General features: G+C 42.2%; 2 long non-coding RNA genes across 4 annotated transcripts; both read left to right on the top strand.

Annotated features, from left to right (window-relative positions):
- Window positions 1-24,392: 24,392 nt before the first annotated feature.
- On the top strand, window positions 24,393-31,434 carry LOC119516266. 2 transcript variants are annotated; one of them, XR_005213264.1, is made up of 3 exons: window positions 24,393-24,555; window positions 26,132-26,311; window positions 31,272-31,434. It is a non-coding gene; the product is annotated as an uncharacterized LOC119516266 (long non-coding RNA). The 2 variants fall into 2 exon arrangements; XR_005213265.1 differs by lacking the exon at window positions 31,272-31,434 and adding an exon at window positions 31,054-31,156.
- A 5,963-nt stretch (window positions 31,435-37,397) lies between these two features.
- LOC119516709 lies at window positions 37,398-69,469 on the top strand. 2 transcript variants are annotated; one of them, XR_005213355.1, is made up of 4 exons: window positions 37,398-37,486; window positions 39,570-39,613; window positions 53,107-53,229; window positions 68,477-69,469. It is a non-coding gene; the product is annotated as an uncharacterized LOC119516709 (long non-coding RNA). The 2 variants fall into 2 exon arrangements; XR_005213356.1 differs by lacking the exons at window positions 37,398-37,486; window positions 39,570-39,613 and adding an exon at window positions 52,639-52,817.
- Window positions 69,470-72,089: the final 2,620 nt, after the last annotated feature.

Raw genomic sequence — 72,089 nt, 5'->3', positions numbered from 1 at the left:
AGACGTCTTTCCACAGAACCTAACTCCACCACCCACTGTCCCGCCACACCCATCCCTAGGCTATGTGAGAAGAGGAAGGGAGATAGGAGGGACACTCTGGTTGCTGGCTTTCTAAGGAGTGCAGACTTTGTGATGTGGGGGAGGGGTCCTTTCCTTCTCTCTGCATGATGGTGGGACTTCCTTCCCTGAAGCCAAGGGCAAAGCTCAAGGAAATTGTTGGAGTGGGTGGGAGTATATGCAGAACGAGAAGATTAGCAGTTCGTTCCCTCTCTGGATGCTCACTGAGTTCCAAAAGTCCCTAGGTCCATTCTTGTGCTATTGTCAAAATAGAATTTGGGGAGAGTTCTTAGGAGAACTCAACTGAGGTTCCCCGAGCTTTGTAGATGTACCTAACATAGAGACTGTTTCCTGTTTTGGGTCCAGAGATTTCTGAAGGCAGGAGGCAAACTAGACACCACAGGAGAACATGCCTGGGTGAAGGATAGCATTATCCCTCACCCCATTCCAGCCTTCCAAGGCCATTGGAGGGCACAGAAGAGGACTCCAGGGGTTCTCGTGGTTCTGTGTGGAGGAGCATGGAAGTTACTGGCACACAGACTGCTTGGGTTTGCCCAACCTGGCCCGTGGTTAGGGACAGTTGAGAGGAGGTACAGCTTCCCTTCCTCAGGAGGCCCAGGTGGAACTGAACACCATCCCAAGCAAACCACACAAACAAACCAGTTGGAGACCAACACTTTAGCAGAGAAGGTACAACCATCAGACCAGAGAACCTCATCTACCACACTTGTCCACTTCACCAAAGCCCAGCCACACCGGCTTCCTTGCTATTCTTCTATGCTCAAACTTCTCTTCCCACATATGTCCCCATGGTTTGTTTCCTCACTTCATTCATGTGGCTACTGACATGCTGCCTACTCAATGAGGTCTTCCTTGACCACTTTATCTAAAAGAATGCCTCTTGCCCCTCTCCATTCCCTTACTCTGTTTCATTTTTCTACATAATTTATCACTAACTGACATTATGGTATACATTTACCTATCCCCTGGATATTACCCCTACTCCCAGACATATGGAGTATACATTCCAAGAGGACAGGAACCCTTGTTTTGGTCACCACTCTATCCCTACCATGTAGGAGAGACCATTGATGTGGTAGAAACATATCTGTCAGATGAATGGATGAATGAGCCAGACTGATGCCAAAGAAGATCAGGGAGACTTCCCCATTGAGAGACTCATCCCCAAAGCTAATCATTCCCCATTTGCCCCTCCAGATCCATTGTCAACTTGCCCTGTGCCTTCAAGCTCAGTGGTTAGAGTTGGATTTGACCAGGAAGGTACCTGCAGGAAAACAAGAGGTAGAGAGAGGTAAGGTTGTTTCTTCCTCCTGCTCCTTCTCGGCTGGACGGCCCGTGATAGTGGCTACATTCCTCCAGCTGAGGCTGAGTGCCTCTTACAGGCTAGAGCTCCCTGCCCACCCCCATGAATGCAGGTAACAGCCTCCCAGTACTGTTAGTTCTTGAGTCTGTGTTCTATTGATTCCTTGACTTGCCCACCCCCCTGTAAAGAGTCTCTTCAGCCATGTCTTTCATCCAGGATCCTGACTGATGCTCTAATCTCCCCACCAACATCCTCCATGCCTCCTGGAAGACCTTGCTGCCCCCCGGGGTTGCCCAGGGATCGGCAGCATCAGCAGCACCTGGGAGCTGGTCAGAAACGCAGACTTTCTGGCTTATTCTGCTCCAATGGAGTCAGAATCTGTATTTAACAAGATCCCTAAGTGATCTGTGTATACAAGAAAGTGGGGGAAGCACTGAGTGGACAAGGGCCAGAGAGGAGTTGTGAGAAGGCAGACTCACGCCCCACCCCTGACACCGGTGCACACTTAAAAACCAGCCAGGCAATGCCTCAAACACCGGCTGCACATTCCTTCCACTTCCTTCCATCTCCCAATTGGCTGAGAACGGGTGAAGCAGCAGGCGTGTTTGGAGGTCAAGCTGCTGGGTTTGAATCTTGCCTCTACCCTACCTAGCCGTGCCACTCTGGCTAAGTCTGTTTGTTCATCTGGACAATGAGGGTGATGACGATACTCACTGGGCAGGGTCGAGATGATTAGATGACAGGATGCGTGAGTGGTGAGGGGACGCACGGCATGAATGCACTGGGAAAGAACTGTCCAAGGGAGGAAGCCTGCGTGACTGCCACTCGGCACCTGCCCATGGCACTGCTCAATGGAGGCTGATGAATCTTGTTGTTGGTAGCGGTGGTATTTCGGGTAGGAGTGGAGGCAGTAGGTTTAGATAATACACCGACTGGAAAAATCCATTTTCCAATTTCTACTGATAAATACAAGACAATCACCTGAAATGATAATCACCGCCGCATTTGTATTGACTTCAGAATTTGCAAGGCCCTTTCACAGACATAATACAGATACTTAAGAGTATAAGAAGAAAAACCTGGAAAAGATGGTCTACACAGCCGACCGTGCCAAGCCAGCCCTTAGTCAAACGGAGAGCCTCCCGAATACAGTTTACTGTAAACGTGTCCCTGGTTCCAAGTGTAGTAATTCTGCAGATGCACTTTGATTTCACAGCCATTGATCAATAATTCATTTGGCTGGTGACTGCTGATGACATGATTTAATATGTCCGCTTAAATTATGTTCCCTCAGGAACACTCATGCAGACCAAAGGAAAAAATAATCAGTTACCATAGTGCTGGGCCCTGATGGAAGCAAGCCCTCATACATGCCTAAACTTGCTGTTTAAAGAAAAAGGCCTTGTGATCAAATCAACCGAGTGCCTAAGTGAATAGAAATCTTTATAAATCCAGGATTATGGAGAGACCTGCCTTTCATGTCACCCCCAATATGGAATGCCTAACGTTGGTTAGTATATATGAGTAGCCACAGCCAACACCGTGCCTGGAAAGGGCAGACTGACCTGCACCTAAGAAAATTAAAATTGTTTGGGGGTCATCCCGAATATCTTATCCAAACATTCTGAAAAACACCCTCTTCACTTTTACTAGTGGTTGGCGTCTCTGCTTGTTTTCCTATCATCCTCCCATGGCTTGTTTATATGATCTGAGATGTTTTGGGTGAATTGGCAGAAGCAGCAAGGAACACAACAGAAAGTATCACAATATTGGGTATGCTACTTGAAATAAAAATATTACAAGGCTCGGTTTCTAAGAAAAAAGGGAATCTGGCATTGAGGAGGTTTTGTGTGAGACAAAGTTCAACACTATAAAGTAGTGGAATGATAATGCACCTACTTTGTTTTCTTTACTTTGAGCAATACTTTGGAGTCGTGTCTGACACCCCTTTCTGCATATTGGAATACCCTCTTTTCTTTGTTGACTGCCACTGTCCTTGTATGTAACTGTAATCACAATATAAAATAGTAGTTAGGTGCGTGGTCCTTGGCATTGGACTGCCTGGGTTCAAATTGTAATGAGCAATGGCTGACTAGCTGTGTGATCTTGGCAAGTTACTTAACCTCCCTGTGCCTCAGTTTTTGTATCTGTACAACAGACATCATGATATCTTCCTCATTGGTTGTTATGAAGATTAAATGAGTTCTGATGCAATTAAATTCTAAGTGCAGTGTTTGATGTACACTCTTTATTAATTTTTTTTTTCACCAGTGGTTTCCCAAGTGGTCACCCTACCTCCTCTTCTTTTATATCCTGATCAACCACTATTCACACTCTTGCCAAAGTAAAATTCTGAAAGACCTACTCTGATAAAAAACATTTAGTGGCTTCCCAATTGTTGCAAAATAAAGATAGGCTTTTCAGAATGAAGCACAAGAATATTCACAACTTAGCCCTTTCCAGATACCTCTCCGTTCCCAGCTGCCTAAAAGCCCTGAATTTGTCAATCTGTGGGTTCATGCTATCCCTTCCCATCCATCCATCCATCCATCCATCCATCCATCCATCCATCCATCCGACAAATATTTATTAAATGCTTACTGTGTGCCAGGTATTGTATGAGGCATTGAGGATACACAATGACCATGTAAAGGAAAAACTAAAAAAAAAAAACATTGGGGATAATGAAAACTGTTATGAAAAAATACAACAAGCTAATATGAGTAGAGGGTGTTTCTATGGATAGGGAAGCCCTCCATAAATGACATTTCAGCTAAGACCTTGGGGAGTCTGCTATGGAAATATTTGGAGTAAGCATGTTCCAGGCAAAAGTACAGCTAATGAACAGGTTTTGCAGTGGGTTACCTAACATCGTAACAAATAACCCCCACCCCAGTGCCTTAGTGCAGTGTCTTTATGCACTTTAGGATCCAATGTGGGTTGGCAGAGGAGCATTGTCACTCCAACCCGTGACAACCATGATGCGATTTGACAGCTCTCTGGGGCCTCCATGGCCTGGACATTCAGTTGTCAGGTGGGAATAGAGGGCGGGAGCCTAGAGGATCTCAGGGGGAGGTTTTCGGGGCCCAGGAAGGAGCAAAAACCATGTTTACACCTCTTCTATTGTCCGAGATAGTCAAATAGCTCTAACTTCAAGGGAGGTGCTACCTGTTGCTTATCTAAGGGGCCAGGAAGGAAAAGACAGGACTTGGCAAATAAGTACTAAGCTCTGCCAAGGCCTTGGGGCAGGAAGAGCTTGGGATGTTTGTGGAACAGAAAGCAGGTGTCAGCTGGAGTTTAGCATGCAAGGGGGAGTGTGAAAAGAAATGAGGTCAAGGAAACCAGACTAGCTCTTGCAAGTTATTTGAAGGAATTTGGATTTAATTCAAAGATCAAACAGAGGCCTTTGTTGGTGTAGATAACAAATTAGAGGAGTGTATTGGTTTCCTATTGCTGCTGTAACAATTTACCCCAAATTTAGTGGCTGAAAACAAAGCAAATCTATTCTGTTACAGTCAGGGTATCAGAAGTCTAAAATCTAAGCATCAGCGGGTCGGAATGCCTTCTGAAATTTCCTCGCCTTTTCTAGCTTCTAGGGGCCACCAGCATTCCTTGGGTTGTGGTCTAGGCCTCCAAATGCAAAGTGCATGGCTGCAATCTCTAGTCCCATTGTCACATGGCCTTCGTCTGTTTTACAATAATTCTAATGCCTCCCTCTTATAAGGGCTCTTGTGGTGACATGGGGTCCACCTAACATCATCCAGGGCAATCTCCCCATCTCAAGATCCTTCACTTCATCACATCTGCAAAATCCCCATTGCCAGGTCAGGTTACCTATTCCTGGGTTCTAGGGATGAGAACATCGACATTATGGGATGCTCCGATTCTGCCTACCACAGGGTCTAGGATAGTGGCAAGAAGACTAGGTAAGAGGTTATCTTCATGGTCCCAATCCAGGGTGGTGGCAGTGGGGTGAAGAGAAGCGGGTGGCTTTGAGAGCCATCTGGGGGCCAGAACGTGCAGCTCTTGTTCATCTACTGGTTCTGGAAGATGACGGAGAAGAAGGAGGCAGGGAAGAGGCTCAGGTTTCTTCCTTGAGTACAACTGATGAATAATGACCGGAATCATTCAGAGAGTCTATTCAGTAACCAACGATGAGTAAAAATTCTAAAATTATCTGTAATTTACAAGGTTGATGACAAGGAAAGAACTTATAATTACAAAGTGGTTATCACTGGATATTACACATTGATTTTGCCTGAATCATTAATTAGCAACTGAATCAACAGCTGCTGATATCTCATAAACAAGCTATTCTAAATTATTTTTTGAAAAGTACCATGCTGTAAAAGGGAAGACCTATAGAGGTAAAGACTGAAAAATATTCTTTAGAATTATTTTTATGTTTCAGGGTATATGTTAAAAATTATATTTGTGTGTTATCAATTTTTCACTCAAAAAGCTAATGTAAAGGCTGAATTGCCATAAATTAAACACTTAAAAAAATTGAAGTGGAATAAACCATTGCATCTTTTCCAAAGACACTTGAGAGTTTCATTACTCTTCATTGATTATGGGCCTTGGCTTTGACTTTGATTTTCCCCTCCTTTATTCTTCAATTCTGTTCCAGTTATCTATTGCTGTATAATAAATTATCTCTCTACATAGTAGTTAAATACAACAGCCAATTTATTATATTTTATGCTTTGGTGGGTCAGGATTTCAGTCAGGGCTTGACTGATGATTCTTCTGCTGCCTGTGGTGTAGACCGGTGCAGATTACCTGGACTACCCCATGTCTGGGGCTTTGGCAAGAAGGCTGGAAAGCTGAGCTTGACTGCTCCCACTTCTCTGTCTGTGAATTCCATTACTTTCCCGCATCATCTCTCCACCAGGGTGGTCAGGCTTCTTACATGCAGCCAAGACTCCAAGGAACCAAGGCAGAAGCTTCCGGTTCTTTTAATGACTGGTTCTGGGACTGGCCTAGGGCAAGATTGTCAGATTTAGTAAAAGAAATACAGGATGCCCAGTTTTTAAATGATGAATAATATTTAGTAAAAATTTTTATAACTATGCATGGATAAGTATGTACGTATGCACAAGTTTATATCAGTATTTCTCAAATATTGCATGGAAGACACCTATACAAAAAATTTGTTGTTATCTGAATTTCAAATTCAGCTAGGCATCTTGTAGAGTTTCTGACAGCCATGTCCCTGAGTCACTTTCACCATACTCTATTTGTCAAAGGGGTCACAGGCCAGCCCAGATTCAATGGGGAGGGGAAATGGAGCCCAACTCTCAACGAGAGACAGTGTCAAGGAATTTCTGGCCATCTTCAGCCTGTGCAAACACTACAACACTCCTCTGCTTTATCCTCCATTTGGACCTAGGACCTGCTGGTGCTGGGGCTCTCTGTGTCTCTTGTAAGTGGTTAGTGGTGCTGAATGGCAAAAGTGCTACCATTTGTCTCAAATCATGATAACCTTCCAGCAGGGTATAGTGTGGAAGGATTCAAATTGACCTGCACGGGACTCCTCTGTTACCTGATGCAAGTCCATTAATCTCTTGGAGCCTCAGTTTTCCCCACTTGTTACATTGTCATCACCATAATTACCTCAAGGGTTGCAATGAGGATTGAATAAGGCAAATGAATGGACATTAAAGAAAGGTACCAGATAATAAAATGTGCTCTTCTTATTAATAGCTGCTACTGTTATTATCATTATTTCAGCCAGTAGAAGCGATGTGCAATAGGAAGAGTGAATATGAAATTTGGGAGTTGAGCCAGCTGCTTAATAATGTGGCTCTACTATCAGGATTTCACTTCCGTCAAGTATGGATTCCTTCGTGATCTTTAAAATGCCCAGTCTTTGAGGGGATTAAACACAAAAGTGAATGCCCCTCTTACAGCCTTTCATGTAGGAATCCCTTCTGGAGTAATATTTTATTACCAACTGCGACACCCTGTCCTTTGGTGGGGAGGACTGTGGGCAGGGGAGATGACAATGGGCAGTTTCTTCTCAGGGAATGCTGTTTTCCTTTAACTTCAAACCTCCAAATGTACCCTAATTTGCCACATATATTTACATATTTATATTTTTGACATTTCAGGTGATTTTATCCTATCCTACTGCTGTCGTGTATATGACGTAAATTAAAAATAGTAAAGGCCATTGTTGTGTACAAAAGAAAATAGCAGTGTGGTTGCATTGGCTGGTAATTGCAGTCTTCACCTCCCTTCCATACACCACTGTCTGCTCTTCCAGCTCTCACTCCACTGAGCTCCGTGTGCAGTGAGTGTCCCCCAGCGTCTTGGGGGGAGACCAAGAGTGGGACAGTGAGATTCATTTGGAGCCTAAACGTGAATCAAATTAGATATAGGCAAGATATTTGACAAAATGCATTTTGAAAAACAAAATCAAGTTTTAGAGCCTGCCATATCCAATAAATTCAATTAGATGAACAGCCCTATGTGTAATAAAAATGTCTCTTTTACGAAATTAAATGATCCTGTCATTTGTAAAAAGGATTGATTGAATTTTAAAATGGAGCGAGCGAAAAGCAAGCTTGGTGAGTCACAGTGGCCTTTCACATTTGAAATATTCCTAAGATAATTATTAATTAACACACCAGCAACTATTTTAATGTAACATTATGGTGCAGATTTAGACACACAAAGGGAAAATGCTTCTTACTAAGCTTGCTCATCCTTTCTTAAAATTAAAATGCTAAACTAATTAAAATCAAAGTTACTTTAAAAACAGTTGGCTTCCAAACAGATTCTTTTTTTATTAGAAAAGTTGAGGGTTTATAGAACAATCATGCATAAAATACAGGATTCCCATATACCACCCTGTTATTAACACCTTGTATTAGTGTGGAGCATTTGTTATAAGTGAGGAAAGCAAGTTTTTATAATTGTGCTATTAACTGTAGCCCATGGTTTAAATTAGGGTTCACTGTTTGTATTGTGCAGTTCCATGGACTTTTAAAAAAATTATATTCTAGTAACATATATATTATAACATTTCCTGTTTTAACTACATTCAAATAGTGCTGTTAATTACATTCACAATGTTGTGCTACCATCACCATCATCCATTACCAAGGTATTTTCACTGATCCAAATAGGAACCTACATTTTAAGCTTTAACTTCCTATTCCGCCATGTTGTCCTCTGGTTACTTATATTCCAGATTCTGACTCTGTGAGTTTGCTTATTCTAATTATTTCATATCAGTGAGATCATGCAATATGTGTCCTTCTGTGTCTGACTTATTTCACTTGACATGATGTCTTCAAGGTACATCCATGTTGTCACAGGTATCAGAACTTCAATCCTTTTTATGGCTGAATAATATTCCATTGTGTGTATATACCACATTTTGTTTATCCATTCATCGGTTGACAGACACTTGGGTTGCTTTCATCTTATGGAAATTGTGAATAGCTATGAACATTGGTGTGCAAATATCCGTTTGAGTCCCTGCTTTCAATTCCTTTGGATATGCATCTAGAAGTGGGATTGCTGGGTCACATGGTAATTCTATACTCAGCTTTCTGAGGAACTGCCAAATTGTCTACCATAGTGGCTACACAATTTTATATTACTACCAGCAAAGAATGAGTGTTTCTATTTCTCCACATCCTCTCCAACACTTGTTATTTTCCTTTTTTAAAAAATAGTAGTTGTAGTGATTGTGAAATGGTATCTCACTGTGATTTTGGTTTCCCTAATGGCTAATGATATTGAGCATCTTTTCATGTGCTTTTTGGCCACTTGTACATCTTCCTTCGAAAAAGGACTATTCAAGTCTTTTGCCAAATTTTTAATTGGGATGTTTGTCTTTTTTGTTGTTGAGCTGAAAGATTTATTTATTCTGGATATTAAATGCGTATCAGATAAGACGTTTCCAAATATTTCTCCCTTTGTGTAGGTTATAGTTTTACTTTAATGATAAAGTCCTTTAAGGCACAAACATTTTAAATTTTGATGGGTTCCCATTCATCTATTTTTTCTTTTATTGCTTGTGCTTTGGGTGTAATTCTAAGAAACCATTGCCTACCACAAGGTCCTGAAGATGCTTCCCTAAATTTTCTTCCAGGAGTTTTATAGTTCTGGCTCTTATATTTAGGTCTTTGATCTATTTTGAGTTAAATTTTGTATACAGTATGAGGTAGAGGTCCACTTTCATTCTTTTGAAAATGGTCATCCAGTTTTACCAGTGCCATTTGTTGAAGAGACTATTCTTTCCCAATTGAGTGGTCTGTGCTCCCTTGCCAACTGTCAGCCATAAATGTGAGGTTTGACTTCTTAGCTCTTCATTCAATTACATTTGTTGATATGTCTGTCCTTGTGCCAGTTCCATGCTGTTTTGATTACTGTGGCTTTGTAATAAGTTTTAAAATTGGGAAGTGTGAGTCCTCCAACTTTGTTCTTCTTTTTCAAGATGACTTTGGCTATTTGGGGCCTTTTACCCTTTCACATAATTTCTATGATTGGCTCTTCCATTTCTGCAAGGAAGGTTGTTGGAATTTTGATTGTGATTGCATTGAAAATATAAATCAATTTGGCTAGAATTGACATCTTAACAATATTTACTCTTTCAATCCATGAACAGGAAATATATTTCTGTTTAATTAGGTCTTTTTGATTTTTAGCGATGTTTTGTAGTTTAAGATTTATTTGTTGATATTTGATTCCTTTAGTTGCTAGTAAATGGAATTTTTTCTTGATTTTTCTCTTCCAATTGTTCATTGCTGGTATTTAGAAACCCTGTTGATTTTGGGGTGTTGATTTTGTACCCTACCACTTTGCTGAATTCATTTATTAGCTCTAGTTGCTTTCTTGAGGATTTTTCAGGATTTTCTGTACAGAAGCTCATATCATCTGCAAACAGGCAAAGTTTTACTTCTTCTTTTCCAATTTGGATGCCTTTTATTTATGTTTCTTGCTGAATTGCTCTGACTAGAACTTTTGTACAGTGGTGATAGTGGACATATTTGTCTTATTCCAGATCTTAGAGGGAAAGCCTTCAGTCTTTCACCACTGAATATGATGTTAGCTGTAGGTTTTTCAGATATGTCCTTTATTGTGTAGAGAAGATTTCTTTAATTCCTTGTTTTCTAAACATTTTTATCAAGAAAAAGTTCTGGGTTTTGTCAAATGCTTTTTCTCTATCAATTGAGATGATCATGTGGTGTTATATTTAGGTTCATGTATCAACTTGGCCAGGTGATGGTGCCCAGGTGTCTGGTCAAGCAAGCACTGGCCTGTTACTGCAAGGACATTTGTGGCTGGTAATGAACCAAAAGTTTGGTTTATTAAATCATTCGTCATTGCATCTGTGACTGATTACATCAATGAAGGGAGTGTCTTCTACAATAAGAAAATTCAATCAGCTGGATTTAACGCAATCAGTTGAAGATTTTTAAGGGAGAAGAGAGACCCTTTTTTCTTCTGCCAACCAGCCTTTCCTGGAGAGTCCAGCAAAGACCTTCATCGGAGTTGCCAGCTTGCTGCCGGCTGTATGGAATTCGGACTCGTGCATCCTGCCCCACGAAATTTGGACTCGTGCACCCCTACAGTTGCATGAGACACTTTTTAAAATCTCTTATTTACAGATATCTCCTGTTGGTTTGTTTCCCTAGAGAACCCTAACTAATACATGTGTTTTTTTCTCTTCATTCTGTTAATGTGATGTATTACATTAATTCATTTTCTTATGTTGAACCACTCTTGCATATCTGGGATAAATTTCATTTGATCATGGTGTATAATTCTTTTAATGTGCTATTGGATTCTGTTTGCTAGTATTTTATTGAGGATTTTTATATCTGTTTTTAATTAGAGGTCTGTAATTATTTTTCTTGTGCTTCCTTTTTCTGGCTTTTGTATGAGGGTGATGTTGGCCTCATGGAATAAATTAAGGGGTGTTTCTTCCTTTTCAGTTTTTTCAAAGACTTCGAGTAGGATTGATGTTAATTCTTGGAAAATTCCCCTCTGAGACATCCGGTCCTGGGTTTTTCCTTTTTGGAAGGTTTTTGATTACTGATTCAATCTCTTTATTATGATGATTATTATTTTTGAGACCCTCTATTTCTTCTTTTCCAAAAACTAATTTTTGGTTTTGTTGTTTCTTTCTATTGTATTTTTTAATTCTCTATTTTATATGTCACTGCTCCAGTCTTTGTTATTTCCTCCCTTCTGCTTCCTTTGGGGTTAGTTTCTCTTCTTTTTGTGGTTCTTCCAGTTTTGAGGTTTGGTCCTCTGATCTGCAATCTTTCTTAATTTTTAATGCAAGCTTTTAGAGTGAAAAATTTTCCTCTCAGCACTGTCTTTGCTGCATCCCATAAGCTTTGGTATTTTGTGTTTTCATTGCCATTCACATCAAGATATTTCCTAATTTCATTGTGGTTTCCTCTTTAACACATTGATTAAGAGTATGTTGTTTTAATTTCCATGTATTTGTGAACTTTCCATTTCTCCTTCTTTTAGTGATTTTCTAGTTTCATTCTATTGTGGTCAGAGAAGATACACTGTAAGATTTCAATATTTTGGAATTTATTGAGACTTGTTTTGTAACCTAAGATATGGTCTATCCTTGAGAATGAGCCATGTGCACTTGAGAAGGATGTGTGTTCTGCTGTTGTTGGGTGAAGTGTACTATATATGGCTGTTAGGTCTAGTTGGTTTAGAGTATTTTAAGGGCTTGTGTTTCTTACTGATATTTTGGCAGATGTTCTACCCTTTCTGAAAGTGGTAATTAAAGTCTCCTATTATTAATGTAGAACCATCCCTTTCTCACTTCATATCTCTTGGTATTTCATTCATTGGGAGCTCTACTGTTAGGTACACACATATTTGTAATAGTTACATTTTCCTGTTGAAGTTACCCCTTTATAAGTATGTAATGATTGTCTTGGTCCTTCATAACTGTTTTTGACTTAAAGTATATTTTTATCTGATGTTAGTATAGATAACTCAGCTCTCTTTTGATTACTATTTGCATCTTTTCTCTTTCAAACTACTTATGCCTTTGAATTTAAGGTGAGTTTCTTATAGACAGCATATAGCTGGCTCATTCTTTTTTATCCATTCTGCCCATCTCTGCCTTTTGACTGGAGAGTTTAATCCATTTACATAGTAAAGTCACTACTGATAATGCAGGACCTTCTTCTCCCACTTTGCTATTTAGTCTTTTGTACATTATACCTTTTCATCCTGTGCTGGTTTGAATGTATTATATCCCCCCAAAATGCCGTTATCTTTGATGTAATCTTGTGAGGGCAGACATATCAGTGTTGATTAGATTGTAATTCTTTGAGTGTTTCCATGGAGATGCGCCCCACCCAACTGTGGGTGATGACTCTGATTGGATAATTTCCATGGAGGTGTCACCCCACCCATTCAGGGTGGGTCTAAATTAAATCACTGGAGACATATAAATGGGCTGGCAAACAGAAGGAACTCAGTTGAGAGTGACATTTTGAAGAGGAGCTACAGCCAAGAGGGATACTTTGAAGAACGCACTGGAACTGAGAGAGGAGTGTCAGCTTACAGAGACATTTTGAAGACGGCCGTTGAAAGTAGACTGCTGCTCTGGAGAAGCTAAGAGAGGACAAACGCCCCAAGAGCACCTGAGAGTGACATTTGGAAGAGGAACTGCAGCCTAGAGAGCAATGTCCTGGGAGAAAGCCATTTTGAAACCAGAACTTGGAGCAGATGCCAGCCACGTGCCTTCCCAGCTAACAGAGGTTTTCCGGCCATCCTCCAGTGAAGGTATCCGATTGTTGATGCATTACCTTGGACACTTTATGACCTTCATGACCTTAAGACTGTAACTGTGTAACCAAATAAACCCCCTTTTATAAAAGCCAATCCATTTCTGGTGTTTTGCATTCTGGTAGCATTAGCAAACTGGAACACATCCCAAAATTCTTCCATTAATATCTACTTTCATATTTATTTAATTTTTTGTCTTGTACCATGTATCATTTCTATTTGGATATATTTTCTGTATATTTTCTTGTGGTTACCATGGGAATAATATTTAACATCCTAAATAAATATCAATCGTAATGATTTGATACAATTTGACTTCAATATCTCACACATATACTGCTCCCCTACCCCTTCATTCCCCCACATTTTTTTTACTTGTTACAGATTATATATTTGTACATTTTATGTCCAAAACCAGAGATTTATTATGACATTTTATGCATTTGCATTTTAGAACCTGTAGGAAGTAAAAAATAGAGTTACATACCAAACAATGCAATACAATAATATTGGCATGTATAATTACCCAAATGGTTACCTTTACAACAGAAAAAGAACTCAAGCATTCCTTGTAGGGCAAGTCTAGTGCTGATGATTATTCTCAGCTTTTGTTTGTCTGGGAATGTCTTAATCTCTCCCTCATTTTTGAAAGAAACTCTCACCAGATACAAAATTCTTGGTTGGCGATTATTTTCTCTCAGTACTTTAAGTATTTCAACACACTGCCTTCTTGCCTCCATGGTTTCTGATGAGAGATCAGAACTTAACCTATTTGGAACTCCTTTGCATATAACAAGTTGCTTTTCTCTTGCAACTTTCAGAACTCTGGCCTTGTCCTTTGCATTCAACAGTTTGATCATAATGTGACCAGGTGCATTTTTTTTTTTTTTTTACATTTTTCCCGTTTGGTGTTCTCTGGGCTTCTTGGGTATGCACAGTCATGTCTTTTGCTAAATTTGGGAAACTGTCATTATTTCTTTGGGATATTCTTTCTTCCACTTTCTCTCTCTCTTTTTTGGGAACCTCCCCCTCCATGCATGTATTGGTATGCTTGTTAAGCTATTTTCACTTGATCTCATTCTTTTTTCTTTCTGCTCCTCAGCTTGACTCATCTCAACTATCTTATCTTTGAGTTTGCTGAGTTTTTTCTTTTTCCTGTTCCAATCTGCTGTTGAAACCTTCCTAGAAATTTTTCATTTCAGTTTTTGTGGTCTCCATATCTAGTAGTTCTGTTTGGTTCCTTTATAATTTCTCTGTTTATTCAGATTCTCATATTGTCCCTTCATTGTTTTCCTGGTATCTTTAGTTTTTCTCTGTATTTTCCTTCATCTTCATGAGCATACTGAAGAACATTTTTTTTTTTTTTTTTTTTTTTTTTTACATCTTTTCCCAGTATTTCCATAGTCTTGTCTTCCTCACTGATGTTTTCTGGATTTTCATCCTCTTCCTTTGGGTGAACCATCATTTCTTGTTTCTTTGTCTTGTAATCTTTTGTTGCACACTGTACATTATAATATTCTAAAGTGTTACTCTGGGATTTAGTCCTTGAGATGTCTGTTTCTTGAGTTTGTAACCAGCTGGAGGTATGCTAGAGATTTTCTTGAGGGTCAGCCCTCTCCTGTGAAGAAGGTCCGCCCAAGGCAAACACACCCGTAGGGTCTTCCTGTTTCTTCTGGGACTGTGTCTTCTGATGTGCTTGTGCTTCTCTTGGTCTTAGCATGACCACTGTTTACAGGAGCTTGAATGCCCTTCTATTTCCAGGAGACAGAACTTCTTCCTCTCCCCAGGGCTTCACTGCTGGACTTGAAGAAGACATGCCATTGCCTCAGGCCATCTGCCTCAATTATTTCTTTCCCTGTTTTGGTTGTCTTAAGCTGCTTTTGCCTGGATGCTAAATTCTGGGAGCTGGGAGGCATGTCAGAGAAGATCGGAGTTTCCTCAGTCAGTCTTTCCCAGCCAGAACAAGACCAAGGATCCACAAAAGAAGCTCCAAACTCTCCTGGAAAGGGGAAGAGGGAGATACCAGGAAGAGCACTAGGAGGTCTTCTACAGCTCCCTAAAGCTGTGCTTTCTTGAACTGCCCAGAAAGTGCAGCCCTTTAACTCTCCTCTGTAACTCCAAGGAAGCCTTCAAGTCTTTGCCACTGCCTTTTTCTGGGGCAGGTTGCAACAACAGCTGCCCTCAAAGCTGGGCCTGCAACAAACTGAAGTAGCTATGTGAAACCTGTGATCAGCTATTGACCCTTGCACTCTGGATCCTAAGGAAGTGGATTTGTATGTCCCTTTGTCTGACCCCACTGCTGCCTGCTGTGAGAGTGGGGCTGGGTGATGGCAACTGGCCATGTGGACAGAGCAATCTAACAGTATTTACCGTAATTTACCAGCCTCTTCCTCCTAATCTTCCCTGGATGCTGTACAGTGTTCTGCTGGACTCGGGGGTTTCAAAATAGTTGATTCAGACACTTCCTGCTTGTTTAGTAGTTGCCCTGGTGGAGAGACTGACTCCTGGAGCCTCCTACTTGGCATCTTCCAACAGTCCTCCTCCCCAAACAGATTTTTAATATATAAAAAGCCAAATATGAGCCCTGAGTTAATTTTTTTTTTTTTTTTGAAAGAATCAGAAGTCTATTAAAACACAACTTCCTAGTAGACTTCCTAACAGTCGCTCCTCTATCTCCATGTGGCCTGTGTGGCAATCATGTCATTTAAGGTAGAATTAGGGACCAGGCTGCGCAGATCTTAAAAACAATAGCCAAAACTTTCTAAGAGGGAAGTCACATATTATCACTGCTCTGCTTGAAATATTCCCATGATCTTCTATTGCCCCTAGAATAAACTCCAATTTCCTACATGATCCGACCTCTACCTGTTTCTTCTCCCTCGTCTCATTTTCTTAATTTGCATTTCAGCCAGGTTGGCCTTCTTTGACTTTTTTTATTTTTTGAACATGCCAAGCTTGTTCCTGCCTCCAAAGATTGGTTTCTTTTCAACTGCAAATTTTATTGAGATATATTCACATAACATATAATACATCCAAAGTATTGAGTGTGATGATGATTGCACAACTAGGTGATGACATTGTGAGACATTGAATGTCTACTTTGGATGCACCCCAATTTTTGCATTTTCCATTCCTCCTGGACTGTTCTTACCCAAAACTGACACACTGCTTACTGCTTCTCACCATTCTGGTTCTAGTCTGTCCTACGTAATATGAATCTAGTCTAATGCATTACTTTTCCTTATTTTCTTCAGGGCATTTATCATTGTCTGAAAGCATCTTTATGTTTTGTTTCCTCATTAACTCTCTGTGTCTTTCAACTAAAACTCAAGCCCCACAAAGGCCAGGCCCTTTTCTGGCTCAGTATCTAAAACAAAGCTAAACAAACCTAAATGAAGGCACTTAGATCACCCGTAAATTACAACCAGAAATGATTACAGAAGACACAGAAGAGTGGACCAAGAAAAAGGCATCGTTTTCTGGTGTTTAGAGAAGTTGCCTTGCATTTCACTGTGAGACTTTGAAGAAATTCAGATATCAATGTGTGGGCAGGAAGTGGAAATATATGTATTCATATGCTCAGCTAATCTCTGAATCAAAGAGAAAGAAAACAGAAAGAATGATGGCATTGGAATAAAAAGGCTGATAGCAATAAGGGGTGAGTGATCAATGTTAGGAAATGGGGGTTGATTTTTTTTAGACATGAGTCTCCTTTTTTTTTTTCATTTTTTGAAGGGCCCAATTTATTTTCTTTCTAGGTTTAGAAGTGTTCAAGAAATCCTTGTCGAATGGTTATTTGGGAGTCTGATTTTCTCTTTCTTATTTCTCATAGCAAATGTTTATACACATTAGCTCACACTGGTGTATAAATGGCTTATTTATAAAATTACAAGATTCTTGTCTTCTGTTTGGCCCTGACCCCTCTCTTTGCTAAATCTCATTTTTTTTATTCAACAGCATCTGATGGACAAGAGTTTACCTTACAATGTGTTCATGGACCCTGTAGTTCTGTGGAAACTTACTGCTGTTCTTGAGGGATAGTCTATAGGGAAACCACTGTCTTAGGAGTTGTGGTAAAATGCTATTTTTTTCATATTTTAGAATAGTATGAATGTCTTTTTTCCTTCTCTGTCTAAACGACCCTCTCATATATATCCTGAGTCATGCATTTGTTGCTAATTTATAAGGAGGCTCTAAACCAGCAAGCAAGCAGGACTTGTAGTCATCAATATGTTAAAATGCACCAGGCATGTAGAAGGGCTCAATATATGACACCTGCTAATAATTAAACAAATGTAATTAAAGTACTTAAAGGAGAAAGATAAGTCTATTATGGTCCTACAACCTCTTCATTGACTTTGCAACTTTAATAATGATTTTTCTAGTCTTCCTTTAGTGTGGCTGTAAGTCAATGTGGAAAAAATATATTCAAATCAAAGATGACCTGTATGTGTGTGTGTGTGTGTGTGTGTGTGTGTGCACATATTACATGCATAACACATGTAGCAAATATGCAATTCAACAAATGTATATTGAATGCCCCCTGTGTCCCAGGCCCACTGGGGACGTGTGAACATGTAAGCTACGATTCCAGCCCAGAGAAGACCACCCTGCAAAAGAGCATGGATTGTTCTAGAATTAGCTCTGCCACTTCATTATGTTTCTGAAATTTAATAAATATTTTTTTCTGATTGCAAAACCTAGAGTGACTACTCTCTATTCCTACTCTATAAAATTTTTGTTAAGGAGAAAAACCACCAAAGAAGTATCAGAGTTTATTAGAGTAGAATGTTGTGAACATTGGCATATTTTCCATCTCAGAGTCATCAAGGCAAGTGATACCAAAAATAAACGAATGCTATTTGAGGAAGATAGAGTGAAATAGTGGAAAGACTGTGCATTTTAGAATCTTAAATGACCACATTGGGATCCCCCTCCAACCCCTCCCAGCTGTTTAACCATGGTTGTGTTAATTTTACAGACTCTCATTTACCACTTCTGTAGCATGGAACTAGTGCTTACCCTTGCAGTGCTTTTGTGAGATGTGATCAATGTAACATATCTAGAATGCCCAGCACAATGTCACACACTAGGCTAGAGTAGCTGAACTTTCAGAAGTGGTGGCAGTTCGTTTTGATGGGGTACTGGTTTACAAGTGTGCAGCTAAACCTCTCACCCTCAGAAGACTAGGGCATATCCATCATGTACATCCTTTTCCAATCTTCATCCTCCACTTTCCACAGTTGAGTTTCATCGTCAGCTTTGGGAGCCTTTACCTCTCAGAAGCTTGGTTTACAATTGAACCTTTTACCTTCAATTCCTTGTGACTTCATCTCTACAGTGATAGGCTCTCTCCAGCCCCTTCCTGACCTCATGATATAAGGCTAATACCTGTTCAAAGAAAAAAAAGATTACATTTGGCAGGAAGATCGAGTTCTTAATTTCTGACCCTTCTGATTCACAACTCTTCAAGAACTAATCTATTCAAATGGTTCTTAGAGTGTAGTCCAGGGACACTTGGGGATTCCTGAGACTCTTTTAGACCAAAACTAATTTCATAATAAAACTATGATGCTATTTGCCATTTTCATTCTCCCACGAGCCTACAGTGGAGTGTTTTGGAGGCTACGTGACATGTGGTGACTTTGTTGCTCTGTTGGCTAATGGAATGCATGCCTGTGTATTCTTGTGTTTTAAAAGTTTTTCAGTTAAAATTTCTAATGTCATGTATATATCCCACGTAAACAAAAGTTTGCTGGGCTCCTCAATAATTTTTAAGAGTACAAAGAGGTCATGAGACCAGAAAGTTTGAGAAGCCCTTATCTTTTCAATCAGGTTGCAGCTTAGTTGGATGTGTGGAATGGGGATTCTTCCTTCTCATTCATTCATTCATTTAGTCATTCAACAAACTCTAACTGGGCACCTACTCTGTGCCAGATCCTTGACTATGTTTCTGGGGACAGAGCAATGGCTAATCCATGGTTCTGACCTTAGAGAGGCAGATCACAAGTTGATTTGGAGTTTGGGCCATACCTTTGTCATTTTGCTTTTTAGAATTATCATTATACTTGTTGCAAGCCTTTGTAGGATTGTTTCAGTTAAAACTGGGCGGGTGGGCGCTCCATCTTTCTGGGCGAATGTGCACAGCAGTTGGGGTGGCAGGGCTGGCGATGCACATGGCAATAACGGCCATTTCTGCTTTGGGACTAGTGAGGCCGGCTGACTGTTCTCGGGGCTCTTTCGTCGTGGTGACCTTAGGGTTAGCAGCCCGGTGCTCAGAAGGCTTGTGGATGTGCAGCCCTGAGACGCTGACAGCTGACCACGCTCCACAGAGATAACCATCACGAGCCCCTCCGCCTGGAACTGAACTCTGAGATGGGGCTCTGAACACACTTTGGGTTCTGCGGTCTTAGCCTGGTAACTGCTTTTCTAGACTCCGCTCCTCTTTGTAACCAAGTGTTCCAGTTTCAGGCCCTCGAAAACAATCGCCTCCTCAGACTGGGTTTTCTTCTTCTTTTTTTTTTTCATTTAGAGTTGGAGAGAACCTGTATGTTGCCAGAAACTTCTCTTTTTTATCCCCGGCTTGTTTTGCAGCCTCTTACATTCTTCTGTTGAATGCATGACCCAGTTTTCTTTGCTTTAAATTGGTGGCAAAGGGGAATGAGGACAAAAGAGCATTTTCAGTGATTTTATGAGGAAATTCAGGACCAATTGAAACTTCCCATTGTTTTGGCCCATGAGAAATTTCATCTTCTGTTAGTTTACGGTGGACTTCTTGAATAACTTCTGGGACTTTAATAGGTGTTTGACTATTTGATGAGTGACACCATTTTACTCAGAAAAGATTATATGAAAGGACTGAGCACAGAAAACAGATGAGTTCTTGGGGCTAGTTTTTCCCTTTCTTACTGTCACAGCATTCCTTCTCACATAGGATTCTTGTCTGATACGTATACTATTTATCTTTTTGTAATTTATAGCCTCTCTTCTCATTCCCCATTATGTGCTACTAAACTGCATTATGAGTTTCTGCAGTTTGCACTTATGTCTTAGAAACAAGTAGTTAATATTACCATGTTTTACTTTGAAACTATCGTAGTACAGTGAATATAACAAACCAGCCTCACATAAAGCCTTTTACTGAGATTAATTTATTTAATCCTCATAATGACCTTATGAGGTAGAGATTATTATCCCCATTTATAAATGAACAACCTGAGGCACGAGAGGTTATGTGACCATCCCAGGGCCATATGTCTACTCCACACTCTTCGCTACAAAGGGCTCATGGAGCAGTCTTGTAGAAGGGATCTGGAGGCAACACGTTAATTGCTCATCGTGTGTCCACAGTATATAAGCCAGGATATTCCCTTATTTTCAGAATCCTCCCTACTCTCACCTCCTCCCCCAGCATGCACAAGGCTCCCTGACTCCTCATTTCTGAGATTAAAATTGCTGAAGAAAATGAAGTTTCCACCACGATGGGTTGAATGGAAAGAAGAAAGCAAAAGTTCCCAGAGAAAGAGAAGGTTGGGGTTGGGTGATGCATTTCCCAGCTTCAAACACATTTCTTTTTTTTAATAGAAAGTGCACTGGCTCTTTGAGAGCACAATGATTCTGTGAGAAAACTTGTCCCAGAGAGCTTACCTTCCATCCCACAAGTCAGGCCCTAGACTGGGCTCCGGGCTCTTGCCACCATGCAGGGACCAAGGCCACAGGGCATAATTATCAGAGCTAGAGGTCAGATTTTCCTTTCCTACCTTGGGTCTACCAATAGTAGGAAAAAAAGAGTGTCCTGTCATGGGGACTCTCCTGACAATCTTTTTCCTTTAAAATAATTTCCTATTCAAAGATTGAAATCAATGTCCTTTGCTGTGTAGAGGGTGAGGGGTGGGGTGTGGGAGCAGACTGGTTTGTGAGCACACGGTCCTGGGTGAGTGTGTGGGTATTTGGGATTTGCAGGCCTGTGCAGCTGGGGACATGATTGTGAGTGAGATCCCCCCATCTGCACAGATGCTACCATGGCCTGCATCTCCATGATTTGTAGCTAGCTCTGTTCTTGATGCATCATTTATGGACTATGCAGATGATTCCCTGATTCCAGGGCCATGTGGTGGCCTGTCTGACTCCTAGCCAGAAGCATCAGCTGTCCGGGGCATTTATTGCAAGTTCATTGCCACAAGCAAGTCAAGCCCAGCTTTGCATTGTCGCCTACCATGCTCGTCACACCGCCTCTCATTTTTCTATCTTTGTTTGCTTCAGTGGTCACTTATTTATTTCTTTCGGATCAGTGAATCTTGGTCAATTACAGAATAGCAATAACTGGAGGAAGGGTGTTGTATCGCCGTCCACATGCTAGAAGAAGTTCTTGAGATCATACTGTTTCTTGAATACCTGTTACATGCCAGACTTGATGTTACGTGCTTTACATAATGACCTAATTTAATCTTCATAACAGCCCTCCGAAGAATAGAGATATATCCTCATTTTTACAGGTGGAGGAAACCAAGGCCAAGAGAGGTTGAGTAACTCAGACATGGTCACACAGCTAGAAATAAAGCGACAGAGCGAGAATTCTCAAAGTCCTGAGCATCTGTCTCTGGAGAAATCAGCTAAAATACACAAAGCAACAAAGGCATTCTAGAAAGCAGCCTCAAATGTGGTCTCATGGCCGCTGGTTGTGCCCAGCCCCATCATTGCCTGGAGAAGGGGAGTGGAGCTATTGGTGGGTGCTTCCCTGTGGTTGGAACTAGAGCAACTACCAGTACACTCTGCACTTACCAAAAAAGCAGAGCACAGACAACTTGCAAACAGTGGGTTTTCAGAATTGAAGTTAAACTATAACATATGCATCAGTTCATTTATCCAACCAGCAGCTCATTAGCTTTCTTGACACTAAGCATGCATCACTGTATCTGATTCTAAGCCCACGGGGAACTAATGCTCCAAGGCTGCCTGAGAGAGTTTGAAGCATCCTTCACCCAGTCCTTTGCCAGGGGGAACAGAGGCAGACCAGGGCATCTCCCAGGCCTGGTACCCAAGGCCCATAATAGGTTCCCAACAAATATTCTTTCAATGAGTAAATTAATGAAAAGCAAGGCTGGCTGCTGTGAGCTTCTCTCTTGGCCCCAGTGAAAGTCCTGGTGAAATGTGTAGATGGCTGGGGGAGGGACACTTGGCAAGAGGGGCTTGGGGGCGGGGAGGCTGAGGACAAGGCCTATGGCCATCAGTGAGGCTTTGCTGCTTCTACTTGCCTGCCACTACACTCGCCTGCCTCCTTTGCCTTATGTTCTATCCAAGTATTTATTTTCAGAAAAAGTATCCCTTGAGAAAACGATGCATTCAAGTATAAGAGACAGCCAGAGAGGAAAGACAAAGGGACAATTAGAAATAGGATGAAAATGGTTTAATCTTCACTGGTTGGTCCGTACAAGAGAAAAATGATGATGTCTGGTTGGTCTTCAGCTAAACAGGCATTTAATTCCCCTTTAATATTGGAGGGGACCAGGCACATCAGTGACTCTTAGCCTATTTGAGATGTTCCTGACAGTTCTGGATCCTCTCTCTGGGAAAAGGGGCGCATATATATACAATTTCAAGAGCCCTGAGGACTTCCAGGGCCATCTGTGGAGATTCTGGCTTTAGAAACTGCGTTAGAGAGAAGAAAGGGGGCTGTCATCTGCAGGCCAATTGAACAACGAAGGCATCAAGGAACGCCTATTTATTGTCTTCTTTTGATTTATATCTTTAATGAAATCATTGTTTTTTACTATAAAAAATGCCTGCAAGATGCCAGTTACTTTCTGCCTATCACTTCTTTTCATCCTTTTGACTGAACCAATGTTTACTTGGAAAAAAATTCTATATCCCTCATATATAAAGAAGATAAAAGGTCATCCAAAGGTTTCTTTTGTGTGAGGCTGGAGAACTAGATCACCAATTTCCCTTTTAGTGAGATGAAAGAGGTTTAAAACTTCATGGCATTTTTTTTAAACACCATCAGAACCGCTCCTGCTACTGGGCCAGGAATTTTGCCTGCACTATCTAGAATTCTTCTAAGCTAGGATATGGAACCTGCACCTCAGAAAGGAACTTGCCCAAGACACAAAGTCAGAGCTAGAATTTGAACAGTGGAATTCCCATAATTCCCACAAAGCCATGTCCCATCCTGGTCCTTTGTTCGGTTTATATATGTAACATACTTTTTATCCTAATTACATTGCTTGTCAGACCTTCTGGCAACAGGGAATAGCAAAGTAGCAGAGCCTCTGATGCCTGCCCCTGGCCTGGGAGCCAACATCATGGATTAAACGAGACCCTGTGCTGGAGTGTTTGTCCCTGGAGGAACTGGACATGACCCTTCCACTGGGCGTCGGCTTGGCTGCAGCTGCCCCCTCCCGCCTCCCCTCTCTGAGGTTCTCTGCGGTCAGTGGTCAGCGGTGGCCAGCAGGAGAGGGAGGGAGGTTAGGGACCAGCCCGGGCTGTGTTAGCACACCTGTGTTTTGCTCACAGCTGTTTGCTTCACAACAGGCTGCTATTAGCAATTGCAAAAGGTTTTACACCACCCACCCACTCCCTACTGCTTTGTAACATCTGTTGGCGCTCACCATCAGGGTTGAACGGCTTTATTTTATTTATTTTTTATTTTAAAAGGGACACCAGAATTCTTCATGTCTGGGAATAAGCCAAACTGGCCCAGTATTGAGCGCAGAAATATTCCATCTCCCTTCTGTGCCCAGAATTATTTTTGTTTTCTTCGATACGGAACCTAGATACGACTATAGCAAGGCAATTGGTTGATTTTCGAAATCAAGACTCCTTTCCTGTTTATTAGTGTTGAACCGCAACAACAGAAAACACCCTTGTCAATCATGATATCAGTTTATCTCTGCTAGTGGTGTTCAATCCATTTTCTTTTTCAGCTGGCGTATGCCCCTAATATTTGTAATAAAGGAAGTAGCCATTACGTCCCTCAGCCAGGATTAGCTAATTAATACTATGATTAAAATGAGAAGCCCCAGCTCCGTCATTTACTAGCTAAGTGGCCAGGGGTGTGTTACGTCACCCTCTAAGCATGTAAGGGCTTCCTTGTCTGGCACCGAGAACTGAGCAGGCCCTAGCAGTGTCCGCAGTGTCTGAAAGACGGTCTCCGGTGGTGGGTGGCAGCTGTCCCTGACAATCAGTGTATTCCGTATGGTTTTAGCTCACTGTGTGTCTTCTTCCACTAGAAAATAAGCTCCATGAAGGCAGGGAAGCCTTACCCTCATTTTGTTCACCGCAAGCCTGGCCCAGAGCAGATACTCAATGACTACTTGAACGAATATGTGAATGATTCAGGGTCTGTTTTGGAACACAGCCTTCCAGAAGATGCTCTTTCCTTAGGCAAGGTGAGTGCCTTAAAACAGACACCCAGTAGAATGGGGAACTTTCTGGTCACCCCCATTGATCAATGGGCTGTTGGGGAGTCTGCTATAGCAGAGGGTGGAAGTTGCTGGGAAGAGGTTGGGTAAAAGGAGACCACGGCCCTGAACATTTGCAGATCCCCGGGGGCCCACACACTAAAGATCATAATATTTAAGAATTATATAAATTTAGCTTGCAAATTGCTATCTCCTGCCTTGACCTCGAGGGCCAGGTGCAAATGTAGAATTTAGGCTGCTTGCAACTTAGCTCTGGAATATGGGAGCAGAGGACTGGCCAGCTTCTAGTCCCTGATGCCTTCAGCCTTCCCTCTCGTCTTCCCCTGGCTTTCCTTCACTCTGTGAGGGGCCTCAGGTTCACACAAGCGGGTGTGCCAGCCCTTGCATCCATGTCCCACTCTCACTGCTGGCATCAGATGGTACCTCAGGGTGCCCACACTGCAGCTGGTTCATCCCAAGGCAGTCAGACTCAGAGAAGAAGCTAGAAGTGGTTTGGCAATATCTGGGAGAGGGATTCTGGGTCCTCGGTACCCAGAACATGGTCCAGAAGGGGGCCCAGCAGGGGCTTCGGGGGGGCCACATCCCCTGACTATATAGACTCCTCCTCCTGGAGAGAGAGGAAAGGCAGAGGTGACAAGATTGGGACCTAAAAGTGGGCTCCCCTTGCCCTGGTTCAAGGGTGGTGCTGGTTCAGGGAGGGGAAGCAAGCCTGCAGCAGGGCTAATCTGTTTCCCTTGGCTATGAAGTGCTGGGCAAGCATTTAAGCTCTGATAACAGAAACCTTTCCCTGGTCTCATGCCTCAAGCACCTGGTTTACTTTCATGTGCATGACTAAAACTCATGCAAAATGCTTCCTCCAACCTTGTGTTCCTTTGATCTTTGCAACAACCCTGTTCCCAGACCCTACCGGATCACTGACCCCATTTTACAGATGAGGAGACTGAGGCTCAGAAGGCTAACTCTGAGGGGCTTCCAGGGAAGGGCTATGATTGATTGTCTTTGCACTGAAGAGGTGAAAGGACTTATCCAAGGGTGCATGGCTGTAGGAGGCAGAGACAGGTCTTGAACAGGTTCTTGAATCAACATCTTCTCATGTTCAGTCCAGAATCCTCTTCCCCGTATCACCATCTCAAGGAGAGTGCCCTGGTGTGACTTTCCCCAGGCTGGTGTTAGGCTGGTTCCAGCCTAACCCTTAGGGCTAAGGCACTAGAGCCTCCCAATCTCAAGAAGCTTGGACAGCAAGAGTACATTGCACAAGATGCTCTGACTCCACAGCTCTGGGTCCATAGAACATCAGAGGCTCTGGACATCTTGGGCCAAGTCCCCCTCCCAGATCTGTAAATTAACTCAAGACTGCAACTTGGCACAGCCTCCTGTGCTTGGCCTGTGACTGTCCAGAGGGACCCTGGAGTCCCAGGCCAGACACAGTTTTCAGAGCCTTCTTGAGTTCTCTCCATCTCACTTTTCTCCTGGACCCTTGGGTGCTTACTCACAAAGTGCCAGGCAACTGCTACCATCACTGCACCTCCTTGTCCTCCAGCAGGCTCTGGTGCAGCTCCTGTCACACCCCCAAGGCTCACAGAAGCTCTGAACTCCTAGACCAGGATGAGATGCCTGGGAGTGACATCTGGTTTCCCTGCAGCTACCTGGAGAAGCCAGGTGACGCACCTGGAAAGTGTTTGATGATTTTAACTAATGGGAGACAGAAGATGAGAGAAAGCAGGTAGGTACATTCCTCTCCGTTGCTTCCATGGAGGGATCATTCCGTGGCACAGATTCTCTGTGCAGCCTGTTTTGAGATGTCCTCTCTGGCAAGGGGACCCCAAAGTGCTACTTGGTGGCCCATGGAGCATGCACCAGCTTGGCAACACATAATCTTGTATTTGCTTTCTACTTGTCTCTTTCCTAGGGAATTTGAGCTCAGTGAAGTCTCAAGTGGCTGTTTGTCACCTGAGTTTTCTGTCTGCAGACACGCATTCCTCCTGCTGCTTCTTGGCTTCTGTTCCAGCATTCATGTAGCTTTGCAAAATTTCATTACTTCACCCTCCCTGGTGAATAAAAAAACAACACAGCAGACAAAATAACTGAGTCATAGGATGATGGATTCTCTGAATGGAACTCTGAGATCCACATTGGTGAGGGTTCAATTTATCATAGCATTTAAGAGAGTGGCCTCTATAGACCAATGGCCAGGGTTTGTTTTAAAGGACTTAGTATATGGCCCCAGAGAGATTACTTAACCTGTCTGGACTATAGCATCCTCATCTGGAGAATGGGGATACTGACAACATCTACTCACATCACAGTCTTATTGAGCAGATTCAATGAAACAAAATTGAAGTTTGGCACCTAGTCAGCATTCAGCAAGTGTTGGCTATTATTTTGGGCTCTTCAGAACAACTCTCCCTTCTTTGACTTGACTGACAGTCCTTAAAATATGCAATAATTGTTACCATTTCTTGAGTGTCTTCCACATGCACAAAACTTTGCTCAAGTTCTTTTATCATCAGGGAGGTGCACTGAGGCTCAAAGTCACACAGATGGCAAGTGACCTTAGTTGGAAGTTGTTCCCAGGTCTAACTGATGCCAAAGCCCATGCTCTTTTCACTGTGCAGCAGTGGGGAAGTTTTTCATTCTTCTCCTTTTTCCAGGAATGCCTGCCCCAAACTTTCACCATTAAGCTCCCAAAGCTGACCTTTGAAGTCCAAAGAGAAATGAACAGATGTTAACCCACAGCAAATGGGTCCCACCAAAAAGGGGGGTGTCATGGAAGTTGAAAGCAGGTGGAGAAGTGAGAGTAAGGGAGTTATTACCCAGTTTAAAAGACCTTTCCTAAAGGGCAAAACAATGAGCTGAAACCAACAGACAGAATCTGGCTACCTTTGAAGGGGTGAGAAGAGTAGCTCAGCACTGAGACACATTTCCACTGAGCATGAGACCCAAGGTGACTTGGCTCTCAGGCACAGGAAGTGGTGCGGTAACTTCCTAAATCAGGAAGGCAGCCTAATTCCCGAAGAATGGACATTTTGGTCAGCTGTGTCTGTCGTGCATCTCTTTATGGCCCAGAATGTGTCTCTTCTCTGAGAGCAAGACTATGTGGTCAGCTAGCCCCTTGGCAAGTGTGAGCCAGCACGAGAAGTCAGCTTTAAGATACTCAAATAACATGTTTTGACTTTTGGGGAGTTGAATTCTTCCACGCAGTCCATTAGGAGAAAGACTGTTGTGTCATTAAGCAGTGGAAGCAAAACTGTTATTATTTTTTCCTTTTTAGTTGATGTGGAAAAGGACTTCTTTCACCACCTTGAATGTGTTCTCATCCTGAGAGAGGCATGGGGACGGCCTGACAATGTGAACGTCATTGTTGGCTTCCTTGAGAGAACGTTTGTTGGTTCCATCTACTACCTTGAGGTGGCAACCAGGAAAGGGAAAACCAACGTGCTTCTGACAATGGTTGAATTATGACACTCTTTCATCTTCAAAGTACTTTGCAGTCATTACCTAAATGCTCCGTCATAATTACCATCCAGACTGAGCTTGTCTGTAGTCGTCAAAGGTAGCATGGCACCCACCCTTACTTTCTCTTTCAACCTCAAGGAATGGTATTTATGTATTTATATATATTTTTTACCTCTCTGGGGTTGCATGTCTAACTCATCCTTTCAGTAGCTTACTGAGATTTATGGCTCTCCCTACATTGTGGTGACCAAAGGATAGTGAAATATACATCCTAGTCATTGTGGATGGGGCTTTAAGGTCTATGAGAGAGGATAACGAAAACTTGGGTGACTTACAGCTGTTTACAAAGGAACTTTAATTTTTAGAGCAAATATATTTTTATCAGCATAGGTAGTGCTAGAGAGCTGAGTGGAATGCCAGTGACATTCCTGGTTCTAATTTTCCTGCTTCCCTTTGGTATTCTGTGGATTCTAGAAGTAGGATCACCTGCATTTGGCTCCAGAAACCTTCTCCACGTAGTTGCTCCTTTTCATTGCTAAGGAGTGGGCTTTGGTGGAAAGGGAAAATGATGTGAAGACAGATCTGAATTTGAATTTTGGTGCAGTTATTTAGTAGCTGTGGGACCTTGGGCAAATTAATTTCTGAGCTTTGATTTCCTCATCTGTAAAAAAGGGGATAATAATAGACATCTCAAAGGATTACGAAGATCAGAACTAACATGCCTGGAAAGGGCCAGGGAGAGTAGTTTTGATTAGTTTGCTTTTACTGTGAGAGAACTGCTGGCAGTCCAGTAGAGAGTAAAAGTAGAGTTATTAGACAGTGAAAGTATAGAGGGTGCTCTATCTGTACTAGCTGCTTCTTGATTCTCATGGTAGAAAAAAGAGTGAAGAATGCAAACCTGGGGAATGCCCCTCAGTGACAAATCTGTTTACTCCAATGTGAAGAAACAGATAAGAACCTTGCAGACAGTCCCTTACTTATCACTGGGTCTTGCAGAGAAAGAGTACGTGATTGCTTTCAGAGGACAATACACCTTAGTGGAAAGGACTGCCAGGTTGGGTCAATTTTATCACTTAGAGACTCTGGAAATTCTTTCTAGAGTTAGGGCATTGCAGATGAAAGATACCTGTTTATTGTTGTTGTTTTTAAACAAATTCTTTAGTCTTCTGAAGCTTCTCTTTAAGAAAGAGCATGGGGCTGTGAATAGAGACATGGATGTCATTTTTGGTTCTTCCCCAGTGCATCACCTCACCTCTGGGCGTCACTTTCCTTAGGTGTAGATGCAGGCTTTGGATTGGTTAATATTTCAGGTAAACTTCCTGCTCAAGGAATCTACTTGTTTGGGACACTGTCACTTCACAGACACCTGGTCACCGAAGTCCTGCCATCAAAATGCATCCATTGTAATCCCTGATACTAAGAAATTGCCAACGTGAAAGAATTAGTATCAATTCACAAATAACTTTGAAAAATATAAATTATTTGGAAGAGCTCGGAAGGGAAAAATTCATTCATTTTTTAATGAATAGTCTTAGAGACGAAATGAGGGGTATCTAGTTTTCATACACAGGGTTCAGAAGCTGGTTATTACCAAACACATATAGTACTTGATGTAAGTATTCTCTGGTAAGCTAAGGATACATGTGTATTTCAGATTTGGAGATAAGACTCTGGTTTAATGCAGTTATAAATAGTCTCATGAATCTTTAAATTTGCACTAGATTTTTAACTAATGAAAATCCTGAAATTAAAATACAATTACTTTACTTTCATCTTGCTTACGGCATTCAACTTTTCCATAGCACTTTCTCATACATGACCTTATTCCGTTCGTTCAACGTTATGAGGTTGGTAAACCAGATGCTATATCTACTTTATAGAACATTAGTCCCTTGAGTTCAAAAACCTCATCTACTTTATTCCATTTGTTTAGCAGAGTGTCTGGAGCATGGAAAGAACTTAAAAAAACATTTGTTATGTGAGTGGGTGAGAGCAATAAGAAACTGAAGCTCACATGCAGAAAGTAATTGATGTACCCAAGGTCATTTAGAATTAGTGCCAAGACTTTAATGGAAGACACAAAGCTTTGTACTCCTCTGAAATCAAACCTCAGAAGTTTTCATGTACCTATGACAACTTTATAAACAGTTCTGCCATTGTATTAGTTCACCATTGCCCTGATAATGTTATACAATGAACGACTTAAAAATTTTAGTGCCTTGTAATGAATATTTGTGTTTCTTACTCATGGGTTTGTGGTTGGCTGAGGTTCTATGATCTTACTCAGCTTGGCTGGGCTTGGTTCCAGGCGAAGGTGGGCATAGGTTTGCTCCATTGGTGTCATTCAGGGGTACACTGAGGGGACGTGTCTGACTGGATGGTGGAGCACACAAAAACAAACCAACCACGAGAGCACATTTAAAACTTCCACTACCATCATGTTTGCTCGCATTCCATTGGCCAGAACAAATCACTGGCAATGCCATCGTCAGCAGGGCCAGAAGTCATGCTCTATCCCAAGGGGAAGAGGCGTGACTATTGGATAAGCAATCAATTATGCAATTTATCACAGCCAATCTGAAGACAAGGAATTAAATGAAATAAATTTTCAAACTCTCCATCAGCTTTCTGACTCTCCAGTTCTTTTTAAAACATTAAAGGGAGTTTAGCCTTTTGCCAGTGGAAACTGCAGAGTCATACCCTGATCAGAATTCAAGGCTGAGCAGGGATCATTACTGGAGCTGTGGATTTAGCTGTTTGGTATTCACACATCCCTCATGATCTTAGAAAGTATAATGTTTTCCAACAGCTGTAAAGAAAAGAGATTCTAACATTACAAACTATACATAATATCCCATGAAATTACATTGAGTAATGTAATCATGTGTTAGGCTGTCATTAACACATTATGAATACCTAATTTGAAAGGTTAATGAAATTGACAAACATATCAACCCTAGGAGTATCATCAATACCGGTTAATGACAAATCTCTTGTTTTCATTTGTAGAATCATCTGAAATGAGAAGACTCCATCACTATAACTACATTTTTTTTTTGCCACAAATTAAGAAAAGTATGCACAATATGTACTGTTTAAATTTGGATGTAGCTTTATTAACACATCTTTAATAGAAATAAGATTATAAAGGTTTGAAATGGCCATTTTTAGTTTTTCAGAAAAGGGTTAGGCTTGCTAAGGGTCAATATTTTTGTTTGGTTGGACAGATGAAAGAAAGACACAAGACCAAGTAAACTGCCTTGGGGAAAATCATCCTCAACAGCAAGTTGTGTTCCTATTGAAGGATCCTCCTGTCTGGGCTAAAGAATATACAGCTTTTCATCGTTAACATGGGAAGATTGATGAGAAATATTTGCTTACTCTTCAGATCCCTGGGTAAGCTTTTACTTTGACCAGTTGTATTTTAAAGCAGTTTGATTTATATCAATAGATCAATGAAGATCAAGAAAACTCATACACGTAGAAGGGGCCCACTTTATTTTCATTTTCAACGTAGTATTCCTAAAAGAGCAGATACTCATCTATTTTGCTGTTTTCATATAAAGACAAAAGTAAAATATATTTTGCTCCTGTATGTCTGGGATATAGGTACATCAATAGAAGTAATAATGACAACACCAACAGTAATAATATCAAGAGCATTGTCTGCCATTTATTATACAAAACACTTTATCTACATGATTAGGTTGGACTCTTTTAGAAATCCAATGAGGTGATAGAGAAAGCATTGTAGTCCCATCCTGCTGCTGATGAACTGAGGTCTGAAGAGGTTAAATGACTTATACAAGGTAGGATGGCTAAGAAGTAGCAAGGCTGTGACTTGCTAATTCTGTGCTTTTCCCATTATACTTCCCAGCTTTTCCATTCCAGACCCAGAAATCAAGTCTTTCTGTCAGCCATTTAGCATGTGACATAATGTTTTTGTTAAAAATGTTTTTCTTCTGATTGTTAAAATCCCAAGTGGTCATGTAGAAAAATTTAAAATACAGAAAAATATATATAAAGAAGAAAACAATAATTATCCTATTTCTGGAATCCAACCATGCAGAAATACAAGTAACAAATATTAACTCTCTTCTGTGCATGTTTGTGTGTATTTAGCACATATACTTGTCATGTGTTCTTAGCTCTTTGCAAGTATTAACTCAATTCCCATTAAAATGCTTTGAGGTAGGCACTATTATAATTCCTATTTTAGGGATGAGAAAAATTGAGGCTCAGAAAGTTGAAGTGACTTGTTCCAGGTCAGATGGTTAGGTCTTTCTTCATGTGAACTATGATTAGGTCCTTTCCAGTGAACTCTAAATCTAAGTGCAAATGTGTTCTATTTTAAACTTTTAAGATAAGCATCAAACTGTATGGAATTCCCTTGAGGTTTCATTACAGAAGAGCTATATGGTTTTTGAGGACTTCAGTCCTACTAAGATGCTCTCACCCCTCCCGTCAAGGATTAAAACAAATGTGTTGCTGAGAAACTTAGCAACGCTACCATAATTGGCTTCTGCTGCTTTCCCAGGGGACAATTTCTGTGCCTGGAGAAGTTTGTGATAAATCAAGCTATGCTAGTGAGAGCAAATGGGCCAATGCACGGGACTTTTGAAGGCATAGCCTTTATCAAATAGATAATGCAGAATAAAAATTCCAAGTCAGTGCCAGAAATAATTTGGAATCTTTGAAGTCTTTACAGTTCCTCAAGTCATTGTATTTGGCGGACTTCAGAAGCTGCATTAAGCTCAACCCTTAATCTCCATGCAGATCTCATGGGGATCTTGTTAAAATATAGATTCTGATGTAATAGGCCTGCCATGGAGCCTGAAATTCTGAATTTCTAACAAATTCTCTGGTAGTGCTGTCACTGGTGATCCATGGGCTACTTTGGGAAACAAGCATCTAGAGCATGTATTCTTGAGATAGTAGTAATAGCCAGGGATGGGGCAGCAGTTGTACAGCATCATAGCTTGAACATTATTTTAATTTTTTCATTGCTACAGAACTCTTCAAATGAAATCTCAAGAGGTCCCTGGGTTGAAAGTGGAGTCAGGTGGTTGGGGATGTGTCTGATTTTCACAGCAAGAATACTGTTTCTAATTAGGTGATATGTTTATTTGTGATGACTCGGTGGGAGATGTTGATGTCCAGTGAGGGTAGGGTTCAAAGCCCCTTTCCCACTCCCCAGTTCTCCCACTGCTTTCATGGAAGCCCGAGACAGAAAGAGGAGCTGCATTTGGTTGAAGGGGTGGTGGTGGGCCCTGAGTCCTGCCTACTTGCCCCCCTTTTATTTTCCCACCCACAGAAATGATCCTTGGAACATCTCATGGAGGGAAAGGTGCGAGTGGGAAAGCCTGCTGTTTCCAGGTCAGACGACGTGGGTTTCAGCTCAGCTCCACCACATTTCATCAGTATGACCTTGGTCAAGTGGCTTAATCATTCATAGCAGTCTAGTGAAGGTTAAAGAAGATAAAATATTGAAAACACTAAAAAGCGTGGCTGACCCTAGTAAGTACTCAGAGCATGTTCACTATTAATATTATCCTTATTATTACAATTGTTTGTTTGAGATCTTAGGACCACAGTCTGAAGAATATCAGGGTGGTAGAAAGAACCTGAGGTGCTGAATCGAAGGACCTGGGCTCAAGCCCTGATAGCTCTGGACAAGTAGCTCACCTCACCTGGTAGAGCCCTAGTTCTTTCATTTATAAAATGGGGTATTAAGAGTGACCCTACAGAATTGGTATGAGGATTAAATGAGATGACATGGGTGAAAAGCTCGCTGTAGTTTCTCGGGGATTTCACAGTCACACGTTGACATCCTGCCCTCCAGGCTTGGGTTCAGGAAAGGAGAGGGGTGCTCACTGTCCTATTCAAGTGTGAGTCCCTAAGGATCTACAATTTACTCTGAAATATTAAAAGCTTTATTTGGGCCAATTTTATGCATCATGTGGATTATCTCATTTTGAATAACATGAACCCATTATCCAGAATAATTGGGGCATCCTTCAGGAATGTTTAAAGGTAACTTGGCACCTTAAGGAGTTGTTCAGTCTCCATGGCATGAGTAAAGTCTTGAGATACTTATCTACTTGGGAGGGCTCATGGGAAGGTTTAGGCTTTGGGCGTGATGAGCCTGGCTGCCTTTCCCACTGCTGTAAGACCTCAGTGAGTGAGGGGTCCCTCTGGCTTACAGAAGAGTAATTCAGTCACTGAAAGTAGGGTCCTTCCTTCCATCATCAGGACTTGAATTTTTCCTACCCATATTCCTTGTCATTTTAATATTGTCTCCTTCTTCCCAAAGTCTTGATAACTAAAAACTGAAGTGAGGAAATAGATGTGAAGGACTGTCACAATTTGATTGGGAGCAGAAAATCATAGCAGTTAGAAAAGACAGAATTACAGTATTTAAGAACTCCAGGCTGAATCAAGCCAGTCTTATTTCAACATCATCATGTCATCTTCAAGTATTTTTCAGCACAGAGCATGAAATTTGGCTGTTAATAGAGTAAATTAAAGACAAATAGACCTTACTCTTTTGGAGAGTGCTTTTAAAACTATTAAAGCAGCCAAACTCTTTCCTTCAACAAAATCTCTAGGATAAGCCCAATATTACAAATTAGTAAAAATCCGATCTTCTGGCTGAAGCCAATGGAGGAGGAGAAGGAGGATGGTTGCTTAAAGATGCAAAACTGACCCTGAAACGAGTTCGTGGAGCTCCTGGGGTCCTTGATATTCAATCAAGTAATATCTGTGCCAGTACAACTGAAGGCTACCTAGATTATTACGCAAATAGGGAGCCAGTGATTAAATATGAAGACTGTATGCTAGAGGTTTCTAGATCCAAGTCCACACTCCACACTGATGTTATTCTCATACTAAAGTAGCTATTCATTTTCCCAGTCAGTGTGGGTCCAGTAGTTCAGCTCTGAGTCTTTTCGGAGATGACCTCACCCACACCAGTACTTCCTGGTTAAACTTACCTAACTTGCACTTCTGCAGCTTGTCTTCATCCCTTGAATGTGTTTCGATCACATGTCAACATGGACGGATGGACCTCATCTGTGATCTAAAAAGATGTCACTTTGAATTCTATCTGTATATTTATATCAATAAACTCAACCTGTCTTTGTCCTTCATTCTGTCAAATGATTCGATGTAACCAATGAGGACTCTGAACAAACACCAGGTCATAAAACTGATCCCAATTCTGAGTCTTTTGAAATCACAGAATCTGTCATTCAAAGAGAAAAGTTGTAGGAATGGCCTTTATAACATCCCAGGAAAATGGTCTTCAACCTTCTGTTGGAAAACTTCAGGTGATGGGGAACCTACTACAAACGCAGCAGACCTCCCCGTGATGGCTGTCTCAAGCTGTACTGAGATGATGCTCAGGGTGGGAAGGGTTTCATGAAAGAGGTGGGACTTTGGCCTGATGGATGTGAAGTCTACCAGCTTTACTTTTAATGAGTGGCCAAGAGAATAAACTAGAGTGGCAGACTGGAGGAGCAGAGCTGTGGCTACCTGATTTGCAGAGCTTGGTGCAAAATGAACATGCAGGGCAAAAAGTAGGGGAAAAAAGTGCCATTGAAGATACTTACAAAGCTTTTACATTCCTTCCATGTCTCTTTCTACTTGACATGGTGTTTTAAATTTTTTATTTAATGCCATTCTAAGTAAGGAAAAATTAAAATTTTTAATTATTATTATGGATTTTACAATTCATCTTCAATATCTTCAATGTTAGTTTTAAATGCAAATGTCAGAGCATCTAACCTATGCAGAGTTGCCAAAATTACTCAGTTTGTATTTTTGTGGCTTATTCCCCAAAGACGCCTTGAGTTGGCCAGAAGAAAATACAGGGCAGGCTCAGGATGGTTGCAAGGAGGAATAGAGGATCTCTCTGGCATGGAGACTGCTGAAGAAGCACTACTGGGCTTGGAACACTCAGGGGACTAATGGAGACCCTCACAGGTCCCTGACAGCCCCTCTGCATGGAGCCCAGGGCTCTGGGGTCCCCCCTCATCTTGTAGCTGCTGGACTGAAGTGCCCCACCCTAGCCTGGATAGGGTGTGGGGAAGCTGAACCAGGTAACTTCCTTCCCATGGATGGCAACCCCAACCCATGGCAGATGGGCAACTCCCAAGGACCATAAACCTCAGCTGGATATCAGGATAGAGGTGAGTGAGAGGCTTGACAGCATCAGAACACCTGCCAGACTCAGCGAGGTGCTGTCAACTGGGATAGGGGCGGCCACCACCATACTTCATCCTAAGACCATACTACAGAGCACCCACAACCAACCTGTGCCCTCCTAATGCCCATGCCCAGGTGCCTGCTGGATCTAAAGGCAACGGTGGTGTTCCAGTTTGCTAATGCTGCTGTTATGCAAAATACCAGAAATGGATTGGCTTTTATAAAGGGGGTTTATTTGGTTACAAAGCTACAGTCTGAAGGCTATGAAAGTGTCCAAATTTAAGGCATCAACACAAGTATACCTTCACTGAAGGAAGGCTGGTGGCTTCTGGAAAACCTTTGTTAGCTGGGAAGGCACGTGGCTGGCATCTGCTGATCCTGGGTTGTGTTTCAGCTCCTCTCTCAGCTCCTGTGCATTCTTCAAAATGTTGTGCTTGGGATGTTTTATCCTCTTAGCTTCTCCGGAGCAAACTCTGGGCTAGCATTAGTCTGTTTTCAATGGCCATCTCCAAATGTCTCTCTCAGTTGCTCTCCAAAATGTCACTAACAGCTGCTCCAAGTTTCTTCTGTTTGTGAGCTTTTATAGGGCTCCGGTTAACTATTCAAGGCCCACATTGAATGGGTGGGGCCACACCTCCATGGAAATAATCCAATCAAATGTATCACCCATAGTTGGGTGGTCACATATCCATGGAAACAACCTAATCCAAAGATTCCAACCTAATCAATACAAGATTGCATTAAAGAGCATGGCATTTTGAGGGACATAATACATCCAAACCGGCACAGGTGGTCACGGAGTGGGGAGGCCAGGTGGGGCCCAGGACACCAGAGAGCAGGGAGCAAGCAGGTGGGAACCTTCTCAAGGAGGTGGCTGGAGTGGGACAGTGAGGGAGCTGGGACTCCATGCCTCCCAGACACGTGCTCCATCGTCCCATTGCACCTCACAAAACACAAATTCAAAGTGAAAATCATTCAGAATTTCTGGTTGGCAAACATAGGGTATTAAACCCTGAGTGCAGGGATCCTCTGTGCTTGTACTCATCTCTTACCCATGAAGCAGAGGAGACATCGTTTAGGTATGCCATCATATTTGTTCATTTTAACTAAAGATCGTTTATATATGTCATCTCTTTCATTCATTTTAGCAACCCTACGGTATGAAGGTGACCTCACTTTACAGATGGAGAAATGGTCTCCAGTGTTAAGCCATAATGCAATAAATATGATTTTTGAGGTGAGATTCATTTTCGTTGTTAAGAAAGACTGTAAAATAAAGCAAATAGATGCAACTTTCTTGAAAGTGTGTTTTATGTTGGAGGTAACGACCCTCACTATCATTATCAAGTAGTTTTCCGTCCCCCGGAACTGTTTCCCCTCCATGGCATCTCCTCAACTCGACTTTCGTCAAGGATCCTGGGTCCACAGGTGTCAGGGGTGATTTCAGTTTTCCAAGTGAAAGTCCCTGGATATAGAGGGGCATATATTTCTTCTGTGGTCCTAGAGCTCATCACCAAATCACCGGGGACTTCCATCTTATCTGCTGGATGCCCAAATCAGGTTTTGGCAAACGCCTTTCCTATAAAACCACCTCTAGTGCATGCTATGCACACGGTGTTCTTTCTGGTGACAGCTATGACATAACTGGCATATTCTGAGCACTTGCTCTCACCCCTCTGTCTCCTTATCTGGGCCCAGGCAGGGGATGGAAGTTTACAGAGCAAATCGCTGCTGATTTCAAGATGTGAGCAAGTTGCTTGACATTAGATGACAGATTTTAGTTTGCTGTGGAAGGAAATATACTGAGTGCCTGGGGAGACAGATGCTGAGACAGGCAGCACATGGAGTCCATTTCGTAAAACCGAGACGATGGCCTGAAGTAATAGAAAACTCTCTGGAGTTCTTGAGGGTGCTGAAAAAGGGGGTGCCCTCTTCTATACCTCTTTCTGTACTGATTGTCCCTCAGGCTCTCAAGGTCCCAGTCACCACTTATTGCAAGTCATTTAACTGCTCAGATCCTCGTTTTCTTTGTCTACAATGATATAGGCATGAGTCGTATGAATTCACATAAAGCACCTAGGGCAGTATGTTACTACTCTTTAGCCCTCTCCTTTGCTCCTTGAGTATGGATTGATTTCATTAGACTACTCACTGGGACCCAGGCACACCATGCACCGTGACATCCGTCCCTGGGTTCCTGCACTTTCCTCTTTAAAGGGACACCCCAAACACTGTCTTTCCTGGCCCACCCCCACACCATGCTCCCTCCTTCCCTGAAAACTCTGACTCACCCTAGGAACTCAGTCCCCCTGGACCAGCCCTCCGTGGCTCCCCAGCCGGCTCCCCGGATCCCTGGAGAAATGCCTCAGCCAGGAGCCAAAACCACAGGGGTGCAGGGCCAGCCCCTGCTTTCTGTAACTCTGTGATTTTGGAAAATCTACTTAATCTCCCTAAGCCTCAGTGTCCTTATTCATAAAGGAGTGATAATGCTTCTCTTGCAGGGTCGTTATGAACACTAGATGAGATGAGATATTTTAGTTGCATGACGGGTAACAGGCACTCTATGGATATCGACCGTTGCCTCTTTCAAATGTTATTCTCCTTGATCCGCCCAGCAGCCTGGGAGGTGGGAAGCATTTCTTTAGAGATGAAAACACTGAGATTTGGGGGTAAAAGGAAAGGCCGAAGCTTACCCAGTTAGCGAGGGGCTGAGTTCGAACTTGAACCCAGGACTTCAGACTTTAAATCCTGCATGTTAGCCGCTGTCAATTTGCAAAATTATTGCAGAACGATTTAGTAGGCTCTCAAAATCTCAATCAAACAGAATGGTATGGGATTCTGATTTTTTAAGTTATTTATTTATTTGCATTTTATGCTGGGGTTTGGTGAAGAACTACCCAGAAAAAAAAAGCAACAAAACTTTTATTTTAAAAGATAATAAGTGGATCTAGGTGTTGTTGCTTTCTCATAGCTGAGTATCCAGAGAGTTTTCTTTGGCTGCTCTATTTGTGTGGAGCTTGAGACCACCAATATTGCACAGGCACTCGGGAAGCCCCAAAAAGCCAGGTACTTCTGACACATTTATGATGTTGCCTGAGCCCCAGATCTGTGCATAGAAATAAAAATGGTACAGAGATTACATTTACAAAGCACTTTATGGGGTACAGAATTTTTGCAGCAGTGCACTTCAGTTGTTGTAAACCAATCACCACTCCTGTGGGGTGTGTGCGTGTGTGTATGTGGGTGTGGGTGTGGGTGACCAGATGTCCCTGCCCCCTTGGCTTTACCTTTAAGCTCACTGTGATGTCCTCTCTCCCCAGATTTGGCTCCATACCTTGCCCTTCCACTTCTGAAGTCACATCAGGTATGACTGTATCTTGAAGATTCTGGATCTGACTTGAAAGCAAGCCAGCTCTCAGAGCATCATTCCTGACAGATTTCTTAATTAATCTGCTCAGATTGTCAATAATGTAATTCACTGTTGATTTCGAAACTAGTTATACGAGCACTGCCACTGCCATTGTGGGAAAACATCTGAATAATTCAGCTAATGGATGGGAAACTCACCCAGCTTGCCGGGGCACAGGGAGGGAGCAGTTCATTCGAATGAGATGAGCTCTAGTAGGGTGATTCCAGCAAATTCCAGGGAGCAGGGGGAGGTTGTCATATTGCTAGGGGCAGCAGCTGCCTGGTTTAATTATTGTCATTTTGGTTTTTGGAAACAAGGACCCGGCCCCACACCCTCGTAGGCAGAGGCCATTAACACCCTCTTGAAAAAGATTGTGGAAATTCAGTTTAAAGGATGTGAGATAGTGGGTTACTGACTATGGGTTATGCTCACATGTTGATGGGCCTTCTTGGCATATAACTGTATTTTTTATTATGATTTAAAATATGTGAGTTTAGTAACAAACTCATCAAAGGACTCTATAAATGACTTTTTTTTTTTTTATTAGGGCAATTTGGGTGTTTCTCAAAACATACTTCCATGGATAGATGTGACATATTTGTGGTGACCACCCTTTTTACACCAAAACTTGGGGCTGTGAATCTAATTACGTGAAGAGTATTATTACATAAGCATAAAAACTCAATCACTTTTAGTTGTATACTTAACATTTTGTTTTTATTGAAAAGATTAAAATTATATGGAATTGAGCTGTTATGCAAGATTTTTTTGCTAGAGTGGTTAGAGTTTTAACACCCTTAAGTGCAGATGAGTTAGTGCTTAGATGTAAATGTTCAGAAGAATTATGGTGCATTGGATAGGAAAAGGCGAATTCAGTTGCGTTTATCTGCAGAGACTCACACTATTCTTCTGTTTCCCTCTTTCTTCTTCTCCATCCTCGATATCTTCACATACATGAGAGCTTGTGCACACACACACACACACAAGCATCTACATGCAAACATATGTCTTTCTTGGGGACATCCCTCCCAAATTTCTATCCTCGAGGCCTTCAAGAGGAGGAGAAAACAAGGCATATTCAGTTCTGATAATTGAGAAACACTGACAAAATTCTAGCAGGGGACATTTGCTCTGATTAAAACACGTTTCCCTATATTTTTATAACTTAAGGGTTGATTTTACATCCTAAACTAGATTGGAACCCCTAAAGGACAACATTGCCTTTTGGGAGCTTAGTGAAAAGAACGTCAGCAAATAATTTTGGAATGAATCAATGAGAGAATCACAAACGTGATGTTTTTAAATAAACTCTGGCTTTCACATGTCCACACTGTCTGTGGTTCCTAAAGAGAGAACGTGTGTAAAGCATTGCTTGATTAGGATCAGTTTTAGCTGCATGTAAGAGAACACTGCAGGAAACGGAGGCTCAAATGAGATGAAGGTTTCGTTCTCTCTTACAGAAGAAGTTTGAAGCAGGCATTCAAGAGCTGGAGTGGCTGCAAGAGACCCAAGCCCAGATTGTCTTACTGTTCACCCATCCAAGTGCTTGCTTTCTCAAGGTTACCTCGTGGTCGAGATATTTGTGGGAGCTCTAGATATCATATCTATATTTCAGAGATCAGAAAAGAGGAAGGGCCACCAACCCCTTCTGCTTTTATTAAGTGACCTTTCTGGAAGGCCCTGCCTCCCCATGCACATATTTCATCTTGCACATCCTGGCCAGGACGTAAATGGTCATACCCAGCTGCAGAGGCTGGGAAACATAGTCTTCTAGCTGAGCACAGATATTTGGAGGTTCTGTTACAGGGAGGAGGGGCGACTGGATATTTGGTGAGAGCTGATAGGCTATGTCCCAAGACCTAACCAATGCTTTAGAATAAGCAGTTATAATTTTATGAAACTACAAAAGTAATCCCCATTTTCACCAAGTGTCCAAGTATTTTGAATTGAGAAAATGATTTGGAAAAAAAAAAAAAAGGATTGTTTTATGATCCCTAAGACTGGAGAGACCCATCATGGCTTTCACTTAATCAGTCATATTTACCATATAAACTCCCAGCCTCTAATCAGGGAGACCAACTGGTGATAGATGCTCTCAGCAGTGGTTAGCTATTGTGACACGTCCCTGAGTTTTCTAAGGTCATTGGTTATTTGGAGAATGCTTTGCCTTTTATTGAAAAATCATTTGTTATGTTACTTATGTGCATAATGCTAGCACTCTCTGATCAAGTATTCCCTGGGAGTTTAATTTGTAAATAATTACTTGACAGCTGAACTGGCTGGAAAACTCTGAATATGCGGGGGCAGAGGCAGATCCCGGAGAGGAGCCTTTAGCTGAAAGGTCGAGTACCTGAACGGCTCCAATCGCAATTTTTCATCTCTCAGCAGTTAGCAGCTAATAAAGTCCCTAGTTAAACAAAAACAACTTCTTAGGCTCCTGAGCAGTGGACACACTTAGCTGGTCGTTAGCAGAGGTGCTGGGAGCAGCTGTCTCTCTTGGAACGCTGATGAAATGCTTTTCCCTGTTCACTTCTGCACACCAGAGGATGGAGGAGAGGACAGATTTGTTCTTTGTGCAAGTAGAACTGGGGGTTGTTGGTGGGGAATGGGCTGGGGGAATCAGGGTGGGCGTTTCAGGAAGGAAGTCCAAGCCAGCTCCTGCCCTTCTGCCCTTCCTGGATTCACCCTGGTTTTTACCACTTTAGCTCTAATCCAGCGCTGATGCTTCTGTCCCCACCTTTTTCTGAGTGTGCCATGCTCTGGGCATCCACACCTGATGTCCTCTCTGCGGTGAATGACCAGCATTTCCTTCCTTCCTCCCTTCTCTAGATGATTTATTTCCCATTATTTATTCAGAAGGGTCACTGATCACCTACTTAGTGTCCAGTTCTGTGCTACACTTAAGCCATGTACAACAGCGAGAGGACAGAAGTGCTTATAGAGCGCTCTGTCCAAGGGCGATACAGACAAAGCCAGTATCAGTTAACTCTCGACAGCACTCACTCTGGGCCAGATACTGTTATTAAATCATTCAAGGCTCACAGTAACCCCATCAAAAAGGAATAGGCTCAGACACATGATGTAGCTTTTCCAAGGACACATGGGCAGTAAGTGGCCAAGCGAGAAGTCATACCCACGCAATCTAGCACCAGGCCCTACAGCCAAAACCATGCAATCAAACCAGGCCACGACCATCCAGCATGATAGGCACTTCCATGGCTCAAGCCCAGGAAGCTGAGGGTGCACGAAAGAAGGGCACCTTCTCTCGTCTTGGGGCCCAGGGAAAATCTCCCTGAAGATGTCAATTCTAAGTTGAGATCTGAAGAACAGGTAGGAGTCAACCAAGGGTAAAGAACCAGAGAAGGGTATTCAGGCAGCTGGGACAGCAGGCGTGAGATCAGTGTGCCATTGGAGAAGGAGAAGTAGCCCAGTGTGGCATGAGCATAGAATACGGCGCCTGAGGAGTGGGAAGGATTCAGGCTAGAGTGGCAAGTGGGTTAGCATCGTAGAGGGGGATCAAAAATCATGGAGAGCCATCAAAGAGTTCCACTCCATAGAATAAGTAACACGATCACACTTGCATTTTAGAAAGACTGTTATTGCTACATTGTTGAGATGGACAGAATGGGAGGAGCAGCTAGAGTGCTTGAGGCAGGGAGATGGGTTAGAAAGAGGGTGTGCTATTCCTGCAGACATAGGATGGTAGTTTGAATGGAGGTCATAGAGACGAGTGAAGGGATTCACCCAGTAGTGTGCTGGGGCTGGCTCCTTCCAGGCTTCAAGAGCTGAATCTTACGTTTTCGGGAATTTTGGAGCTGTTTGATAAACACAGCCACTATTCACTATTCTTTAGGGTCCCCTTGGGAGCCTCCTAACACATTCTGCACACATGCCTCATAGCACTTTTTCTCTCCTGTTATTTGTGCCTGCCTTTCCTTTCAATCTGCAAATACCTCCATGGCAGTGACTGGCTCATTCATCTCCAGAACATATTTTAGCACAGAGTTAGTGTGCATTATGCATTTGAACAAATGAATGAACACATGAAGGGTGTTGCTTTCCTACATTTGTCTCTGCTCTGCCGTTGGCATGAGCCCACCCTCACTCCCCAGGCAGAGCACTTTGACACTGATAAACCCCAAAATGCTTTTGGCCTCACAGCAGCCTGAAGCTGCGGATGGTAGAAGCGATTTCTTGTACAGGAATGGGTGTAGAGCTTGACGCTGAAACCTCTGTTGAGAAACTACTTCAAAAAGGCTACTTTTGAAAGAAATTACTTTTGAAGCTACTTTGAAAACTACTCGATAGTCGACTGAGCTAAGGAAAATGTACCCGAGGGAGCTGGGACAGACACATCAAAGGCATTCTGAAGGACAATTTGGAAAGAGAATCTTATGCCCGATCACCTCGGGAGAAAGTTGTCTTTGTAACTGATCTAAATCGAGGGCAATAGGGCACAAGGACATCAGATTTGTTTGAAGAAAACAGCATCCTGTTAGTCTTGGAAAATAATTGCACAAGCCACCGAAGTGCCACTTCCTCCCCTTCCTCCCCCACACCCTCAGTGCCAAATAAGACTTTGTACATCAAAGATTCTTTGAGTCCCATGTCTGCCTTTCGGTTAACCATTTGAGAGCTGATGCTCAGATGTCGATATAAGTAGGGTTGCAGACAGCCCTCTGCCCTTCCCCTTTGGTAGCTGGGACCTCAGTTTTCTGGTGCTCCCTGTCTCTGTGGCTCACTTCCCTGGGCTTGCTTTGATAATTTTTCTAGACTCCAAGAGTCAGGGACCTGAGTTCATGGGCTATCTCTGCCATCTCCCCTGGAGCCTGGGTAGATCATTTCTGAGCCTTTGTCCTCCCTTATCTGTAAAATCAGGGCTCATTCAGTTTGCTTGCCCACCTCACGGAGCCTTGCAAGATCAGAGGAGGTGATTCACTCTAAACCACCACACAGTTGAAAGCAGATGTTCTTGTCATTCCTTGATGCTGTGGCTGGTTTCAGTTCCCTCATATTTTGTGGGAGATAACCTAAGGCCCCGAGATGGATCTGTGAGTAGAGCCCCATGCTCCTTCTGCTCTTTTACTCTGTGCAACCTTTCTCATCAGCCTCAATTATCAACCCTGTGTCAGGCAAATAATCTAATAAGAAAAATGACTAGCATCCATTCTACTATGGATTTCTATCCAGGAAACACAGCCACACCCAGAGACCCACCCTCTCCTACTTCCCCTTACACCCTCTGTCACTTAGTTTTTTTTTGTTTTTTGTTTTTTTTTTTATAATATCATAGGATGCAATATAATAGTAAGGAAAGAAAACAACACCACTACCAAGAATCCCATATCCCTCCCCTATATCCCCCTTTCATACACATTTAGCTTTGGTATATTGCCTTCATTACATTTAATGGAAGCATATTACAATGTTACTGTTGTCCATCGACTCCAGTTTGCTTTGGTTATGTTTTTTTTTCCAAAATACCAGTCATTTGTTCTCCCACATGTAAAAACATTTTAATATTTGTACATTTAGTAACAGTCTTTGGCCACTCCAGTTTTTGTCAAGTTATAGCAGTATGTGTTCTTTTAGAGTAGCCACATTTAACTATGCAGTTGTTTTTCTCTCTCTCTTATAGTTGAATACACTACAAAATTAGATAGTGCATAAGCCTTTGTTTTATACTCTCTATTGGTGTGTGTATGTATATATATAAACATATATATATATAAAATACATAGCAATGGCTATATCCCAGGGACTAGTCTAAGTGATTTGCTTATATTAACTGATTTAATCCTCACAAAAACTCCATTAGGCAGGTACTATGATTGTCCCCATTTTCAAAAGAGGACACTGAGGTACAGAGAGGTTAGATAATTTGCCCAACGTCTCATAGCTAGTGCATGACAGACAGCATTCAAATCCGAGGAGCGTGGTTTCAAACTCTGTGCACATGTGGCTTTAGAGTGTTTCAGACAGAAGCCCATGTGCCTCCTGCATGTGACGGGTGATGTAAAGGAATTTCAAGGTTCTGCTGTGCTAGTTGCAGGCCCAAACCCATCATATTGTCATAAGCCTGGCCTTGGACCAGGTCACTTGCCCCTGGGAGGTTGAGACGAGACTGAAAGCAACAAGGATAGACACCAGCCCTCTCTCTACCCCTCAGGTTACTGCCACAGCTGTTCTCCTTGGCTGCTCTGGCTGTCGTGGTCTCCCTGCCCACTGCCCTGTTTCTACTGCACAGCTGGCGTGGGGATTGCAGCCCTTTGCCCGTCCTGGAGGGTCTGGCCTTACACAGATCTCAGCTTTTCTCCGTGGAGCACTTAGAACACTTCTTAGAACCCGACCCTAGGGTAGCCAGTCTCCACCAGTTTTCCAGCCCTTTCCCTGGGGAAGGTCATTGTTTACGTGATAAACTCCAAAGCAGTTTCCCGGGGGAAACAGAGAACCCTCAGATCTGCATTTGCTGCACTTGTTTTCATGTCCAGTGGTTTAGCTGGGGGGACAGAGATAGACCCAAGAAGGAATTATTGTGATACACTCCAATAAACATTTAGAGGTGGAGCAAGACTCCCGGTAAAGGAAGACAAAGTCTGAGACTATCCCCCCACCTACCCCTGCTCTGGGAAGCCCCCCAGCCCTGAGGTCCATCAACAGAGTTGGCACTCCTTCAATGTGTATCAAATGAATGCATGCCTTAGAATGTCCCACCTTCCCCAGGTTTGCTCAGCCATTCATTCTTCATTTAATTAGATTCTCATTAAACTCTCAGTGTGCACCAACTTGTGTCAGGCCCTGAAGCTACAGAGATGATTTAGATTTATACACTGCCTCGAGGAAGCTGCATTCCACACCAGAGATGGACAGAGAGTCAGAGAGTCATTTTTCAATGAAGTGAGCACAACAATGAAGATGTGACAAGGCATTTTGCCTGGTGGATGCAGGGGGCAGGGTGTGGGAGTGGGGGAAGACCCCCCAAGAGGAGACTCTCAGGAGAAGAGAGATAAGTTCCCCTAGGTCTGAAGGGAGACTGCTTGTGAAGGCCACAGTGAGCAGACTTTTCCCGACGGACTCTATTGTCTCTCTCAATACTATTTTCCCACTTAAGTCTCTTCTGGCTTCTGGGGTGACACTTGGACTGGGGGAAAGAACATTATCACTAGAGGTTGACCACCAGACTTCTCTTCCCTTCTTTCTCCTGGAGAAACCCATGTATCTTCTTTCTACTGTTCTTTCCTCTTGTCAGCATCTTCCTAGAAGGCTCAGGAAAATGGGTCTTAAGCTCCACTCCAGTCCCTTGGAGTCCATGAAACATTTACTTTAATGCATTCTGAACACTTCTCCTTACTGATATCACTTCACTTCACTGCCCAGTGGACTTTGAAAATAGCCTGCTTTCAGTAAGGAAAAGTGCTCCTTCAGTGCAGGTTCAAACACAGCCCTCAGCTAGAACAATTTTGAAGGGCCTTTAAAATGCAGATGGTCTCCTGAATAGGTTTCAGGTCCCATATAAATCAGAAGCCATTCCAAAACAGGGAAGCCCATCTCCAGAAATCTGGCCCTCTACTAGCTTGCAGAGCCGCTCTTGTATACCTGAAGAATTGCATATTTCTTTATATCCTATTTGATTTAAAGATGTCTGGAATGGCTAGGACTTAAGGTAAGTTACTTCCGAAGTTGAATTCTTGGAGAACAAGCTCCCACAGTATCATAAAACTAAGTGGGACTTGGATTTCACATTTGGTTCAAACTTTCGATTTTATAGGTAAAGAATCTCAGGTCAGGGGAAATTAAATGATCTTTGTGAAGTTAAAACCACTAGTGAAATGCAAAACAAGAACTCAGTGACTTACCTCTCAGCCTCTACATTATATCCATTAGCCTCAGAGCAATAACTTTTAATTTAATTTACCGGGAAGTTACGGTTATTTATGTGACAAACATTGTACTGGATGTTGTGGGGTTACACAAATAATTAATGTAGAGTTTTGGTCCTTAAGTACATTATCATCCAGTGGGGGAAAAGGCCCTGTATATTAAAACTGACATACAGTGCAGAATGACACTGTTACTTAAGACAGTTGCAACCAGCTACAAGCTCCAAAAGGTCCCTTTGAAAAATAGTATCTGAACCAGGACAAACACATCATATTGAGAAGCACATGAAGAGGGGGTAGATAGTTCCTGATAAGCACTGTCATTGGAAATATACTTGTCAATAAATAATCCTTTTTAAATCAGTATTTCATCCACAATTTTGACAATTATTCTTTACAATAATTTGAATTTTATTTCAAGATAAAATAATAGTTTGGGGTTCCTTCTTCCTCTTTTCCATTTTACTGGAATGGGATGTGTATTTTAAAGCTGTGAGTCCACACACCCACACACACACACACACACACACACACACACACACAGCATATTTGGAATGCTTCTTTTAGGAAGCAGCAATAACATTAAACATAGGGAATTTTGAACTATAAACTCTTCTTCAAGTAGATTATATCCAGGACAAGTGTTGACTTTCAATTTATACTTCTGATCTGAGTCACTGAGTCCTCTGATTCTGAGTTTATTTGTTCTGTCTTCAGTAAAATGGATTGAATGTAGGATTATCCAACCATGTTGCAATGCTTTGGCACCTCTGATATTGGAAGGATGAGATCGCGTGCTGCCGCTATCTTACAGGAATTTAAAAATTGGATTTGATCTGTAGCCATCTTTCCTCCTGCTCTGGGACATGGCTGGGACATCTTGGGTGGGGTGGGGGTAGGGGGACACTCAACTCATTAAATGGGAGCCCTGGACATTTGCATAATACCTGATCTATAAAAATCTGACTCCTCACTTCCAACAGGCCTCAGATACAGCTTATCTGAAGCTCATCACAGTAATGAATCTTGCTTTAATGTCTTTCTTCCTTTGTTTGAGGCATTGTACAGAATTGTGGCTTCATTTTTAAAAGTTCAGAACAAGATAATTATATTTATTTCTACACTGAAATTTCAGATGTTCAAACTTCCCCAGCTGCCGTAAGTGTGGACCGTCTTTCAGAGAGACTTTATTTAAAGAGCTCTTCCTAGAGCTAAGTATTTTAATACAACCTTCAGTGATAGGGAGCCTCTGAACCCCTTGATACTCTGTCCATAAATTCTACGTATTTATGTGCACTTGCATATTTTTACTGGAGAGAAGGCCCAAGTTTTCATCAGGTATTTTTAATGACCCATTTTCTCAAAGGGGTTAAAACCTGTTGTAGAATTTCACATGATTTTGAAACTAGAAAGGACCTGACATGCCATTTTATAAAATGAGATGCATTCATTTTACAGCTGGGGAAACTGAGGCCCAAAGAAATGTAATTATTTTTCCAAGGTCATTGAAACAAGCTGATGGCCAAAATAGCATTGGAATCTAGGAGCAGAGATTTGATTTCCTTTTAATCTATGAATCTGAGATGCTCCAGTGTTCCTCATCTCCTCTACAGCTTGGTTGTGGGAGAATTGGAAATCTCTGGGCACAGGGAGTTAAAATGTTACATGTGTTTTGAATGGAACATTTTCCTCATTTGCCTTTTTTGGTAATTTGCTCTGGCAGCTGGTAGGTATTTTATCCCACAGGCCTGTCCAGAAAATCCTGTTCACACTGTGAAACCATTCACCCATGGAAATACTCAGTGCTGCTCTTCTTGGGCATTGGAAATCATCACACTTTGGGTGGTACTCCACTGCGTGTTTTTGTGTGCACGCACGTGTGTAAGTGTGTGTGCGCTAAGGCAATTGCAAAGCAAACAGCAAATGTCCATAATAGGAATCATGAGAAAAAGTCTCAGGTTATACTTCTGTTTAACACTTGGCTTCCTAGAGGTTTTTAAACAAGGTGTCTGTTTAGGGAAAGTCTTCTTAAGTCTGGAGGGCTGCCCTTAGCAAATGAGAGTGTTGACTACCTGGTGAAATTCAAACACATTGTAAATTTGCTAATCAGCTGTAATCAAAGCGGTGGGATATAAACACTCCCAGAGAGTGGCTTCCACATGAGGAGAATACAGTAAGGTGTGGTGAAAGGGCTTGGGTAGATCTCTGGAGAGCCAAGCAAAGAACGCAACCATCTCGGTTCAGTTGTGAGACTGCTTTATAAAAACGTAGACTCGAAAGCTGTTTGAACCGGAAGATAGTTCAGAGAGCATCTAGTGTGAAACTTTTATTTTAGCAGATAAGCATAGTGAGATCTCCAGAGAAGTGATGTTGTTCAGGTTTCACCCTGTGGCTCAGTGCAGGCCAGAAGTGGAGACCCTCATCTGACGTCCTGGCCGGGGCTCGGGCCTTTGCATTATATGTTGTTTAGTCAGATCGGCCTGTGTCACTGGGCGTCACATACTAAGCACCCAGGGCCACAGAAGTCAACACTGCACAGCCAGTTAATGGCAGAACTGACACAAACACAAATATAACAGCAGATAGCCTTGAAGGCAACATGCTAAGCACCTTGTGAGAAATTTTGTATTTAATCTTTACAGCAGTAGTATGAGACAGGTAGCATTGGGATAACTGTCACTGTAAAAAAATGAGGAAACTGAGGTTCTGGGAGATTAACAAAGTTGCCCAAATGACATAATTAGGAAGTGGCCAAACTGGAAACCCAAAATGAGGGTTTATGAAGATTATGCTACATAAAACTCCCACTATCCTTGTCTGCCTGTTTCATTTTTCCTCTAGAGCATACGCAAATCTCCCTGAGTCCTTCTGTCTCAGAGAGCCTGTTGCCTCAGGCCTTTCAGTCCCATTGGGCTTAAGTGCCGAATAGAGCTAAACCAATGCAGCCGCCCTGGGTTCCGGGATTCCTGGGTGTGTGTGGAGTGTCCTAGTCAGGTCAGGGTTTAATAGTCAGAGTTTGATTTAAAAGTCCTTTTTACTTGATTTTCTCTGGTTTAGCCACCTGCCTCTCCCTGCAGCCTATCTTTTAGCAGGGAGTTAAGTCCCTTGGGCCACAGACCTTTCTATAGGAGTCTAGATTCCTGTGACATTACTTGGGTATCATTACTTGGGTACCATTACCTGGGTAATGGCCATTCAACATGTAATATGTTGTGTCAAGTTCCCCTCCTCCTCACCTACTTTCATCCATCCTTGTATTCATTCATGCAATGAATGTTCAGCACATCCAATTACAAGGCACCATGCTTGAAGAAATAGGGTGCAACACAGGTAAGTTTTTCTTTCCTTTTTTTTTTTTTTTTTTCTTTTCTTACTGTTAACAATACAAATAAAGCTGTAACCAATGTCTTGGCTTATACACATGATCAGTCCTGTGTGTAACTCCTCACATCACCTGTCCTGCCCCACTAAACCTGCCCACGCTACCCTTTGGGAATCAGGGCTACTCAAAGGGAAGATGCAAAGACGGTTTGGCATTAAGGGCAGGTGTCACCGTAACTCACTCACTGATCGCTGAGTCTGCCGTGTGCTAGGCACTGGAGACAGATACAGGAAAAGACTCAACCCTTAACTCACTGCAGCTTTTCCTCTATTCCCTGCGTCTTGCACTTGCTTCAATTCCTGACCAGCGGGTGGGGAGGGGACTGAACATGGGAGAGGAACAGAAACCAGAGATCTGGCCTCAGCGGGACCCCTCCCTGCTAACCTCGACACTGTTCCTTGCCTCCTCTTGGTTTCCTGTTGCTTGCCATACAAAGTAGGGCTTGAACTGGTTTCTCTGTTTATCAGATAGAGCGATCCTTTGGGTGGATTCAGCAAGTGCTGACTCAGCTGGGAGCAGGCACGGCGCGTGGTGTTTGGAGGCTGTTCTTGCACAAGCCTGGGGGGCCGCTCCCTCGACGATAACTTCAAGGCTGCCTGTTGGACCTTGCTCCCCTCTGGTGATGACAGCGGGGCCATCTAGCCTGGGGGGGCAGGAAGGGGCTGAATGTGCCTGATCGGGTGGGAGGTGCCCAGCCTGTGCAGGAAAGCTGGGTCTCTGGAAAGGAAAGCATCTCTCACCTTGGGGCTCGGCTGTCGGAATCATGGAAAGTCACTGTTCTTGTCCTCAGCCCTGACCTTGGGGACAATGATGACCTTGGGGACAGTGGTCAGTGATGCATTGGACAAGGCTGCTTCTGGAGGAGCCATCTCTCAGCTCAGAGCCAGGCTGGTCAGGGAGAGCTTGCAGCAAACAGAGGGGAAAAGCAATTTCAGCAAAAAATTACTGCCATCTATAGTATTTAAATCACTTTCTTAAAGTAAAATAAAAATTATAGCAAAGGTCAAGGCTTCTCGGTGGATTAATGACAGAGAATGTAAATCACAGGAAGTGCCTTAAACGTTGGAAAAAAAGGGTAAGAAAATACAACAAAAACAGACCTCCATGTGGTAATACCTGTATAGTATCGTAAAATATAATTTAAATAAAATTAAAATATAAAATAAATAAAATATAGTTAAAAAGAAAGCAAACTCCTGATTAACGAGCGCTCTTGAGAAGGAATCTGGATCATTAAAACAACTTTATATTATATATATCTGAAATAATAGATGGTATATCAGATGCTACATGCATTGTAAATTTTATGCCTTTTAAAAAATTCAAGAGTTCAGCCATAAATGGAGAAACCCCTTTCATAGATGGAGAAATTAAGTAGTCAGGAGATTAAGTAAAATGTTCCCCAGCCAAGAATAGGTGCAGCCAGGATTGAACCCAAACTCTCTTGCTCAGAAACCCCTCAGACCCCTCTCTCCAGCTTCCCCAGTGTTGCTCATCCAAACAGAAGCTCCCACAGGGGAATTCTTTGCACTGGGAGAGTTGATGTTGATAATGACTGTTGTAATAGTTGACAACAAGGTGGTAGCGACTGGGAATTTGTCCTACAGCTTATATTACTCCCTCATTTGACTTGCACCGCCACGCTGTGAGTTAGGGTGGTTACTTTTATGATGCTACAGCACAGGCAAGGCAGCAGGGACTCAGAGATTAAGTAACTTGCTCAGCTGGAAGGGGTGGAGCTGGCTCTTCACACTGAACCTCTTAAGAAAGATCTGGTTCAAAGCCAAGGTTCTGTCTACCTAGCCCCATGGCCCACGACGGTGTCTTCTCTCTTGCTGCTTAGCATTTGTGGCTGTAATTTTATCTTCAGTTTTGTGCATTTGGATCACCATGGCAGGTTTACCTTTTTCTTTTCTTTTATTAGAGCGTGTATGGTTCCCTTAGAGCTTTCCTTCAAATTTGCCTGCTGCTTGTTTTCTGGACATCTTCCTTCCATGTCTTTAGGAAGGGTCATTGGCTTTGTGAATTCCTTGAAATCCTTTCTGCTATATCTCGGGCCCCCTCCCTTTGACCCAGAATCATAGAACTGACCATCTAAATGGCCAGACAATTGACTGTAATGAAAATTAATTACTTGATTAATTGTTTAATTAACTTATTCAATTTGTTGGGTGCCTCTGTGCTAGGCGCTGGGGATCCAAAGATGTGTGAGATGCTGTGACTGCCCTTGAGAATTTTCCAGTGTGAAAGGGAAGAAGGCATGGGACAGAAGGATGAACCACCTCTTAGGAGTGCAGAGAATGGGACAGGTGAGTCTGAGCAAAACTCTGAAGTTAGCGTGGTGGGATGATAGTTGGACCTGATAACGGAGATTTCTCCTCTCACCCAGTGTTTCTTTTCCCTTTGCTTTTCATCTGATCCACACAGGCCCTTTCTCTGCCCAGCATCTCAGTGAAGGGAGGTAAGAGCAGAAAGAAATCAACAAAAAGCTGCCCCTCTTTGGCTGAAGTGGATGGCGGGGTGCTCTGCCCAGACCCCGATGTAGGGCCGATGATCCCAGCACTTGCTGGGAATCTGGCTGCTGATGGCGCATAGCTGAGCTCCCAATGACACTTGTCATCTGTTGCAAGGAACTTGCCCCACTAAAAGTTACATTCACACCAATAGGGTTGTGCATGCTTAGACCGGCTGAGGTAGAAATACAAAGACTTGGCCCCCTTATTTCAGTTTGGGGTGATTCTGAGGGGCTATTTCAGCTCCAGAACTCCCACAGGATTGGCTGAAGGCAGCTTCTGTTGCAACCACATTGGGAGTCAGTTTCCCCCTGAAGGCCCCCTCTTTCGTACTTCCTTATCGGTGACTCTCTTGCTAGACCTTCTGCAGGTAATTTTCCATCTCAGCCTCTGTCTCCAGGAAACCTCTAAGACAGATGACACTGGAAGAGACTGTGAGCATGGGATTTTGGAGATGGATCCCATGGCTGGCTGATGAGAACCCCAACACTGGTGGTAGGCAGAGTGTGGACAGTGCTTGAGAAGTGTTAGGGAAGTGGTAACTAGAAGGGCTGTGGGATTGGGAGGCTGAGGCTGAGTGCTATTGATCTGCTGATGGGAGACAGTTACAGGCTCAGCACGATTAATCAGCAATTTAAGACAAAATGTGGAAGCAAAGTTCCCCCTTGGCAGCACTTAAGCAAACCCCAAATGTTCTGCAGCTGGAAGGCAAATAGACTGGAGGATCTGCCTTAATCCTAAGTGTTGCAGAGTGTTTGAGAAGGTGAAATTTGCAGCCCTGGCAGGTCTAGGGCACACCAAGGTCAGGACCTACTCCAGGGAGGAGGTGGGATCTTGGCCCTTTGGATTGGATGTCTGGACAGTTGAGAACCTTGAACTCTTGCATTTCCCAGAACCCTCAAGGCCTGTAGAAGTGGCCTGTCCCTCACCCTGTGCTCAAGGTTGTCGATTCCCCTTTCTTGAAGATCATGCATCGGCCTTAAAGTTGACAGCTGTCTTAAAAAAACAGTGCTTACTCTCTTAGGATCTACCCCTATTTTACCTCCTGGCAACCAGATGGATCACAAGGGCCATATCTTAGCACAGTACAGCTGGGGATGTGCTGGGCTGACCAGCAAGGAAAGGGTCTTACGAAGAAAGAGCTGCAGGGTCTAGCTAATAGCTTCCAGAAGAATCCAGGTCAGTATCTGGGATTGTATCAAAGAGAGTAGAATATAAAGTTGGAAAAGGGAGAGAGTATTGCTATGGGAGATACATGATACTCTCTCTTGGTACAGTATCTAACATCTTGGCCAGGATACCTGGAGACACTGCTAACATTCTACTAGGATAGTGCTTTGGAGCCCAGAGAAGCAGTGACCCACACTAAGTAAAGTAGTGACAGAATTTCCAGGCAGGTGGAGGAAGGAAACAAATGACTCAGAGAAGTAGGCATGTTAGACAGGATATCCTAGCATCTACCTTGCTGACTATCTTCTCCAAGATGTCCTGGAGTACTTTCTGTTCACAAAAGAATGTGCTAGTGAAAGTGGCACCAGCATGATCGAAAAACTCAGGAATGGCTAACCTCCGTAGGCCAGGGGTGATGTTAGAAGATGCTGCCACAGAACTGGGTTCCTGAATGCAATGGAGATAATAAGATCCTGACATGGTAGAGGCTGTTGGGGTGTCTAACCATCAGAAGCAAGGTGGATGCAATTATCACAATGAGAGGCAAGACCAGTGGGGTACCCAGGGGGGTATCCTGCCCTGCAGAGAGCTATAGAGATGGCCAGTAGACACATTGCCCTTAAAATTAAGTAATTGCTTAACTTATGCAATTAAAAGAAATCAGTTACGAATGATCAGGAGGATGGGGGAAGCCACCTATGCCTGTTTGAATGTATTGTGTTCCCCAAAATGCCATTATCTTTGATGCAATCTTGTGTGGGCAGACGTATTAGTGTTGATTAGATTGTATTTCTTTGACCGAGTGTTTCCATGGAGATGCGATCCTCCCAACTGTAGGTAATAACTCTGATTAGATAATTTCCATGGAGGTGTGGCCCTGCCCATTCAGTGTGGGCCTTGATTAGTTTACTGGAGCACTATATAAGCTCAGACAGAAGGAGCAAGCTTGCTACAGCCAAGAGGGACACCTTGAAGAATGCACAGGAGCTGAGAGAGGAGCTGCAGCTTATAGACATTTTGGAGACGGCCTTTGAAAGACTTTTGCTCTGGAGAAGCTAAGAGAGTACAAACACCCCAAGAGCAACTAAGAGCAACATTTTTGAGTTGCTGCAGCCTAGAGAGGAATGATGTCCTGGGAGAAAGCCATTTTGAAACCAGAACTCCGGAGTAGATGCCAGCCACGTGCCTTCCCAGCTAACAGAGCTTTTTCAGATGCCATTGGCCATCCTCCAGTGAAGGTACCCGATTGTTGATGCCTTTACCTTGGACACTTTTATGGCCTTAAGACTGTAACTGTGTAACCAAATAAACCCTCTTTTATAAAAGCCAATCCATTGCTAGGGTTTTGCATTCTGGCTGCATTAGCAAACCAGAACACCACTCCAACCAAGAGTCCAGATCTCTTGACTAGTTTCTTGAAACAAGCTATTTCTCTGACCAGAGACTTATTAATTCAAGGAAAAGCAGAATTCCTCTGGGGAAGGACCCTACAACATAACAGCAAGTGTGGTCAGAAATAATTCCTCCAGTTTTTCCCCAAAGAGACCTAGGCCATTTACTCAGGCAAATGCACACTGGAGAAGGAGGACTATGTAAACTTTTCGAGGATTATTGAACTGACATTGATGCCCAGGGACCCACAGTGCCACCATGATCCCTGTTAGAGTGGAGACATTTGGCGGCCAGGCAATAAATGGAATCCTGGTTCCAGTCCAGCTCAAAGTGTGACCCCTGGGTCCATAGACCCACTTGGTCATCATTTCCCTGGTAATCATGCACAATTGGAATGCACATACTTGGTAGCAGGTAGAACCCTCATCACTGGTTCTTTGCATGTAGAATAATTATACATCTCACAATGGGGGCAGGAATACCAGAGATTATGCCACCTTCAAAGACTTAGAGAATGTAGGGACTGTGGTCTCTCACCCATCCCCATTTAATTCACCAGTCTGGCTCTACAAAAACTAAATAGATCATGGTGGAGGAGAGTGGACTTCCACAACTTTAATCAAGTAGGAGTTCCACTTGCAGCTGCAGTGCCAGATGTGGTGTTTTTGCTAGAACAGATTAATGTAGCCTCTGGCACATGGAACACAGCCATGAAAAGTCAGAGCCTGTCGAGTCAGTGAGGTTTTTAGGAAACAGCATCCTGGGGATCACTGGGATATTCCCTCTAGAATAAAGAATTATTGTGTCTCGTACATTCCACCATTATAAAAGAAGCACCAATGCTTAATTGGCCTCTTCTGATTTTGGAGGCAGTGTGTTCCACCTTTGTGAACTCTACTTCAACCCATTAGGTACCCAGAGAAGGAAAGGGCTCTATAGTAGGTTCAGGCTGTGGTGCAAGTAAGCCTTCTATTTGTACCATATAACCCACTGACCCTATGGGACTGGCACATCTGGTATAGTATGGCAGATGTCTATGGAATGAGAGATAGGCATGGTGGGAAAAGACACCATGTGGAGTCCATGACAAGTCTTGGGAGAATCGGTGTAATCACTGGAATTCTGGAGATCTGCCATGCCATCAACAGCAGAGAAATATACATTATTTGAAAAGTAGCTCCTGGCATGCTACTGGGCCCTGGTAGAGATGGAGCATGACCCCATGGCATGGCATGTCAAATAACCATGTGGCCATACTAGATTCGGTTAGACCCACTAATTTAAAGGATTGAGTGGGTTCATCATAATGGGATGGGCTTGGGCAGGGCCAGAGGGTAAAAGTAGGTTGTGCAAATAGCTGACTCAGCCTTCATGTCATCCTCATCCTCATCACTGCTGTTCTGGCATCTCTCCCTCAGCCCACACCTTTTGCTTTTGCGGGGCCAGGATGATTTGAGTCATTGGTGCACGACAAAAAAAAATGGACTGCTGGCAACACTCTTCTGGAATGGTCCTGAAAAACATCAGTGAGAGGAAATCTTCCTTGGGAAATTTATCTGGGTAGGTCATCCTCTTTGTAGGGAAAGAGAAGTGGCCTGGGACAAGAATTTAGACCATGCAACTTTTATGACAAAGCTCGTGGAGAGTGGTGAATGCTCTGGGAAGATAAAGGTTGAAGTACAATGGACCTGTGGGAGTGAGCACAAAGGGTGAAGATCTTTGTATCCCGAGGTCATGTCCAGTAAGAGCAGTCACTGTGGAAGTGGCAGTACACAGCCAAACAGACAGAAGGACTTGGCCTTGTGACATTAGGCACCTGTCATCAGCCACCCCGCTGCAGACACAGTGGGTGCATAAAAGGAGCAGCTATTATGGCAGAGAGGAAGCCTGGGCCCATCACATGAGCTAATCACAGGGGAAAGTAGGGCTGCAGATATACATGGGAGCAGGGAAGACAAGGTTTGGTGCTCGCATGATCCACTGGGACATCTCAGTGCTTCCATGCTCTGATTTAACTGTGAATGGATGGGTACAGGAGCCATGGCCTGAGAAGGGAGTGGTAAACATGGGTTCAGAACCTATAGAAATGATGATCTGGGTCACTCCACCAGGTAAGTTGCCTAGACCAGCAGAGGTGCACGTTGAGGATGAGGGGAGCCTTGAATTGGTGGTGGAACAGGGGATGGTGAATATCCACTATAGCCATGAGATCAACCACAGTAGTGGGGGCTGCAATTTATCCTATCAACCTTCTCTGGTAAGTTCCCCAGGTAACCAGTCCACCCAGGATCCTGGAGGAGCTGTTTCTTGATTGGGAAACACTTACTAGAAGCAAGTGAATCTGAAGCATGCAGATGAACTGTATTAGGTAATGGGGTGTTCTACCAGATCCCTCATAGCTTCAATACAACCATCACTCAGTGATTAGAGATGTTGGCCAATGTAAACTCAGCAACCTCACTGTGGAATGCCCTCAGCCATAGGAAACTGCCTCACTCAAGGTTACCTCACTTCCCAGATGACAGCTCATGTTCAATTACCGACTGCGGTGGTAATACAAAGGAATGACCCACTTTCTTCAGCTTGAGACAAATCTGTGGGCCTATCAAAGCTCCAGAGCTCCCTGTAGGATCAGCTGAGGTCTCAATTGGACCTTATTGAGAGTCATCTTTTGCCTATGCCCGTTCCTGCAACCTCTCTTCTTTAACAATGTGTCCTCCGAGACCAACTGCCCAAGCAACCTTCTTCGTGCAGTTTTCCATCTTAGACTCTGTTTGACAGTCTGACTCTTGAGTTTCAAAGTCTAGGCTCTTAGGATATTGGAAAGGCTTCATAGAACATATAAAGTTTTTGGGAAAAAGAAATCTTAAGTAAAAGTAAGGCTAACTCCCTGTCAAACACAAAAATAAAAAACAAATCTAGGGAGAGAAAATTCCCCAAGTTGGGTGAAGGAAGAGCATCAGAAGAAGAAAGATGAAAACCAAACCCCAAGACATGGTTTTTAGAGCAGCTGCCAAGGCAGGGCTTGGGGAGGTTTATGAGAGGAAAGAGCTGAGGGCTTGGGCCCCTTTTCCTGATAGAAACCTGGGGGTGGGGTGGAGACTTCAAGACCTCTTTAGGAGGAAAGGACTGCATGGTGCATCTAGGTAGAAGAGAACTTAGAGAGCCCCGTAATATGGAAGCTATGACTCATTGCCGAATTCTTAAGAGAGGTACCAAAGGGGCAGCAGACCTGGGGATGCCCTGTGCACAGAAGCAGTTGGCCCCTGAGGACGTTGTGATACCTGCTGCAGCCCGGCTGTCTCCTGAGCGACCAGACGCCTTGAGGACTGGCAGTCTTCTGTCCCCCGACGGCTCGGCCTCTTGGACTAGGTCAGTGCCCTGGAACTTCAGCACATCCCTCAAGAAAGGGACAGTGGCAGGGGCATTTCTAAACTAGCCAAGATTAAGTTTCTATCACTCTGACAACATAGGGCTACAAACTAAAATTGAGTTGTGTTATAGAGAAATAAGCCAAGTCACCTTTTGTCCACCCCTCTATTTGAAGACAGGAGATCAGACAGGGCTTTGCTAATCTTTGACCCCCCCCCCCCCATCTTTTCCCTCATTCGTTCTTAGGTGCACCCAAGTTTAAACTTCCTATACCTTTCTAGGAACTTTCTTTCCTTATTATGTTATGATCCTTTTAACCTGATGATGTTTTTGCTTCAAAGTCTATAGTTTTTGTCTGATAATATTATAGTTACTCCAGTTTTATTGGCAGTATTTTCCTGGTAGTCCCCCAAACCCTCAAAGCATGAATTTTGGTTTAGTTAGTTTTAATTTAGAAAGGTTATTTTTAGTTAGAAATTTCTCAAGGCCATCCTGCTCTCGGCACAGTCCTCTGAGCTTCAAGGCAGGCTCCTGTGGGGGTGAGTAGGTTTAATTCTTGCTAAACCTTTACACTGAGGCTATTGTCCTTTGTGATCCCCGCTTTCTTATTGGACCCTCCCTATTTTTCGGGTCTGGGTCTTTTTTATTTTCATAAAGGCCGTGAAAATGAAAGTTCACCAGATTTGCTCTCCAGGCAAAAGTGATTTCATTGCCACTCTTGCTTCTCTGCTTTCTGACTTTCCCTTAGATTTTGGCTTGGTGATTCTTTATGATGTCATAAAGGTGTTTCATGAACTTTAGAAAAAAATTATCTAGGATTTTTGGTTGTTTTCAGTGCTCTGTTGGCACACTTAGCCTGCCACGTAACTGGAAACAAAATTCCTTTAGGTAGATTTTTAAACAAAGAAATTATTGTTAATGCTGAAATTTCAAACTTCAGCAGTAATAAATAAAGAAGATACTCTCCTCATATGCAGAGAACTGGTTTAGCTGATGTGCTGCAGATATCCACTTTGAAATTGGCAGGATGGACCATGGGATTCTGGAGCTCTATCGTGTTCATTTTAATTCGCTTCATGTACATTAAAAAAAGAGAGAAAGACTCTTCCACATTTATTGGATGCATGTTACCAAACAATCCCAACAATTGATTTGCATTATACAGTTGAGACAATAAAATTGAAAATAAATTAAAGCCACTTAAACAACTGTTTTGTGGAACAAATAAGTGAGATTTGAATATTTATGATGGTAAATCAGATTACATAGCCGAACACTCTTTTTTAATCTATCATCAATGATGCAAAGCTCTCAGAAGTAAGTTATCAAGTTTTTGTAGAGTGTTTTGATTAAATATAAATAAGCTAATCACATTTTCATGGTTATAAAATAGTTCATTAAATGGGGGAAGCGGTGAAAACCACCTTCTTCTCTAGAAACATATGGTTAGTAATGTAGACTTTATGAAAATTGGGTCAGAGTTCAACACTTCAATTAAATAAAACCTCCAAAGGCTAAGAAATGATAGCAGATATTATATAGCTGATAATAAAGCTTCATGTTGATTTTTTTAAACTATTAAAATGGAAAACTACATTTTAATCTTTCATAATTTTCCCAAAGAATCTTGAGTTTATTGTGCTCATTAATTCATTACTGTCTTCCTGCTATCAAAGTTCTAGAAACAGGCTTTGTCTTTGGGATTTTCCCCCATGAATACAAGCTGTAACATTTGGGACAATTTGTAAGTTTTATGCTAGGGAATATACAAGAAAACCCAGAATTTCTTTTATTCTCTTTTTGCCTTGTATTACCACTTCAGTTCTGAAGTGGATTCCGCATTGAAGAAACAAGCAGTTGAGAATTGGGGCTACAAGGAAGTTGAGGAAATAGAAACTTAGTGAAGTTATGTAATTTTCCTTGGTCTTATAGTTGGTGTGCTGGTTTGAATCTATTAAGCATCCCAGAAAAACCATGTTCTTTTAATCAAATCTTGTGGGGGCAGACCTACTGTGGGTGGGATCTTTTGATTAGGCTGTTTCCATGGAGATATAACCCCACCCATCAAGGTGGGTCTTAATTAGTTTACTGGAGTCCTTAAGAGAGCTCCAGTGGGGAGAGAGAGAGAGAGCGCAGAGCTGACACAGACCCAGATGCTTGGAGACGCAGACAGAAAGACGTTTGGAAATGCTAAGCTAAGAGAGGAAGCCCAGAGTTTGCCCTGGAGAAGCTAAGTGAGAACCCACAGATGCTTAAAGAGAAGGACATTGGAAACAGAAGCTGAAAGCAATGGAACCCAGGAGCAAAGGACCAGCAGATGCCAGCCACGTGCCTTTCCAGCTGACAGAGGTGTTCTGGACTCCATCGGCCTTTCTTCAGTGAAGTTATCCTCTTGCTGATACCTTGGCTTGAACACCTTTATGGCCTTAGAACTGTAAATTTTTAGCCTAATAAATCCCCTTTATAAAAGCAATCCACTTCTGGTATTTTGCATTTTGGCAGCTTTAGCTAACCAGAACAGCTGGTAAGTGGTGGATCACTTTCCCCCTCTCCTAAATGGCAATTTCACAACTTCTTTGGTATCCTTCAACCTCCCAAACCCCTCGCCTTCCCTTCTTGCCTCAGTTGATTACCTAAATTCTCTGAGACAGCAGAAGCACTCAGATCAGAATGACTTCGTCTTCTGAGGCACACAGCTCCCATCCTGTGTGCACGTGGCCCACAGTCCCTGCCTTTGCTCCCGTGGCTTCTCTTCAAGGCCAGCTCTTCCACGTGTTTGCTGGGATCCATGACTCCTCCCCCTTGCTGTCTCTTGGGGCTTTTCTTTCCACTGGTCTGTTTCCTTTAGCATTCAAACTTATCTAAAATAGACAAGTGAGCCTTGTTTGACCCTGGTTGATGGTTAAGTTCGTGTGCCAACTTGGTTCGGTGATGGTGTCCAGTTGTTTGGTCAAAGAAACTCTGGCCTGATTGTATTGTGAGGATATTTCATCATTGGACGTCAGTCAGTTGGTTGCATCTATGGACTGATTGCATCTACACCAACAAAGGAGATTGCCCTCAGCCATGAGAAGAATCTCCACATCCAGTCAGCTGGAGGTCTTAAAGCTAGAACTGAGGATTTCAGAAGTCCTGTCAGTTCCGTTTCTCTGGAGAACCCTGATGGATACACCCACATCCCTCTCTGGCTCTTTAGAGGAAATAACCCCTGAAATATCACCTCTGTTCTTTATACTTCTCTCTGCTCATCCTCTCTTTAATCCACTGCAATCAATTGAGGTTTTCTGCCCATACTCCATGAAGCTGCTTATATTAGGCCCCAACAACTTTCATCTTAATAAATCTGGTGGTAAATTTGTTCTCTCATGTCCTGTGTCTCTCCGCAATGTTTAAGACAGTGCTGCCCTCCTTTCTTTTAGAAATAGTTTCCCCACCTGCCTTGTGAAACGACATTATGCCTGTTTTTTCCGGACTCCTGGGCTGCTTTCTCACACTCCTTTAATGATTCCTGTATTAGTTTCCTGGTGCCATTGCAACAAATTATCACAAACTTTGTGGCTTAAAACAGGGCACGTTTATTATCTTGCAGTTCTGAAATCGGTCTCACTGGGCTCAAATCAAGGTGTCAGCCGGCTGCATTCCTCCTGGAGGCTCTAAGGGAAACTCTGTTTTCTTGCCTTTTCTAGCTTCTAGAGGCTACCGCACTCCTGGCTCACAGCCTCTGCCTCCACCTTCAAAGTAGCTGTGAGGCATCTTCTCTCTTCTCTGACCTCTGCTTCTGTCTTTATCTCTTCTCCCTCTGCCTCTTCCTGTGTGGATTCCCTCCTGGAAGAACGCTGGTGGTGACGTTGGGCTCACTCAGCTAACTGAAGATAATCTCCTTGTCTCAAAGGCCACACCCTTAACCACACCTGCAAAGGCCTTTTGCCACGTAAGGTAACAGGTGCACAGGTTCCGGGGATAAGGATTGTGGATACCATTGCAGGACCTTATTCATCTTGCCCACTCCCCTTCTTCTGGTTCCCCTCTTATTACTGGAGCCCCCTCATTGGGTCCTGAGTCCTCTTTTCTTCTCCTTGCACACTCTTCAAGAAGATCTCACTGAGTCCCATGTTTTTATTGCTATCGATGAACTGGTGACTGCCAGTCCTGACCTCATCCCAAAGCTATAGGTTTGTATCTGTGTCCTGTCTACACTGACCATACAACAATTCCACTTGGATATTTCATATTTCTCAAGCCTCAGATATCCACAAAAAGCCCCTGATTTCTCTCTCCCCAGCTTCTGTCTCTCAGTTAACCACACTACCACTTACCTTGTTACCCAGACCAAAACTCTAGGAATTGTTCTAGCTTATTCTTCTGTGTTTTACCCACTCTTCCACATCTAATCTATTAGCAAAAGACTTCCATTGCCATTGCTCTATTTCAATCTCTGCCATCTCCAGCCTGGGCTTAGGAAGTATCCTCCTTACCAGTCCCCTCCCCGTCACTTTCTCCCTGGACTGTACACTTCCCACAAAGGAGTGAACTTTAGGGACAAATTTTAATTACAAATTATTTCAAATCATCTGAAAAATATAGAAAACAAATAAACACTCAAGGACTCACCACCCAGTCATAACATTTTGTTCATAATTTTTTTCTTTCCAGTAATGATTATATATTTGTGAAATCTTCTATTTACCTCTTTTTAATCCTATTTCCCTTCATTCCACTTCCCAGAAGAAGCCACTCTCCTGAAACTGTTGTGTCTCCTTCTTGATGTGCTTTTGTGCTTAGAATACATCTATGTATTCATAAACAGTGAATAGTTTTACATGATGTGTTTTCATACTTCACATAAGTGTTTTACATTCCATGTTTCTGTCACAATATTTTTTTCAGAATTATATTTGAAATGTCTCCATATTGAAATACAGAGACTCAGTTCATTCATTTCAATAGCTGCATACAGCATATCAGCATTGTATATGAACAGAACACAATAGTGATTTTCCTATTGGTAGGCATTAACTAGCACAATTTTGCTAGTAAAACATGACAGTAATGAACATCTATGTATGCAAGTTTTTTTGCACACAATGGTAAATTTGTTGTACAAAAGTTTAAAATTTTACTGCAGCTGAGCCTATCAATCTTTTCCTAAAATAGTAATTTTTTTGGAATTTGTTCATGAAATCTCTTCCCAATGCAATGAAGGCATTCTCTTATATTTTCTTCTGAAATGTTGCTTTTTAAATGTAAGTCTTTAATGTTCTGGAGTGTGTGTATGCGCATGTGTATGGTTATTCAAACATCCCATTCCCATTTAATGGATATTCTAGCTTTTACCTAATGAATTTTAATACCACCTCTGTAGAAAACCATGTTTCTGAAAGAGACGGTATAACAATGGCTAACGAACAGTGGTCTGGAGTCACCGCTTGGGTTCAAACTCTGGCCCCATTACTACTAGGTGTGTCATCTTGGGAGAGTTACACAACTTCTCTGTGTCTCTGCCTTAGTTCATCTCATATGTGATAAAAGGTAATATTAGTAGCTCCTTTTGGGGGTTTAATGAGCAATTCTGCATTTTAACTCCTTCACACAGAATCTAGCAAATAATAAACACTCAATGACTATTGGCTATCATATTAAATCATTACTGTTTTATTTTATGTGTGCATCTGTTTCTGGGCTCTCTATTTTGTACCGTGGTTTATTAGTCAACACCTGTGTTCATAACAAACAACTCATCCGGCTTTATAGTAGACTTGATATCTGAGAGGGCAAATCTCACTATTTGCCATCTTGTCAGGCTCTGAAAAAAGCAATATGGGGATTTTGACTGCAATGGTGTTGAACTTAAAGGTTATTTTTAGGGAATTAATATATATGATTATGTCTTTCCGTGTGTAAACATGATACACTGCTCTACCTCTTTTGGTCTTCATGTACTTTAATAGTTTTCAACAATGTTCCCCATAAATGTTTTACACATTTATTTTTTAATACAATTCTGTTAGATTATTTCTAGGCATCTTATATTTTGTCATTACTGCAGAAGACTACTTTTTGAAATTAAAAAAAATTCTATTAGTTATTGCCGGTATTGATTTATTTTAATTGGTTTTGTATTCCAGCAACAACCTCACATCTAATAATTTATTTTATAATGTATTAGTCAGGGTGTCAGGGTTCTCCAGAGAAACAGAACCTATATTAAGAAATTAGTGTAGGAATTGGGTCATGCAACCATGGGAATTGGTAAATCTGGATTCCACAGGACAGTCCACCAGTCAGAAACTCAATGATGGTGATATTGAATTCCCAGGAGAAGCTAGTTGCATGAAGAAGAGATAGAAATTTTTCTTTCTGAATGCTAAGATCCTTAGTTCTCACTTTAAGGCCTTCAACTTATTGACTGAGACTCCTCTTGTGGCTTGAGGGCAATCTCCTTTGTTGACTGTAGATGTAATCGACTGTAGATGCAATCAACTGAATAATGATTGAAATCCATCTACAAAATACCCTCACAGTAACAATCAGGCCAGTGCTTGCTTGACCAAACAACTGGACACCATCACTTAACCAAGCTGACACATGAACTTAACCATCACACCAAGGATATTTTTCTAACATTTTTCTCTATTCCTTTCCACTCATTATATTTCTTTTTAAATATATCTGAACAGTAATAATAATAATTAAAATATGGTGTTTTTAAGTGCTAGAGAATTTTCCTTAGCACTTTGTGTATGTTAACTCATTTTCATGACATAATATGAAGTTAATAATACTAGTATTTCTATTTTATTTATGGGAGATTAAAGTAGGAGGGATTTAGACCTTGCTCAAGAGAACATAACTAGTTAAGAAGGAGAGCCATGTTTGAAACCCTGATATTTTGGCTCTATGATTGATGCTTAATGCCTCTGACATACTGAGCAATAATGGTGGTGCTTGTAAGGACATTTGCTGTGTTAATGATATTAACAAGAATGATATTCCTGAAAGTTTGGATAAATAACATTTTTGTGGTTAAGGAATTCCTCATAGATTGCTACGAGTTATTTTTTAATCTTAAAAGATGTTTGAATCTTATTGTCATTCTTCTCTGCCTCTTGTGTTAATCTTATGACTTTTTCCCTTAAATCTGTTAATGTGGTGACTTACATTAAGAGATTCTCTCATATTGAACCATGCTTGTATAAATAGTATAAACCCTAATAGGTCGGAGTAGAAATTAATTTATTATAAACCCTAAATAGCCTTAATTTAGCTTTGACTTTTGAAGCAAACCCCCAAGGTTTTTGCTTTTGTTTTTTTCTCCTTTAGCAGAAAGGAGAAGCTACTACCTAAGTATTTTTGTGAATGCAAAGAACTGAATTGTCATTATTCATTATTCAGAGAAAGTTAAGAAAGGAAAATATTGATTATTTACAATTTGAAGTTAATATTTAGATTAAATCTATATTTTGTATTTTATCATAAAATGGAATAAAGGAAAAAAAGCAAATATTAAAGATTTGCTTGATTAGTTCCAATGCCTGAAGACCTTAATTTAGAAATCATAAAGGGAACTTTCTTTGTTAGAGTTTTGTTACAGTGTTGTAGTGATTGTTTACTTCATATTATAAAATATGTGTATCTATGAGATTGAGATTCATACCAGCCTTGTCAAAATTCATTTTTAGTCACTGTCTTCTCAAATATTATTTATTTACTATTTCCACTCTTCTCTTCCCCAAATCCTGTTAGATGTAGATTAGGAACCTCTCAATCTGTCCTCTATGTTGTTTGACAGCTCTGTCACATGTGTTTTAAATCTTTAATCTCTGTGCCATGTTCTAGATAAATTATTTGGTATTGTATTTCAGATGTCAAATTCTCTCTCAACTGTGTCTCATCTAAAGTATGTCCCGTCTACTGAAATTTTTTAAAAAAATTAGTGTCAAATATTTCATTTCATGTATTTATATATATCTATTTATAGCTATATCTATATATATATGTCCTTGTTGTTTATGATTGTCTGGTGTTGTTGAATAATTATACGTTTTTTTTCTTATGGATGGAATACTTGCCTCTATATCTTGGAGGATCATAAACATACTCATGTTAAAGTCATTTCACATTGTTTGATTTGATTTGCAATGGATCTATCCTTGGATTTTGGGTTTAGTTGGCTGTTTTTCTTAGTTTGAGTACCTATGACCATGTTTGGTGTTGAAAATGAAATGGTTTATTAAATGACAGCCATGACCGTTGGATCCTGGAGCCTCTGCTCTTTCCCGTGGCAAATGTAGATGCTCAATAAACATTTCTCAAACGATATTTTTTAAATATATAAGACTAGTATATAAGAATTGCATTGTTTTCCATCCACTTAGAAAATAAAAATCAACCACCACAATTTTCAAGGAATATGTTCTCTCGTCCCTTGGTGAACCTTATAATTATTTTATTAAGTGTGTTATAGAACTTAAATTAGGCAGATGTTAGACTCCAGTGGGAAGAGGAGAAGTCCTAGTCAAGATTGAAGGCCTTGGGATAAGAAAGAAGAAAAAGTTTAAATGGAAAATTTGGAGGAAAATGATATTGTGTGTGGACTAGAAAATGTAGCCTAGTACCACATGTCAGGAGGAGGCAGAGGAAAAGGAGTTTGGAGAGGGGAGGCTGACTGAGAAGCCGTGGCTTGGCTCTGAGCTGGGTAGAGTAGTTTCTAAACAATACTGAGACCCAGAAAAAAAAAAATGATCACTTAGCTATTTGCTCCAAATACACATGCTCCTGGGAGACAAACCTGTATACAGATTAAGATAGCCTCTTTAGCACTTTTAAAGGCTACTCATCAATATGTGCTTTAAGACCTCAGCTGCCATGCCTAATTCCCACCAGTTTCCTGCTTGCCAGACATGCCATAAAATCATCCAACCCTGGCCCTAAATCAACCTCATCAATATCCCCCTTGACATTCTCTTAGATTCTGCTCAGACCAGCAAGATGTTCCTTCTTATCAAAAGTTTTATTGGTAGTCTTTTTGGAAGTTAACAGTAGACACTTCCCTTCAATCCTTCTTTCCTGTCTGCCTCTCACTGATTTTTTTTTTTTTTTTCATTTATAGGAATTGTACAAGGAATCTGGTTTGTAGGTCCACATCATGTAATAATATACTGAAAAGGACTGGCTGCTGGGCTTCACTGGCTGGAGAGCCCCTTAGAGCACAGTGCGAGGAGCCCTGCATTTTGGAGTTAGGAGATCTGGACTGAAAGCATCTCTCTGCCAGTAACTACTAACTATGGGGCTACCCAGTGTCATCCCTACCCCTCAGCATTCTTGGAGGCAAAGGGTGGATGACAGACATCGCCATCACTGCCCAGCTCCGTATGCAGCCTGGTTGCTAGAATTAAATGAGCTAGTGTTGTGTGAAAGCCCTTTGAGACTCACGCCCCACGATGTCACCCTCATCTTGATTGCGTTCAAGACTAAGGAAGAAGAGCAGGCAGTGTGATGGCTGAGGATAAGGAAGACTGAAAAGATACTTCCCCACCCAGGTTCCTGGGTGACTCCTCACCATGCAGAACCTCAGCTCCCCAGCAGGCAAGGGGCTTGGCTATGGGATTTCATTCATTTTCAAAAGGGTCTTGAGATTGACTTGCTGGTCAAACAGCAGTTGCTCCTCTGGTTGGGTGCAGATCCCGTGAGCTGTGGTCATCAGTTTTCCACTCCCTGTGATTATCTTTCTCCATTATCCCCGTTGTTGGTTTTCTTTTCTTCATCTAAAGTGCATTTGCCTGCGTGCACGTGGCAGAGGTGGTTTCCAGCTGTCAGTGGGAACGCTGAGGGTCCCAGAAAGCCGTCCTGGTCTGATTCCTGTCATCCTGACAAAGTCCCGCTCTGATCTGGCAGCTGGGATTCTTACAAAGGGGCTCAATCGCATTAATTCCCATATTCTGGTTCTGTTTGTTCAAAAGGAAAAAAAGAAAAACCAAATTGAAAAGAAACTCATTTTCGAGTTGAAAATTATGGGGACGCACAGGGTCCAAAGAGACTTGGCTTAGTAGTCATCTGCCTTTTTGTTTTAATATACTTAAAGCCCCAGATTCTCTTCACTCCCACCCTCTCTTGCTTTTTATTTTCCAATGGTTGGGATAATTTTCCAAGAAGCCTGCTGCGATGGAGTGTTTTCCAGGAGCTGCAGAATACCTGCTACCTCGTGAGCTTTCTCCTAATTGTTTTTATTATGATTAATGTCATTACAGTATTAATGTGTTTTAATGAGGACATTTGTCTTCTTGCTGTTTGTGTATGTCATAAATCTGAAGGGGAAAAATACTGAAACATAAGGGCGTGTGTCTTTACAAGTGTATTTGGAGGCAAACCAAATGGTGCATTTCTTTTCAGATGCTTTCGGCTTCGCTTTCTGATTTTGAGTCCAGGGCTTTCAGAACATAAATATAATAAAAATAGAATGGCTCCTTTTTGTAAAGGCTTGCTAATGCGGCTCCTTCATGGGCTGGTTTTATCGGTACAAAACCCGACTCCCAGGCCTGGAAGTATTGGCTCATTAGTCATTAAGGAATTTACTCCTTGGTGCTAAGGACTAATGTAATGGAGATTTAATTAAAGTGAAAGCTTAAAGTTGGTGTTAATTTAATGGTACAGTCAACTTTCAATTTTCCACAATGCTGATAGGTTGGAATGGCATGGATAATCCAAAGTAACCGATGTTCTGGAATACATTATACTTTTTCCCCTAAATTCATCAGGATTACTGTTCTGACTATTAAATATTAAAATGATCACAGAAGTCAATTTGGGGGAAAGGCTGGGCTCTAGCATGCAGGAGAAAAGCAATTGGGTACAAGGTGCTTTTACCATTGTTAGTGTATTTAAATTCACAGCTACCTGTGAGGTGAGTATTAATAACCAGAGTTTATAGATGAAGAAACAGATGCAGAGTTGAAAGGACTTCTCCAGAGACTTCTCCTAGAAATTATGAAACAAGGGGTTCTAGGTTTCTCAGTCCAACCCATGTGTCTAGTGGAGGAAAAAAGAAAGATGTTTTAATCTGAACCCCAACTGCCACATCTTTTACCTTTAAGAGAATAGTGTAAATTCTCTTGTGCGTTGATGCTGTTTTATTTTTAAGCAAAACTCTTGTTGGCATGAAAGTCATAGTTTGGAAGAAAATCACAAAATAGAGATAAAGATGCACTACTTTGCACGTGAGATGGGTAACTGAGGGTGGGGAAGTTGGGTGATGGCGAGGAGGAGCAGAGAGGCCTAGCGATAAGCCAGCAGATTAATGGGGACCAGCAGAGGTGAGGTGATGATATTTTATTATGGGGTTGATAGAAGTTTTGAGAAGGACATCTAAAATGTGAACATTTATTTTACTGGAGGGTAATTTCTCTGATATAACAAAGCTCCGTTACTCCAGCTTTTCAGCAAAGCATGCAGTGCACAAATGCCGGATGTTAGCAGGGATTTGAGGATCATATTGGCTACCATGATTTGTTTCCAGGCAGAAGGAAGAGAATCCCCCCCAGGAGGTTAGATGAGGTAAGGTGTGGACAAGAGTTGCCTGTGAGAATGTGTGTCCAAGACTTCGAGAGGGCATTGAGCCTCTTCCTAGGCACGGAATAGTGAGAGAAAATTCATTTTATGTAAATCTTTAAGAACAGGGTGAGTTCAGCTGACACGTGGTTTACAGTTGATAGATTTCTGGTTAAAACAACTGGTTACCAGCTTGCTTTTCAGACAGCTGATTTAGAGTTATGTAGTGCCCCCCTTTCATGCACCCTAAAATCTTGCTGCTCAATGTGTGGTTTCTGGACCAGTATTTCAGATTCACTCAACCCAAATCTTCCTGTAAACAAATCCCCAGAACATCCCTAGATAGTTTAGGCACATGGAAGCCTGCAGAGTGCCATCTTAAGTCTTAGAAAACACCAGAGTTGAGGATAAAATGGGAAGAGAGATGAGGAGAAGGTTGGAGTGAGGGTCAGGTGGGGAAAATTGAATTGGGGTTTTCAAGTATTTGCCAGGTAGTGCCTTCAGGAGTTGTGCAAAATTCTGAGCTGGCTATAGAACATGCAATCCATAATTGCAATCCATAAATAAATCTGGTTAAGCACAGAACTTACAGGCTTGCGGTAGGTTGAGTGGCTGGGGTTACCCTCCCTTCTTCTCACATCCTGAGATCCTTGCCTCCAGACCTCCAGACCCATGCCTCTTTCTCTGATCTAGCCTGTTTTTGGTTTTCCTCTCCCTATGTTCCTTTCTAGCAGCTCAGCATTTAGGAGGAATATTTATTCTTTCTTCTTTCTTGTCCTCTCCTGCATCCCAAGTGTTCTTGTGGTGATTATATTGATCATTTAGTACATTGGTCACCATAATGAACAGACTTCAAGAGGAAGGAACATTATCCAGAGACGTTTGAATCAGAATAGTAGCAGCTTGGCATTGCCTCAGGCTCGATTTGACCTGTCCCCATTGGGGATGGAGGGAGTGTGTTTCCCTCAAAGTAGCACAGTAGGTAGAAGTATCTCTGGGTGCATGGGAGAAGGTTGTGGGGTGTGTGTGTGTGTGTGTGTGTGTGTGTGTGTGTGTGTGCACACGCGTGTGTTGTTTCCCATGTAGTTAAGTGGAAGGAAGCAGTTGAATAATTTTGGGAAGCTTGTTTAGCTCACTAGTCCTTATTTTTTTGGGGGAAGGTTCCTGACACATGGGGT

The sequence above is a fragment of the Choloepus didactylus genome, chromosome 20 (assembly GCF_015220235.1).
Source record: "Choloepus didactylus isolate mChoDid1 chromosome 20, mChoDid1.pri, whole genome shotgun sequence".
In the NCBI taxonomy this organism is placed as follows: domain Eukaryota; kingdom Metazoa; phylum Chordata; class Mammalia; order Pilosa; family Megalonychidae; genus Choloepus; species Choloepus didactylus.
Note: the sequence above shows the minus strand (reverse complement) of the source record. Positions and strands in the feature narration are given on the sequence as shown.